At 37.7% G+C, this 72,089-nt stretch overlaps 2 protein-coding genes across 4 annotated transcripts; both read left to right on the forward strand.

Moving 5' to 3' along the window:
* Window positions 1-2,716: 2,716 nt before the first annotated feature.
* On the forward strand, window positions 2,717-35,094 carry LOC149845655 (uncharacterized). Its single transcript, XM_089997696.1, has 14 exons — window positions 2,717-3,380; window positions 4,572-4,658; window positions 5,166-5,269; window positions 5,553-5,603; window positions 7,863-8,034; window positions 8,147-8,467; window positions 10,384-10,587; window positions 10,691-11,218; window positions 11,337-11,546; window positions 11,778-11,966; window positions 32,970-33,145; window positions 33,654-33,806; window positions 34,442-34,523; window positions 34,702-35,094. The coding sequence occupies exons 1-14, from the start codon at window positions 2,859-2,861 to the stop codon at window positions 35,089-35,091; spliced, it is 3,189 nt and encodes a 1,062-aa protein (XP_089853822.1). The 5' UTR covers window positions 2,717-2,858; the 3' UTR covers window positions 35,092-35,094.
* A 208-nt stretch (window positions 35,095-35,302) lies between these two features.
* On the forward strand, window positions 35,303-49,426 carry LOC149845656 (uncharacterized). Of its 3 annotated transcripts, none has more exons than XM_089997695.1 (6): window positions 35,303-35,359; window positions 38,480-38,553; window positions 41,709-41,846; window positions 46,300-47,617; window positions 48,651-48,838; window positions 48,917-49,426. In XM_089997695.1, the coding sequence occupies exons 3-6, from the start codon at window positions 41,713-41,715 to the stop codon at window positions 49,029-49,031; spliced, it is 1,755 nt and encodes a 584-aa protein (XP_089853821.1). In that variant the 5' UTR covers window positions 35,303-35,359; window positions 38,480-38,553; window positions 41,709-41,712; the 3' UTR covers window positions 49,032-49,426. The 3 variants fall into 3 exon arrangements, 2 of the variants coding, with proteins under 2 accessions (XP_089853821.1, XP_089853820.1); XM_089997694.1 differs by lacking the exon at window positions 35,303-35,359 and adding an exon at window positions 38,196-38,209; XR_016430465.1 differs by lacking the exon at window positions 35,303-35,359 and having other exon boundaries at window positions 38,243-38,553; window positions 46,300-47,438; window positions 47,527-47,617.
* The last annotated feature ends 22,663 nt before the right edge of the window (window positions 49,427-72,089 follow it).

Consider the following 72,089-nt stretch of genomic DNA (forward strand, 5'->3'; position numbering starts at 1 on the left):
TCAGAACCGGTGAGAAACTAGAAGGAACCAGTCAAAAATAGCTCTGAACCGATCCCGAAAAGGGCCGAATCAGTCTCTGATCTGGTTCAGGCCAAATAGTGCCTGGACCCTTACTGGATCCGGGTCTGATCCAGTCAAATACTGGATCCGATTTTGACCCAGAATGAAACGGATTCAGGTCTGACTCGGAATGAAACAAATCTGAGTCTGACCCAGAATGAAACAGATCCAGGTCTGACCTAGTACTAACCTGATCCAGGTCTGACCCAGTTCTAATCAGATTCGGGTTAGATCTGGTATTAACCAGACCGGACCCATACCCAGACCCGATCCGGTTCCATCGATAAAAAAAATCAAAAGAAAAAATCAAAGGGTTTCTGTTTAAAGAAATCGGTGAAACCGAAAAAGGGGTTTCACCCTTTCGGCTTGCCGACGACCCACATCACCGGTCGGCTCACGATAGAGAAAAGGCACCAGCCCCGACGGCCTCCGACGACGTATTCACTCACCTCGCCTGACGGAAAAAGGGAAGTCAAAGAGATGTTTCGCCACCTTGGATGCCGCATGACGTCGGACGGACGATGACGGTGGTGAAGCGACCGACGAAGGCTGCCTCTTCTCGACGATGCATCCACGACATTCTGCAGACGATGACGAGAAAAAACCTCGTTGCCCGACGGCAGACGAAACAGGGAGAAGGGGGTTTCTAAAAACCCTTATGCTGCATGTCGCTGAACAGAACGCCGACGATACGACGAAAGCAACCCCCCTTTCGGTGACAGTCCGCGGCTGCCCCCGGAGACGGCTGAAGCTCCAGCAGCCCGATCACCACAGGTAAAAACCCGATTAGTTTTTTTTTTACTTTGTCGCCCCATGGCAATAGTGACGGTCTACCGGTGACACCATGTCGCCCAACGATGACCTGCTGTCAAATGCCTACAACATTGCCCTACGACGACTCCGCTCTGTCAAAAAAACACTATCGCCCCATGGCGACAGTCGCTGAAAAAACGCCATTGCTCATGCAGCGGAGGCATGGCGTGGACCCATAACCCAATGTTGGGGATCTTCCTGCAAGGCACAACAAAACAGACAGAAGGCGTACCTGAGGCGGCCATCGAGGAACCAAATGATGGCGGGTGGTTGGCGCTGGTGGCCGAAATAGGGTGAGCTTCGCTCCTCAGCCGGACTACAGCCCTCCAATGAGCGCAGGCTCCTTCGGCAGTTGGTGAGCAGGAACCCTCTTCCCTCTTTAGTCGAAAAAGCTCAGAAAATGTATATTTCCTTAACCCTTTTCTGTGATTTTTTCTCTACATTTGGGTTTCTCATTGACACCTGTTTATATAGCCTGTAGCAGGGAAAAACGGTTAGCGTAACCGTTCCCTCTCTGAATTTTCTTATGTTTATCGGAAGGGACACTATAAGGGAAAAGTTATCATATTGTGAGTGGGTAACAGCCACATGTGGCTTATCCCAACATAGGAAACACAGATATGATCAGGTTTGCAAGAATATATATAAACATGCCCTAGCCATATAACCTCTTCTAATATGTTCCAAAACAGAATTTCAAAGCATGAATTTTACAGTATATTGAGATCCTATCAAATAAAAAAGATCATAATTCATTCTATGGGCAAAACCCCCTAAAAATAAAACATGTAAACACACAATTCATATTCACACCCAAGAGTTACTAAACCAATGCATAAAAATAACCATATGCAGCATACCGTAAAGGAAAAGTACATGATCATACTTAACTTTGCCCAAACCAAAGTGATTCCACCGAGCTTCATCCTACTTAATGCTCCAAGACCATGGAAAGAGCTCCACCATTAGGGGAGAGAAGAGGACTCAAGGGGGGTGTTGGTGGTGACTTATGCTCACTGGACACCAGGTGAGGTTGGCCACTGACCCATCGTGAGGGAGAGAAGAATGAGTAAAACAAGGAGGGAAGTTGGGTATTTTTTACGTGGCCAACAAGCAAGGGTCGACTTTCGCTTAGTAAAGACCGACTCTTGAAACCCCAAAACTCGTCAGGTGGACTCCGGATGCATCTCAACTCCAATTTTGATAAAATCAAAACTATTTTTCATCAAAATTTTGATATAAATGCAATTATAAACGTCCAAATCACAAAATAGATCTTCAAAGATTTCTATATATATTCTCCTACCGAAAACTAATGATTCTACCTTTGAGTTAAATCGGATACGATCCAAATACAAAAAAGAACCAATTCAATGACGACAATATTAATAAAAGTCCAAAAAATCCAGGGTGTTACATTCACGGAGCCACTGCACCTAATGTGCACGACAAACATGATCAAGGCACTTTCATGGGAAAGCGTCACATTGGCACCTTGTTCTCATTCTGGGCGAAACAAACACTCAAAAGGTAAGGTGGGAAAAACTTTACGTTGGCAGGCTGGCCAAAATTTCCCTCCTACCTCTCTTTTTCACACGTAAACCCATTTGACAATGAAACAAACGGGCCCTCCGTTAATCCAAAGTCACGCGACTGTTTTTGGTTGCTCCTGTAGAAGAATTTCAGAGGGTTTTTGGCAAATAGCCAAAAATGGATAAGGCTGAAATGTAATTTCAAAGTAGCTGAAAACGACCCACATCGTCCATCTCGAGATGAACGGTTTGTCATGAAGCGGGTCCCATCCATAAATGAAGCCCTCTTTCCCACTCTGCGGCACGGTCCAGTCTGCTCGCAACCCAAAACAAACACCAACGGAATCCGACGAGCCCCAGAGAAGGAGGGAAAACGATCGCAAGCGGCCACTGCCTCACTTCCTTCTCCGGCCGATTATTGATCTCCTTCAGAGAGAGAGAGAGAGAGAGAGGATGCAGCAATCTGGCGGGGACGAAGAACCCGGATTCCGTCCGAGCAACAGAGTCACGGTCACCCCGGGGCTTCCTTTCAAGAGAAGCCACCGCGGAGACGACGAGGAGGAGAAGGAGATCCGATCCGATCACAGAGCTCGGACGCGCCCGCATTCCCAGCACTCCAGAGGCCGAAAAGGCGAGAAATTTGCCGGGATCCTGTGTTTCTTTCAGAGCCGGAAGCGATCCGTCGTGTTTTTTACCGTCGTCGCTGCCGTCACCGCCGTCTTTCTCCTCGCCGAGACCCTCGTCATCCAGACGGCGCTCTTCGGCCCGAGCTCGATGCTCGGCCGGTTCGGCAGCGAGGGGAATCTGATCGTCGGGGAGTCGTCCGGGCACTCGTCCTCGTCGATGCGTTTTGTCGTCGGGAAGGATCTCAAGTTCGTGCTGGAGCGGATCCAGCGGAGGTTTGCGCGGCTGCGCGAGCTCGGTTCGATGCGGAACGAGGCGAGAGTCGGCATTCGCCCGCCTCAATTGGCCATTGTGAGATATACATGTCCTTTTTTTCTTTCTTCTTTCTTTGTTTTCACGTTCGATTCGTAGAATGACGCTCTGAGATCCTTATCTTTTCGTTTCTGATTTTTGAGCTTCAATCTAAATTAAATATTTGTTCCACGAAAATGCTGGATTCTTTCTTCTGATGCTCGAAATCATCAGTATTACACGTGCGGAACCTTAAAACCTAAATTCTGGATTGATATTAGCATGACGGGTGCGTCTGTTGGACTTGGATGAAATTATCCGTTGCTTGCAGTATGTGGATCGTTGCTAGTTAGATCCAATGATGTTGCTGACACATATCACGTGAATCAGTTATCTTATAGATCGTTGAACGAATGAATCCGGGTTCCACAAGCATTCTTCGCAGTTACTTTTGTGTCTGAAGTCTTTCTTCTTGATCAATGTGTCTAGCTGCTATATTTTGATATTAAATCTGAAGTTTATAGTATAATAGTCTTTAGGAGACGGTTTCCAAGAACCACATTATTGGTATCATACTGTTTGTTGCTGGTAGTATCCATTGGAAGGTCGAAGAGGGACGGTAGGGTGCTTAAATTGAGTTCAACAATCGATCAGTACAATTTGTAATGTGTTGATTTTTACTTTTTTTTTTCCTAAAACCGAAAGATTCTTCCAATTGCATGATTAGTAAATAATTTATACCTAGCTCAATCAAATTGCGTCTCTAAGTAACCCTTATTTACTTTTTTTTTTCTTTAAAATGTTTGATTAGCAAGCTGTCGGATAAACCCCGTGGGATTAGAACCCAATACCCCTCAGTTATGATGGTGCAACCTAACCTAACCATCCAGCTCTCGCATATTACCACAGCAACCCTTGTTTACTTGCAAGAAAGACTAATGCCGAGAATGAAGTTGACTACTACTGTGACAGTTGGAATGTTTGTATCTTCATAGATAGAGAGGCTGATATATTTGACTAGCTGCCTATGATTTGATGATGTTGTATGTAGGTTGCTGCAGGATTATGTTTTTGCAGATAACATGTCAAATGGTTGCTGCCTTATGACTCCCATCTCTAAGCATATCATTCTTTGCGCATTGTTCTTAAGAAAGTTTGAATAATCTCACGTGTATTTCATGTTGTTGGGTGTTATAGTTGCATTTTTCGTTTGATTGCATGCTGATAATGGATAAGCCTTACTTCTTTCAGGTATTAGGTGGAGTGGAGGTTGACTCCTCATCTCTAAAGCTGCTAACGATAGCAAATAGCCTCAAGTTTCTTGGATATAAGCTTACGGTTAGTTGCATGGCTTCATTCTGGAGCTTGGCATCTTAATTGTTTCACTTTCTCATGGCGTTTCTGGCATATGGGTTATTGCCACTTCATTTCAGGCTCTGTTTGGGAGCCTGTGTTGGAGATGAGGTGAGAGGGGTGATGGGAGTGGAGAAGAAAATGGGTGACGAGGCTGGAATTTTCAACTACAAGTCTACATCCTTGTGAGGATGTAGTTGAAAATGGCCCATTTCCACTCCCTTTACCCTCAACACGATTATCATCTGTGAAAACAGGGTTCACAAATACCTATGATGGTGTTAATTAAACCCTCATTAAATTCCATCTTCCCTCCCATCTCCGGCTCCCAAACAGAGCCTTAGAGTCTTGATTACATTTCTTGCTAGGTATTAATTATCATATGTTAGTCCTTTATATGGGTCATGGGAATCCCCACTTTAAAATTGTCAATATTTATCATGATATTTGTTAAGGAAATAATTCCCTGATTCCCTTCTGATAATCTGATAGGTGTATGCAGTAGAAGAGGCTGAAGTGCATGAGCTTTGGGATAAAATTGGCTGCCGAGTGTCTATTTTGGATCTGGAGATTGCTGATCATTTGGATTGGTCAAAGTAGGTTTATTGCATGACATATGTATTATTTTTTAGTTTGCCTAGGGGTATTGTTTGTATACATACGAACCATATTTCTGCATTTAGCCCTCCAAATAATCTATCTGGTTACCTTTTATTTCATTAAATTGGCGATGAGGAATTTATCTGGGATTTATCAAAATTATGCTCATACTTCAATTGTTGTTACACTGATTGGCATGTCATCTCATCTGTACTGCCATTTTATGATACATGTTCTTTTCAAATACTTGATTAACTTTTACTTGATCTCATTTGACAGTTTTGATGGTGTAGTCTTGAGCTCACTTGAAGCAAGGGCTGTAGTCTCAAGGTAAGCATCTCTCGTCTATAATTCCTTCTCTTTTAATTATGGGTTTCTTTCATGATAAGGACAGATGCTTTAGTTTGTGTAGCATTTCTTCTTTAAACTGATAATGTATATAGTTGAAGATATTTAATGCATCCATTTGGGTTTACGTTTGATGCTCGAATGATCAATTATTTTCCATACAACAAAGTCACATGCTCACACTTTCTTTTTAGGTTTTCCAGGTGTCGATAATCTTGTGGATATTAAGGCACCATGCTTTCATAATCTAGCTTGCAATATGAACAGAATGCATAGTATGCTGTTTAGAATAGCATGGAAACTTATTATGGATCTAGGATCCATTGTGCTTCGTAAATCGCTTTAATAAATCTGGATCCAGGAATCTGAAATTTTGATCTTACTCTGATTTGGAACTATGGATCCAAATGAATTATTATTGATCCAACTAAATGGACATTGATCTTTACAGTTTCGTTACAAGGATCCAGATTAATATTGAAGTTCTGATGTTGAAGATCCAAATGCAATATTGTGGATCCGAACATCGCCTAAGCTATACCAATTCCCACTAAAGTGTTGTAGACCCAATATAGAAATTTTTTCATTAAAAATTCGATTTAAACTTTGAGGATCCAATCTATTTGACCAAAATCTATTATTAAATATTCAATTTAAGGTTCGCGATCCGATATCTAAGATCTGAATGGAATATCAGAGTTCTGAACAGGATATTAGGGATCCAACATTGAAGATCCAAATAGGATATCCGAGATCCAATTACGAATAAACAATTAAAACAATAAAATAACCTCGTACCAGCTTAATGACCTAAATTTCAAGTTTATTTATCTAATAAAATTCACGGGTATTACAAACCCTGTAATTGGGGATGGAAGATTTTATAAACACATGGGAGTTGTAGTCATATGAAAATCTATCCTATGTAGTGCACATTAACTTGTTTAAAAATCTTCTTCTGTCTATTTGGTCTGGCAAATAATTTCACAACATTTAACTAAACAAGTCAAGGTAAGTACAAAATCATTGCTAGAAGAAGAAATGCTTGTCATTGTTAGAGTTGTTCTTCATGTAGGGTATAACAAAGAGGTTATTTGCACAAACCATCTTCAAATGTTTTTTGACATATGACATATCTTATGATGATTCAATGTTTACACAAGTATCATTTGTAACAAATGGTAAGCAATATGTTTCATTGAAGACTCAATAATGATCTTATTGTTTTTTTCACCACTTCTGTGCTCATGTCTGTCATGGAACTTCCCACAGGGAGGGTGCATGTTTATGATAGACCTAAATGGCAAACCCTAAATAGATCACTCGTCTCCTACCTTCTAATTCCATCTAGGTTTTGTGTTCTGCTAGGCCATCCATGCTTCTCATTTGTTTTCTGTGGTCCTTCTACTCCTGTTCATATATATTCTCAATATTTTTCACATTTTCACGAAGTGAATTTATGTAATGAAGCAGTAGATATTGTGCTAGCAAGATAGACTTATAGGATTAAGGGGGGATCCAACATTGGATCTAATAGCTTTTTGCAGACTTAGTTAAAAGGAGCATCTGAAAAGGGAGAATGAAGGAGCAGAAGAGCACTGCTATCACATCAGATTTGGTGAAATGTGAAATGGTGCTATTGAGTCAAGAGACTTGTTAAGATGCATAAAGTTGACAAAGCTGATTGTGTTGCAAAGTATGTTGATTGTCATGTATTGAAAAAAAGAAAAGTGTGCAAGTTGCAACAAGAGGATATAGGTTCCTGTGACAAAACTGATTGTGTTACAAAGTATGTTGATTGTCATGTAGTGAAAAAAAAACAGTGTGCAACAAGAGGATGTAGGTTCCTGTGACATGGTAACGAGGAACATAAGTACATGCTAGTAACTCATTAGGGTGGATAATTCAAGAGTGTTTCTTTGAACGAAAAAGCTTTCTGGGAATTTACTAGAGAGCTGAGTTGAGAACAACATTTTATAAGAACTAGTGGGATCAATTCTTTATTGTTCTTCAGAAAATAGCACTTTATTTAAAGCAGGTGTATATTTCTTGTGTTCAAGGAACTTGTAATGTTTTTTAGTGCACGATGTGGCTGATGCCACGCTTAGCCAAGCCAAGTGGATGTCTACATTCTATGTTGTTAGAAAATGAAAAAGAAAGCAGAAAGGGAAGCATTTGGTTGGAGTTAATATCTTTATTAATTTCTATTGTTTGTGGCTCTGAGTTTTTTATGGTATGCAGTCTTATGCAGGAACCCTTTTCTTCCATACCAATTGTATGGATTGTTGAAGAAGATACCCTTGGAAGGCGTCTCACATTATATGAAGAGACAGGCTTGAAACGACTTCTTGTTGAGTGGGCAAATGCATTCAGTCGAGCAGATGTTATTGTGTTCCCAGATTTCCGCCTTCCAGTACCTATTTCTTCCAGATTTGCTTAATTATCAACTATGTATTTAATGGGATTCTTACCAATTTTATCTTTTTAACCACATGATTTTGATTAAGATTCTGCTTTTATTGCAGCTGTTGTACAGCAAACTTGATAATGGAAATTTTTTTGTCATTTCTGGATCTCCTGTGAATGTATTGGCTGCAGAGAAGTATCTTCAATACCACTCAAAAGACCAGATACGACTAAAAAATGGATTCCATGAAAGTGATTTGATTGTGGTTGTGATAGGAGGTTCTTTGTTCTACAATGGGTTGCCTTTGGATTATGCATTGGCTATGCATGCTATCTCACCTCTGCTGATGAAACTGGTTAAAGCAGATGACCTGAAAGGGTCATTCAAATTTATTTTCTTGTTTGGCAACTCCAGTGATGTAGCCCGTGTTGCTTTTCAGGTGAATTCTACATGATGTGTGGTCCAACAGTTGTCATGCCTGAAGATAATTTGATCTTTTTTTGCTATGTGGTCATTACTTAGATTTCTTTGAAAGCATGTACTGAGCTCTAGTTGATGCATCCCGAGAAAAGAAGAAGAAAAGAAACTGTTAAGTCCTTGATATTATGATATGCCTTAGCTTTACCATCCTTTCTGCTTAGGAGTTAAAAGAACTATGTGAATGGCTAATGGCATCAGTTTATTTTTTATATTGTGGAAAGTCGATTTCCATGGCTACACCTTTTTCAACTTCCTGACACTGCCAAAGAATCCAGGCAAAACCATGGCTCCACTTTCCATGGAGAACAAATGATTAAACTTGTGTATTCATTTCTCCATTTAAAGAAAGAAAGGGATTGGGATGATGCTGAGGAAGGGATGCAAATCGTGTAGAAAGCAAAGTCGCGGCTTCACTTTTCATGACAACAATTATACCTTATAGTTCCATTGACAGCCTTAAATATCAGCCTCTTTTTTTCAATGTCTATTTCTATTTTTTTTCAAAAACATTTACTCCAAAAGATGCAATAAGGTAAAGAAATCTAAAATGAATATCTTGAGTTAATTCTGCCATACTATCACAATAACTTTGTTGAAAAATTATTTTCCAAAAAATTCATTTTGTTTTTTATTAATTATATTTAATCCAAGATTTTCCTGAGAAAACCACTTTTTTCTTTTTATCCAGAGAATAGCACTAAAGTTGATATTATTGCAAGACTATGTTTTGTGCAGCCCAAACAAACATATCATGTTTTTTTTTTCAGAAGATTGATGGAATATGTGTTTTTCCTTGATGGATCTGACAGAAATGTGGTTGGTTGACTCAAAAATGGTGTTATTCGCATTTGCCTATTAGGCAACTGATTCAACTGCACAGAGAGATGTTAAAATGTATCTCCTAAAATCATTATTGTAAATATAAATATATATATTTATATACATAGAGATACATTTACATATAATATATTATATGTACATATCTCTCTCTATATAAATATATATATTTATATATATTTACCCGAAAGGGTATTTTTGTAATTTCCTGTTTTGCGCATATTCCTTTTGGAATATGTTGTAATTTTTCTTATTTATTTTTTGTAATTCTTTTTATCTTTTCTTTTTTATTTTTCGATTTTATTTAAAGTGCATTGGGGGTCCCCCAATAGAGTCGTTGGGGGCCCCCAACGGTCATAAATGTGACCGTTGGGGGCTCCCAACGACTCCTTTGGGAGCCCCCCCCCCCCCCCCCCCCTTTGCACCTTTTGGCACTTGTATAAATAGGGGTGTTCCCCCCTTGTATTTCTAAAGCTTGAGAGTCTCAAGCAATTGTTCTTTTTATTCAATACATGCATTATTGCATGTTTACTACTTTTACGCTTTTTGCGTATTTTGTTCAAGTGTTGTGAGAGTGTTTGTGAACACTTCTTTTATAAAGTATTCATGCTTGTATGCGTATTGTCTTTCCATAGACAATTTTACAAGAGAATCCCATGTTGTTCAGGATAGAGTCAAGGAATAAAAAAGATCCACTATCCTAACAGGAAAATTAACGGAAGAGGAAGAAGTGAGACCTTATGTCTTTTTCTTTTCTAATATGTGTAATTCAACAAAGATGTGAATCAAGGCTTTGAATTGCTTATAGCTGAGCTGTATGATCTTTAGTTAGGCAAGGTCACTCATCCTAAGGATTGTTTTTTGTGCGCACTTGCATATGTAATGCACATCCTGGAAGCTAGTGTTTATTGTACATCCTGGAAATCACTGAAAATTGTGATGTTGTTTTCATTTCTTGTAACTGACATGTTTTATTTACATTTTCTCATGATTTTCTTGTACTTATAGCACTGGGTAATGTTCTTTTTTATATTCTAGGAAATTGCTTCGCATTTGGGATTTCCTGAGGGCTATATAAGACATTATGGCATGGATGTTGATGTCAACAGTGTCCTCTTAATGTCTGATGTTGTTCTATATGGCTCATTCCAAGATGAACAAGAGTTTCCCCCATTACTGCTCCGAGCTATGACCTTCAAAATACCAATTATTGCTCCTAATTTGACTATCATAAAAGAATATGTGAGTCTAGTTTTCTTGAACCTTTTCCTCCCTTTACAGAGTATTTTGCTACAATCCTTGTGCATCATGTTATTCTTGATGTTGTTTAACCTGTGGTGTGCAGGTTGTGGATAGAGTTCATGGCTTGATTTTTCATGCTGATCATCCTGATACATTGACTAGGGCTTTCTTACTTTTGGTATCAAATGGGAATCTGTCTGAACTTTCCCATATACTTTCTTCTTCTGGAAGACAACTTGCACGAAACATGCTGGCTTCAAAGTGTATTGGTGGTTATGCAGAGTTGCTAGAAAATGTGATCCAGTTTCCGTCTGATACTTTGATGCCCAAACCCATTGTTAAGCTCTGGAAACATGCAAATAAATGGGAATGGGATGTTTTCTTTAAAGGAGTGAGGCATTCTGGTAATGAGCACTTCTCCCAAAGCCTTGTGCAGGATGTGGGTGGTATGTCCAGAACATCCAGTGTGGTTTATACACTTGAAGAAGAATGGGAAGGTCACAATCCTTTGTCAAATGCGTCAGAGACTGGATCAACCACTCTGAAATTTGATGTGCCTACCCAGCTTGATTGGTCTGACCTGGCAGAAATGAAATTTTCTGAAGAATCTGAGAGGCTTGAGATAAAGGAGGTAAGTTATTTTTTGGTATTATCAGGTCTAGCATCATTCTTTTCTTAAACCACGGTTTCCTAAGAAGCCAACTTTCTTTGAGATAGTGCTAACCTAAAGTATATTCTGCACACTGTAGCTTGAAGAGAGATCAGAGAAAGTTGTCAGCACATGGGAAGATGTGCACAACAATGTTAGAAAGGTCGAAAAGATAAGGTTTGAAATAAATGAAAGAGATGAAGGGGAGCTGGAAAGGATAGGCCAACCATTATGTATATATGAAACTTATTTGGGTCCAGGTGCCTGGAATTTTCTTCACCATGGTTCTCTGTATCGTGGCTTAAGTCTTGTAAGTTTAATTTTCTTTACAAGATTCAGTTATTTCTAGCACGTACATACAAACTTCATAATTGTGCACACTGGCTTACACAAACTCTTGCACAATATGTAATAAACATTATTAGCCAATATATGTAAGCAGTGAACTTCCATAATCTCTCTCTCTCTCTCTCGGTTTAGTTATGTCTTTTCCTTTATTATTGTACTTGTTATGTTTATGTTCATAACTTGGTAACTTCAGTCATCCAGGGCAAGGAGATTAGTATCAGATGATGTGGATGCTGTTGACCACCTTCCCTTTCTGAACAGTACCTACTACAGGGATCTTCTTTGCGAGATTGGGGGCATGTTTTCCATTGCAAACCGTGTGGACAGTGTTCACAAAATACCATGGATTGGGTTCCAGTCATGGCGTGCTAGTGGAAGAAAGGTTTTTCTACCCTCTTAGTTTTACTATATTTTCAGGTTGATAGCATGCAATATCTGTTACAGTAGAGCATCTGACATTCACTTTTTTGTTTCATGCTGGTGAAGCAATGTCTTCATGTTTCTCAGATTGATTATGCTTGTGTCCTTTATAAGTTGCTTACTTTTTGGATGTTCTCTTTTTTCTGAAGATTTTCTACATTGGTATTCCTTTAGAATTTTTGGCAATAAGATCTTGCTCCAAGAGAAGAATCATAAATATCAAAAGAAGCCCAGCTGCATCGAAAAAATTATGGTAGTCTATTCAGGCCTTGGTAAATAATAGGGAAGTCATGGAATATTTACCTCTGGATTGGACTTATTGACTAAAACCTTATTTTAATTGAGATTCAGTTCATGTGTAGCTTGCTAGTGACGGCACCTATTTGGGTAGTTAACTCATTTCATGTCTCACATTACATGTTTCGGATAATAGTCCATGTGTATAACCATGCTTGTGTGCCAGCATATGCTGCATGCTGGTACATAGACCTACTGGCTAGTTACTTAGAGTGCCTTTTTTCATGTCAGACATGACATATGTTACAAAACACTCCATGTTCAAAGCAAAAATAGTTGTACTTAGAGGCCTCCATCTCTTTCCAGTGGGAACTTTAAAAAGTTATGGCTATATTAGATACAACCTTATCAGGAATGCTGAAAAACAATATGTATTAAGGAGGTAGGCACTGTAGTACTGACTTGATGAAGGATAGCCTCCTTGCAGTCCTTGATAATGTATTTTCTCCTCTGTTCGCTGGAAGTCTCCTAATACTACATTTTTGTTTTTGTCTGATGAGAGTCCTGAAACTGCCATTCTACGTGCTTGGTTGGTAGCATGTTTACAGTGAAAACTGTCTTCAATTTATGTCTCATGCTGTCCGTCATGTTAACGAAAACCAAGTTGACTTCAATCGTGGACCTTAATGCTCAAGGTAGATTAATCATTTGCAAAGGTCTGACTTAATCACTAGGAACACTTTCCATAATTTACATTTGAAGCAGTTGCCGGTATTTCTTGTCTAAACTAAACTTCATAAACGATTTATTTTAGCTACATAGATTTTGAAGAGCTTTTAATTTTTACCATCAAACTTCTGAGTTTTTAAAGGCAAGTGACATGAAGGTGACATTTTTACTATTGTTTAACAAATATAAGGATATTTTGAGTTTGTTGTTGTCAGAATTAATGCACCGGTGTCCAGCCACTACTGAAGAGAAAGAAGATTGAGAGAGAGAGAGGGGCGACAATGAGTGGCACGATTCCCAATGTGGGATTGTGCCCTATATTCAATGATATATATAATACCAGTTGGATCGGGTATGTGTTACATCAGTCCAGACCCGATAGCATCAATCATGGTAAAGAATACAAAAGAAACATTGGGTCAAGATTCGTATAAACATATACATTCTCAATACCCTTCCTCAAGTTGTGCATGGTTTTGCACCATGGACAACTTGTTCTTCAAGAACCAAAAGCGTATACTGGTAAGGCCCTTAGTGAACAAATTTGCCACTTGATCAGCCTATGGGAACATAGGCTGGTTCAACTTCTCTATCTTTTATCTTTTGCTGAATGAAGTGTTGATCATCTCTATATGCTTTGTGCAACTGTGATGAATGGGATTGAAGGCAATCTGTATGGCACTTTGATTATCATATAAGAGAGTGGTGGGCAGAATAGATTCTCCGACCTCAGTCAAAAGATGTCTCAGCCATGTAGCCTCTACTGTAGCAGCTGCCATAGATCGATACTCAACTTCAGTACTAGATTGTGCAACTGCACGTTTCTTGCTCATCCACGCTATCAAGTTTCCATCAAGAAAGGCACAATATCCAAAAACTGACCGCCTGTCATCTGGATCTCCAACCCAATCTACATCTGTGTTTACATCTAGTCAGTGTCGCTCCCCTTTGGACTTGGATTGATGATAAACTAGACCATTTTCAAGAGTTTCTTTTAAATATCGAAGGATTCTCTTAACAACATTTATATGCTCAGTTCGTGGGTCATGCATGAATTGTGAGACTTGGTTCACTGCATACATAATGTTTGGTCTAGTGAAAGTGAGATATTGAAGCATACCCACAAGACTGCGATATTGCTCAAAGTCTTCATATGCTTCCCCATCCTGGGAACTGAGCTTATGATTTAGTACACTAAGAGGGGATAGTGGTTTGCAATCTTTCATGCCTGCCTTATTCAATAAATCCAAAGTATATTTGTGTTGGGTTAGTGAAAAAGATCCATCTCAACCCCCAAGAAATAACGCAAGACTCCCAAATCTTTTATCCTAAATTGTCAGCTCAATAGGACCTTGGTAGCTTCTATGTATTCATCAAAATTTTCAATAATAATAATATCGTCCATATATATAAGAATTAAAGGTGCATACCTAACGATCGCGAAAAATAAACAATGAATGATTGAGGTGAGATCGAATAAAACCATGTCACTGAACTTTAAGGGAAAACTATCAAACCATGAACGAGAGGCCTGCTTTAACCCATAGATAGATCTTCATAGTTTGCAAACATGTGTGTTGGGGCTATGTTCTGCATAACCAGAGGGCTGCTTCATATACACCTCTTTTTTCAGACTGCCATGCAAAAATGCATTTTTGACATTGAGCTGACTGAGAGTCCATCCATACTAAACTGACAAAGACAAAAGTAATCGAATAGTTCTCATCTTGACCACAGTGCTAAAGGTCTTGTCATAATCTTGCCCGTATTCTTGAGTGAAACCTTTTGCTACTAGCCTCACCTTGTAGCGTTCAATAGATCCATCAGGTTTATACTTTATTTTATAAACCCATTTAGACCCTACAATATTTTTTTTGATGGTCTAGGAACAATCTCCCAAGTTCCACACTCATGTAAAGCTTTCATTTCCTCATTCATGGCTTCAACCCATTTGAGTGACATAGATGCTTGTGAGAAACTGATAGGTTCATCCTGCTTTTCAATCTGGGAGATGAACAACTGTAAGTCTGTAGAGAAATTGTCATAACTGGCACATCTTTCAATAGGATGACGAATCCTCTCAGGCCTTCTGGGTGGCACATTAGTTCCCTGAGCATTGTCTTTGTTTTGCCGTCCATAGACAACCCCTTGAAACTTTGCATTATCTGAAACAACGAGCATACTAGTATCCTGTGTATTTGGCGACTCTTCCCTTTGTGAGTGTACATCTGTGTTATTTCGTCGTGCGTCATCATTTGATCAAACACCTCAGCAACGAGCCATGACTGATAACCTTCAACATCCATGTTGTGTTCTTCTACACTTCTTGAGCTATCAGTATGAGTTTCGTCAAATATAACATTCTGTGAAACTCTGATGCGACTAGTAGTGGGATCGTAGCAATGATAACCTCTGTACTGATCAGCATATTCAACAAACTTACACATACATGCCTTGTTTTGGAACTTGTCACGTTGAGAACTATCAATATGAACATAGCATATACTGCCAAACACTCGCAATTCATTATAGTCAGGGTGAACCCCAAAGAGTGTAAAATAAGGAGATTGATTCACTAGTAATTTCATCGGCAATCGATTTATGACATATACAACGGAATGAAAGACTTCCGTACACAAGCTTAAAGGAATATGGATGTCATGTAACATGCTCAATGCACTTTCTACAATGTGTCGGTGTTTTCTTTCCGTGACACCATTTTGTTGTGGTGTGTGGACAAAATATTCGACGACTTATTCCATTATCTTAGAGAAATTCAGTAAATTCCTTTGATAGATACTCTCTTCCACCGTCACATTGAAAATATTGAATTTTAAATGAGAATTGATTACAAACTAAAGCACAGAATAAACGAAAAAGCTTGAATACCTCAGATTTATGTTTCATAAAATAAATCCAAGTGTATCTGGAATAACTATCGATAAAAGTAACATAATAACGACTGCCCGATAAAAAGATTGCAGGGTAGGCCCCCAAACATCAAAATAGACAATTTTAAAATGCATAAAAGCTCTTTGATTTATTCAGTGAAATGGAAGAACATGACTCTTACATAAATGGCAACTGAAACAAAGTGAAATATTAGACTCAACACTTAAACTAGACTGTGGAACAAGTCCGCTAGACACAAGTTTCTCAATAAGTGAACAATTACAATGACCCCGACGACGATGCCAGATCTGTGGCTTATTACACTGAGACAGACTAAAACAATCTTTGAATGACACTGGTTGTGAATTCATTGAAGCATCACAAACAGAAGGAGACTCCTTAAGGACATACATATATCCCTGTCGTTCTCCTTCAATGAGCCTATTTTTCGTGAGAAGATCCTTAACACATATAGAAAAAAGAGTAAAATCGACAGAAGAATTAGTATCGTCGACAAGTTTAGAAACATAAACAATGTTTTTAACAATACTAGGAGAATGGTAAAAATCAGATAAACGTAATGAAGAATTGGGGAGTGGAAGGAAAATATTTCCAACATGAGAGATAGGATGGAGAGCACCATCTCCAGTTTTAATACTAAATTTACCATGATAAAGAATGAGTTTCGAAATCTTACCAACATCACCTGTCACATGTGCAACAGCTCCGGAGTCAATATACCAAGTTGTAATGAAATGGTGGTCTTCCACAAATGCACTTGAAACCACCACAAGAATGTCTATAGAGACACTTCAAGCAAACCCATAAAAGGGTATAAAAGGAAGAACACAACAAGAAATAAATAAATATTTATTGATAATAAAAATGCTTAAGAAGCATTCAAAAGGATACATTACAATGGAGGGGTTCACCCCTATTTATACAAGAAGGAAAGGAGGTATTGTTAGAATCTTCTCAGGAATCTGCGTTGAGAAAGAGAAAAGGAATAGAAGAAGAAAGGGGCTGCGGCTGTCACAATTTCAATCAAATGAAATCGTGACCTAAAGAGTGTTTTAATATGTTATGGGTCCGGGTCTGGTATAATATCCAGACCCGGAATGAAATAGAACAATACAAAGTTGTACATAAAAGCTATTCAGCCCTTGGTAAAAATGTCTGCAACTTGTCTTTCAGTGTTAACAAATTCAGGCTCAATCTCTTTTTCTTCAACCTTTTGTCTTATAAAATGTTGGCCGATCTCAATATGCTTAGTGTGACTGTGGTGTACTGAATTGAATAACATATTGAGAGCACTTTGATTGTCACACAACAAGGTAGACGGAGAGATCGTTTCTCCCACTTCAGTAAGTGTCTGACCCATGTGACTTCGGCAGTAGCGGCAACCATGAATCTATACTCAGCTTCAGTGTTTGATCTAGCAACAACCTTTTGTTTTCTACTACTCTAAGAGACTAAGTTTCTTTCAATAAAAACACAATATCCTGACGTAGACCTTCGCTCATCAGGATCTCCTGCCCAGTCTACATCACAATATACAATAAGTTCACACACATTCTTGCCAGACGACTGTGAAGAATATATCAACCCATCTCCAATGGTCTTTTTCAGATATCTGAGTATCCTCTTAACCGCCTCCACATGTCCAGTACGTGGTGCATGCATGAATTGAGACACTTGATTGACTGAATAAACAATATCAGGTCGAGTAAATGTGAGATACTGTAACATTCCTATTAGACTGCGGTACCTGGTGGGGTCTTCATACAGGTCTCCATCATGAGCACTTAATTTTTGGTGGAGCACACTTGGAGTGGTTAATGGTTTGCAGTCTTTTATACCTGCCTTGCTGAGAACATCTATCGTATACTTGTGCTGAGTGATAGTCAAGCCATGAGCCTGGCTATCGACTTCTACGCCAAGAAAATAGCGTAGGGCTCCAAGATCTTTCATTTTGAACCTCTGACCTAATAGATTTTTTACTTCTTTGATGTGATCTTCAGAGTTTTCTGTGATAACTATATCATCAACATAAATTAACAATAGAGTGATCACATTCTGACTTCTAAAAATGAATAATGAGTGATCCAATAGGGAGCATGAGGATCCATGTTTCTGAATCTCAAGGGAGAAGTTGTCAAACCAATAGCGAGATGCTTGTTTTAGGCTATAGATAGCTCTTTTTAGCCTGCACACATGTGTTTTACAGTTTTGCTCTTGATATCCGGGGGGTTGTTCCATATAGACTTCTTCCTTCAAATCCCCATGCAAAAATGCATTTTTTACATCAAGCTGACTCAGCTTCCATCCATGCTCAACAGCCAAGAAAAGAATAATTCGAATCGTTCCCATTCTCACCACTGAACTGAATGTCTCATCATAGTCTTGTCCTACTTCTTGAGTGAATCCTTTTGCAACCAGTATTGCCTTGTATCGTTCAATGGTTCCATCTGGTTTATACTTTATTTTGTAGACCCATTTGCATCCAACAACATTTTGTCAGGTGATCTGTGTACGATTTCCCAGGTTCCACATTAAGGCTTGCATTTCATCATTCATGGCTTCTACCCATTTAGTGGAAGTAGCTGGCTGATAGTACATGATAGGTTCATTTTCCTTATTCAGAGCAGTTAAGAAGAGCTGAAAGTCCAAAGAGAAATTGTTATAGCTGACCCACCTATCAATAGGGTGTCACATGCGATTGGATCTTCTAACTTCAAGAGTATGAGAGGAAGTAGGTGCAGCTACTGAGGTGTGATTTGAAAGATCTAGTGTTGTCGTTCTCTATCTAGCATAGCAAATGCCCTTGTATCTGCCCGGTACAGATGGTATTTCTTCTCCATCCTGTGATCCCGATGTGCCAATAGTCTCAGACATTTCTTTTTCCTGCTGCCCACAATCTGGAGGGCAGACTTCATTGGAACTAGCAAAAAGTTCTGAATTCAGCCAAGGATAATAAACTTCGGTGATGGTAGAGGACATATCCATTGTGCCAGCTTTGTGATCAAAATTGTGTTCATCAAAGATGACATTTCTTGATATTCTGATACGTCCGTTGACGGGATCGTAACACCTATATCCTTTGTAGTCGTCAGCATATCCCACAAATCTACACTTCTGAGCCTTGTCCTGAAACTTGTTTCTTAGGAACCGATCAATATGCACATAACAAACACATCCAAAAGCACACAAATCATGATAACTAGGATGAGCTCCAAAAAGACAGTAATAAGGAGACTTATTTTCTAGAACAACCATAGGCAATCTATTTATCACATGTACGGCAGAATGAAAAGCTTTTGTCCACAGATTAATGGAAAGATTACTATCATGAAGCATACTCATGGTACTTTCAACGATGTGCTTGTGTTTTCGCTCAACAATCCCATTTTGTTGAGGAGTGTGTGAGCAAGACACCCTTCTTCCTATCCCATTATTTTAAAGAAAAGAAATAAAGTCACTAGATGAGAACTCCCCACCTCCATCACATTGGAAGAATTGGATAGACTCAGAGAATTTATTTTTTACCAAGGAAAGAAAATTTTAAAACAAAAGGAAAACTTCCGACTTATTTTTTATGAAATATATCCAGGTGTATCGAGAGTAGCTATCAACAAAGATTAGGTAGTATCTGCTCCCAGATCCAGAGACAACTGGGGCCAGTCCTCATACATCAAAACATATCACCTCAAAAGGCTTTGAAACTCTCTTATTAATAGAATGGAAAGGCAATACATGACTTTTGCATAAAGAACAACTGAAACATTTCTGACTTTTCTAATCCACATTGAGACTTTCTTTTGGAATGAGATTATTAGAAACAAGTTTCTCAATAAAATGACTCCCACAATGTCCTAATCGACTATGCCATAAGGAAGGCTTATTACATTCAGAAATACTAAAAACATTTGCTGAAGAGAAGGAACACGACTCTAATGAAGGCTTCGAATCCAGATGAATAGGGCGAACAGGATGACATGGAGCTTCTTCAAAGACATACATATTGCCTCGTCTCTTTCCTTCAATGAATGTTTCCCTCGTGCGAAGGTCCTTTACCTGCACAGAGAAGGGAGTGAATTTGACTGAAGCACGATTATCATCAACAAGCTTAGAAACAGTGACAATATTTTTCTTGATATTTGGGGCATGAACTATATCAGTAAGTTCAAGAGTAGAATGTGACATGGGAATGACAGATTTTCCAACATGGGAAACAGGACGATAGGATCCATCTCCAGTGACAATGTTACTTTTGCCAAAATAAGGGATAGGTTTAGAAAGTTTACCTGCATCACCAGTCACGTGAGTTGTTGCCCCTGAGTCGACAAACCATGTGCCTTGATCATTCTGTTTTAATTTCAATTCTGACAGGGCAGATATTAACAGATCTTTAATCTTTCCATTGTCTCTAATAATAGTGGGCTTTCCTTTCTGTTCTGTCTGTGGAGTCTTTCCTTTATTTTCAGGGTTGTGCCAACAATTCGCCTTGATATGCCCCCTTTTGTTGCAGAGGAAGCAAGTGGGGATTGACCTTTGTCCCTGAGTATGAGTCAAGATATTTGGAGTGGGAAGCAATCCACGTCCTCTGTGTCCATTTCGCCCTTGTCCCCCTCGCCCTCGTCCTTGACCATAAGTCACTCCTGTGGCAAAAACTTTTTGGGAATTTGTATAAGCATGTGTTTCTTGAGAAAATCCCTTCAGAGTCATTTCATACTGAATCAATTTAGCTCGCAACTCATCAAAAGTAGGACAGACAGACATAATAGTGAAGTGACAATCATATTATAGTCGGGTCCCAATCCACTGAGAGTTGCACCATATCACTGTCACTCACGGTGCATCCTATAACTACAAGTTGGTCTGTGATAGTCTTCATCTTGTTGAGATATTCCATGATGGTCATGGAATCTTTTCTTAGTAGCTGAAATTCCCTCTTGAGAAAAACCATCCTCGCCTGTGAAACTTGTAAATATGTCTGAACCAATCTCTCCCAAAGTTGCAGGGCTGTACAATTGTCGGGGACTGCAACAAGAACCTCTTGAGACAAGGTAGAATATCCAGACCCGGAATGAAATAGAACAATACAAAGTTGTACATAAAAGCTATTCAGGTGGACTCGGGTCTGGTATGATATCCAGACCCAAAACACACTTTATCAGGTATGAGAGCTCTTCCAATAGAGTCGTTGGTGTAATGAAATATGCAGAAAAGAAATGTATGTCCTACAATGGACATTCACACATAGAAATCAAAGAACAAGTCCAAAAGAGGACATACACAAAAGCCAATAATGGCTAGAAGGCATAAAATCTTATAAATGCACTAAAGGGCTTGAAGAAGCCACTCATTACAAAGGGGGAGACCCCACTTATTTATAGGCAAGAGAGGAGTGAGGGAGAGTTAGAGAAAAGCAAGAGAGAGGGACCATTGGGAGTCCCAACAAGGAGTCGTTGGGCTCCCAACGGTCACAATTGTGACCGTTGGGGGCCCAACGACTCTTTGTTGGGGCCCCCAATGGCTGTGCATTAAATGCACAAAAGAAACAAAAAAGACAAAAAAAAAAGAAATAGGAAAAAATAGAAAAAGAAAAAGGAAAAAGGAAGAAAAGGAAAAAGTCTAAAATGCCCCTATTGGGCGAGATTACAAAACTACCCCTTATCGGGTAGTGATTGTTAAATATATATATATATATAAATATATGTATTACATATATTTTAACACCCTCCCTCAAGCTTTACGGGGATGCAACAGAAAACTTGTTGAGAAGAAACATGAAACGAGGAGCAGCAAGAGCTTTGGTGAAGAAGTCCGCCAATTGGTACTCGGATGTGACGTAAGGCAATGCTATGGTTCTTTTTAGGTATTTATCTCGAACATAGTGGCAATCCATCTCAATGTGTTTAGTACGCTCATGGAAGGTGTGGTTGCTTGCAATATAGATAGCACTCTTGTTATCGCAACACATCTTCGAAGGAATTGAGATGACGATGCCCATATCACAGAGGAGACTTCTAAGCCACACAAGCTCCATGGTTGTAGTGACCATTGCACGATATTCCGCTTCAGTTGAGGACAATGATACTTTATGCTGCTTCTTGCATCTCCAAGAAATCATAGTCACCTAAGAAAACACAAAAACCAGTGGTTGAGACTCTATCATTGGGATTTCCTCCCCAATCAGCATCTGTATAAGCAATTAAATCAAGGGATGATGAGGAGGAAAGAAAAACTCCCTTAGTTATGGTGTTTTTAATGTATCTGACAATCCTTAAGATTGCACTCATGTGCACAGTTGTAGGTGCATGTTGAAACTGATTGACGGAGTGAACTGCATGAGTTATGTCTGGCCGAGTGATGGATAAGTATGTCAAAGACCCAACGAGTTGACAGTAGGGAGTAGGATTCTCAAGAAGTGTCCCATCTTCCAGCCTTAGCTTTGCATTGATAACCTCAGGGGTTTCTGTCTTCTTATCATCCGAAATTCCAGACTTGGAACAAATGTCAGCAACAAGTTTCATCTGAGAGAGAATATACCCTCGGAGTGAATATGCAACTTCAATACCTAAAAAATATCTTAAGAAACCAAGGTCAGACATGTCAAAATTTTCTTTTAAAATTTTCTTAATATCATGGATTCCTTGCTCATCACTTCCAGTGATGATCATATCATCAACATATAGTAGTAGAATAACTACAGAGGACCCTGCACTTTTCACAAATAACGCAGTGTCAGTATAACATGAACGAAAATTTAGGCTAGTCATTACATTGCTAAATCTATCATGCCAAGCCTTTGGAGCTTGTTTTAACCCATAAAGTGCCTTTTTTAGTTTAAGAATTTTGTTTTCACCAATAGATACTCCTGGTGGAGGATCCATATAGACCTCTTCACTTAGTTCACCATTAAGAAATGCGTTCTTAACATCCAATTGATAGATAGGCCATTTTTTAACGGATGCAACCGCAATAAGAGTCCTAACACTAGTCATTCTAGCTACGGGAGCGAAGGTTTCTTCATAGTCTATTCCGTACTCTTGAGCATATCCTTTGGCTACCAACCTAGCTTTATAACGTTCTAATGACCCATCACTTTTAGTTTTAATTTTGAAGACCCATCTACATCCAATAGACTTCTTTCCCGTGGGTAATGAAGTTATTTCCCAAGTTTTAGCCTTTTCAAGGGCACTAAGTTCTAGTTTCATGGCTTCAACCCATTGAGGAATGTTTTTGGCTTCATTATAGTGTGATGGTTCATGATAAGAGTGTAATGCAATTAGGCATGCCCTATATTTAGGTGTTAGGGACTCATAGGAAACAAACCTATTAGGAGGATTGAAGATTCGGCTAGATCTCCTTAAAGAGGTTTCTTCTATGTTGGAACTTTGAGAATATTTTTCTAAAGCGCTTATGGGAGTTTCTTGACCACGCCTAGCATAGGTTTGAATTGACCTATTTTCAAAATCATTACTTCCATTTTCAACATTACTAAGAGGAGTATCCTCTAAATCATTAGGAACATCCTCTACGTGAGGAGTCACATCTTCTTGAGAAAGAAGATCAAATAAGAAAGCATATTCGCTTTCATCAATATCTTTATTTTTCTCAAAGCCGTTCTCATTTTCTAAAAAGGTAACATCTTTGGATACATATAGTTTGTTACTTTTGGGATCGAAGCACCTAAAACCTTTTTGATTTTCTTCGTATCCTAAAAACACACATTCGATAGCTTTGTGAGATAACTTATCTCTTTTATGTGTAAGGACAAAACACTTACACCCAAAAATTCTTAATCTATTAAAATCGGGTGTTCTTTCAAAAAGTTTTTCATATGGAGATATACTTTGTAGGGATGAGGATATCATTCTATTTATCAAATAAGTGGAGGTTAAGGCAGCTTCGGCCCAATAACATTTTGGAATTTCTTTGGAAATGAGAAGAGTCCTAGTGGTTTCCAAGATGTGTCTATGTTTTCTCTCGGCTAGACCGTTTTGTTGGGGAGTCCTAGGACATGACCTTTGATGACAAATTCCATTGGTTTCCAAATATTCTTGAAATTCATTTGACATATATTCTCCACCGGAATCAGATCGAAGAATGGAGATATTAGTTGAAAATTGATTTTTAACAATCATATGAAATTTTTTAAAGAAATTAAAAACTTCGGATTTTAGATTGAGAAAATAGATCCACACATATCGAGTGAAATCATCAATGAAAGTAACATAATATGAGTATCCTCTTTTTGATATGACCGGAGAAGGACCCCAAACATCCGAATGAACTAATTCAAAGGGTCTTTTGGACACAAATGTTCTCTTTGGAAAGGGGGTGAATTTTATTTTTCCAAAAATACAACTCTTGCAAACAAAATGTTTCTCATTACAAAATTTCTTTCCAAAAGGAAAGGAGTACATTTTTGAGAAGCTTGGATGTCCAAGTCTTTGATGCCAAGTTTCTATATTTTTATCTTGGACATGATTACAAAATGATTTAGTGGGAAGTTTCAAATGTTCATGTAGTAGAGATCTCCCCTCCTATGGCCTTGCCCAATCCGCTTCCCGGACTGGAGATCCTGTATAGAGCAATCCTTGGTTGAGAAGGAGATTTCACATCCATGATCACATATTTGAGAGACAGATAAAAGATTTAAATTAAGTTGAGTTACTACTCTTACATTTGGCACAAAAAAATCTTTTGAAAAGTCTAAGGTTCCAAAACTTTTAACTTGTAAAGAGGTACCATCGGCGGTGGAAACAAAAGAATTTTTGGAGTTGCTATATACATTGGATAGTCCATTTTCAATAGGGGTCATATGAAAAGATGCTCCAGAATCAAGAATCCAAGAAGGCGTACCTGGAGGAGAAGAAGAGGCAATGGCGGCTCCCGAAGTTGACGGCGATTTGAGTAGAATTTGAAGTGCTTCGGATAGTTGAGCAAGGGAAAATGACTCTTTCCCTTTTATTGGCTCCTCCTTCTTTTGTGGGATTTCTTCAATAATAGCAACTTTACCTTTTGGAGGTTCATTTATCTTTGGACAATTAGGTCTTATATGACCCGGTTCTTGACAATGATGGCAAATGGCTTTCCTATAATTGCCATTATAGTTATTTTGCCTCCCAAAGTGTGGAGGCTTATATGCTTTCATATGATTGCCGGGTTTAGACACGACAAGAACTTCATCTCCTCCTTTAATCATGCCAAGACACGTTTATTCTTGGCATATTTCGTCTATGGCATCTTCCAATGGAAGCGGTTTTGATCTATGAAGAAGGGAGGACCTAACTTGTTCATATTCGGGCCTAAGCCCATGTAAAAATTGGAAAAAGTGTTCTTTCTCCATTTGTTCTCTTCTCATTTCCACATCTTCGCTTGATACCCATTTGGGTTCAAGAAGGGATAGCTCATCCCATAAAGGTCCAAGAGTGCTATAGTAATCTCTTACACTCATTTCACCTTGCTTAATGACACGGATTTTTTCTTGGATAAAAAATTGACGAGCAAGGTCTTTTTGGTTATACATACCTTTCATAAAGAACCATGCTTCATTTGCTAGACGGAATTTAGCAATGTTGGCGCAAATCTTTAGCTCCACGTTGTTCATGAACCATGCAAGAATTTTTGCATGCTTACTTTCTCAATCTTCTACCTTGGATTGGTGATCTTCAATAGCCTTCATGCGAGCATTTCCTTCTAGAGCTTTTTCTTGATCACCATCAATTTTTGTAAGTTGAAGTTGAGGTTCCCTAATGGTGCCCATAACATATTCTCAAAGCTTTTTACCTTTGAGGTTGTTCTCCATGGGGGCGGCCCACATCATGTAGTTAGTACCAATAAGCTTGAAGGAGAGATCAATCTTTTGTTCTCCTTCCATTATATAATCAAGAATGGAGGACAAACAAAGAGAGAGATAAAACAAGACAACTAGCTATATGAATCAAGAGCACAACCAAGGCTCTGATACCATGTAATGAAATATGCGAAAAAGAAATGTATGTCCTACAATGGACATTCACACATAGAAATCAAAGAACAAGTCCAAAAGAGGACATACACAAAAGCCAATAATGGCTAGAAAGCATAAAATCTTATAAATGCACTAAAGGGCTTGAAGAAGCCACTCATTACAAAGGGGGAGACCCCACTTATTTATAGGCAAGAGAGGAGTGAGGGAGAGTTAGAGAAAAGCAAGAGAGAGGGACTATTGAGAGTCCCAACAAGGAGTCGTTGGGCTCCCAACGGTCACAATTGTGACCGTTGGGGGCCCAACGACTCTTTGTTGGGGCCCCCAATGGCTGTGCATTAAATGCACAAAAGAAACAAAAAAGACAAAAAAAAAAGAAATAGGAAAAAATAGAAAAAGAAAAAGGAAAAAGGAAGAAAAGGAAAAAGTCTAAAATACCCCTATTGGGCGAGATTACAAAACTACCCCTTATCGGGTAGTGACTGTTATATATATATATATATATAAATATGTATTACATATATTTTAACAGTTGGACCTAGTCCAACGACTAGGACTTTAGTCAAGATCTAAATAGATCTTGACTACGTAGTTCAAATTGAACTACAAAATAAAAGAAAAAGAATAAAAAGGAAAAAGAAAAGTAAAAAAAATATATTATATAATTATTTTATTATTATACATATATATATATATATAAAATATTACATGTTTACATTTTAACACGTCTCCTGCTCAATTTGTTTGAAGCTCAACTCTGAAAGAGCAGAAATCAGAAGATTCTTTACATTCTCTTTTTCATTACCTTTAGAGTCGTCTCCTGCTTGTCCTCTAGTAGAAGACCCATCACCATTAAATTTGCCTTTGTTTTGCTGATTATGCCAACAATTTGCTTTAATGTGCTCCCTTTTATTACACTGAAAACATATTGGGCATGAAAAGTAATCCATGACCTCCTTGATTGCCTCTTCTCTGTCCACGTCCTCGACCTGACATCATTCCTATGACAAGAACCTCATGATTGCTGGAATTTAGAGCCATATCCTCACCTCTAATGGTGACTTCATACTGCAATAGTTTCGCACACAGATCTTCAAAACTGGGCAATAAAGAAAGACATAGAAGAGAGGTGACCAGCATCTGATAGTCATATCCAAAACCATTCAGTGCCTGTTGAACTTTTTCTTTGACAGGAATTACATAACCCACCATGGCTAGTTGATCTGTGATACTCTTGACTTTGTTCATGTATTCTGTAACTAATAAATTCTTTTTCTTTAAGAGCTAAAATTCTCTCTTTAAATGCAGAATCCTAGCCTCTGAAATCTGTGAATAAGTCTGCGCCAATATATGTCATAACTCCCTAGCCGAACATTCATCTGGAATGGCCACTAATACCTCTTGAGAGAGAGAGTAGAGGTAATGTAGGCCACCACCTGATCTTTTATTCTCCTTGTTACAAACTCTAGATTACAAACCAATCTGTTGGAAACCTCCCCTTTATCATTTCGCTCTTCTTTTTGGACAAACTCTGGTGGTGCATGAATCGTTCCATCAAGGTGTCCAGAGAGATCCAAACTTCAAATAAAAGGAAAAATTTGCCTCTTCCAGGTCAAGTAATTTGAGGAGTTCAATTTCTCAGATATGAGTTGACCAAGAAAACTGGACGAAAGTGAAGGGAAATCCATGAGGAAAGATAAACAAGAGTTGACGAAAGGAAAATAATCCAAGGGAACACTCTGTTCAGCAGTTTAATGACCTAACAATACAAATTTGCCTTTTTTTTAGTGCGGATAGTCTTGCTGCAGTCAATCAGAAACAATCAGCAGCGCTCCCTTGTGTTCTTGAGAAACATAACAGGACGACAATCTGAAATTTTGTTGGGTCAACACCCTGATTTGAGTTTTAGAAGTAACAGACGTGAAAGTAAGAAAGGAAATTTCACGTTGGGATGATTGGTTAGATCAGATCTGATCAAATCAACTTAGAAGTTTTTTTTCTTTTTTTTTTGTTTTGGAATCTTATTCAGATCTGATTCAACGATATAGACAAAAGAAGGAACAATTAATGGAAGTGATTTGTTCAGATCTGATTTGGAACGATCATATCTGAGTTGAGAACAAAAGAATAATCAGGATTTAGAAGAATGTAAATCTGATCTGATACGATCAAATTCGATTTGACGGTGCGGAAAGAGAAAAGTCGATTTGACGTAACCAGATCTAATTTGATCTGGCTTGGAACGATAAAATCTGATCTGGAATGATCAAATCCGACGTTAGAGAAGGAAATAACAATCGAGATTTAAAAGAAGCAAATCTGATCAGATTTGATTTGGCACGGCTGAAAGAAAATGAAAATCGGTCTGACGTGACCAGATTTGATTTTAAGAAAGTAAGAGATTTTAAGAAAAGAGGGAAGATACTAAACAATTTTAAGAAAAGAAAAATTTGACTCAATACGATCAAATCGATTTTCAGAAAAGAAAGAGGATGAAATCTGATTTAGAATCGAAGGAAGAAAGAAGAGGAACCTTGTAAGGCCCATGCTTTTTTTTAAAAAAAATCTGGACCAGGGACGAATCCAGATCCAAACCCGGTAAGACCCCCCTGTGCCTATTTAAAGCACATAGAGGGGTAGGGTTTATCATTCGAGAAACCCTCCCCCTCCCGTTGCCTTCTCTCTCCTCGCTCGCCCTCCTCCTCCGTGCCGCTTCCTCTCTCCCATTTCGTTTTTTGGCCACCCGCTGCCTTCCCCCGCATCGCCCCCTCTCTCCCTCGTCCTCTTCTGATCGCCAGAGCCCACACTGGCGACCCCCTCTCAGGTAAGACCCCCCCACTCTCTCTTATTCTTTCTTTTTTCGGTTGACAGGCAAGGGCTACGCCCCCTGCCTGTCTCTCTTCTTTTGGCTGACAGGTAGCGGCAGCGCCCCTCTGCCCCTACTTGTCTCCATTTTTTCGGCGGACAAGCAGGGGATATGCCCCTCCCTGTTTCTTTTTCTGGCCGACAGGTAGGGCGATGCCCCTGCTTGTCTCCATTTTTTCGGTCGGCAGACAAGGGTGATGCCCCTGCCTGTTTCTTTTTCTGACTAGCAGGTAGGGGCGATGCCTCTGCCTGTCTCCATGTTTTTGGTCGGCAGACAGGGGCGATACTTTTGCCTGTTTCTTTTTTCGGCCAACAGGCAGGGCCGGCGCCCCTGCCCGTCCCTCTGGGGTAGCACCTGCAGGAGGGAGCCGACCCTCCTGCCTCACCCCTTGCCTCCACTCCCTTATTTTGTCAGGCCCCTGCCGCTTTGTTTTTCAGCATGCAAGGGCAAAGCCCCTGCCTCCTCCTAGTTTCAATAGGTAGGGGCTTTGCCCCTGCCTCCTGACTTTTCGACAACCCAGCCTCCTTTCTATTTTTTTTGGCAAGGGAGGGGACACCGCCCCTCCCTTTTTTCTCTTTTATCAGTTGCCTCCTCCCCTTTTGTGTTAGGTCGATGGGCAGGGGCCACGCCCTTGCCCCCTGCCCCTTCTTTCCTTTCTGCAGGCCGGCGGGCAGGGGCATACCCCTACCCCTGTCTCCTTTCGGACCGGATTGCGAGCGCCCCTGCCCCTTTCCTCTCTATTGATCGGTGGGTTGGGGCTGCGCCCCTGCCCCTTCCTCTCTTCCGCTATTGATCGGCGGGCAAGGATGCAACCCTGCCCTATTTGGGGTCTCAACCCCCTTCTTTTTAAGTTTTAAGCATATGTGTATGATTCTCAACTTTTATTCTTTTGCAGCTGGCGCAACGGATCCCACTCACGCCATGAGGCCCGAGTCCTTCGTCACTTACACTCGAAGGCCTTCGCAACCCTGAGACTCCCCAAGGTAGGGAAAAGTTACGCAAAAAGGACAATGGGCGAACTAAAATTAAAAACTAAAACTAAAATGAAAAAAGGACACACACACACGCTTTTAACTCAAAGATGCGGTTTCGCGATCCTTGTCTTTTTCCTTTCTGTCATTTATTGCTCTCTGTCTTTACTTTGCTGCCGCATTTTAGTGCACAAGTTTTTGTTTTCGCATTTACTGCTTGTATTTACTTTGCCACAACGCTTTAGTGCACAAACTTTTGTTTTCGCATTTATTGTTCCTGTCTTTACTTTGCCACCGCGCTTTAGTGCACAAACTTTTGTTTTTCGCATTTATTGTTCCTGTCTTTACTTTGCCACCATGCTTTAGTGCATAGGCTTTTGCTTTCACATTTACTGTTTCTGTATTTATTTTGCCGCCGCGCTTTAGTGCACAAGCTTGCATTTTGATACATGTGATTACATAAATGTAACCTCGTAGAGCGCATAAGGGCGTATACCATTTTCGCTCTTTTTGGAAAAGACGCAAATTTGCGTATGGACGCTATAGCCTCGAGAAGAGGATTCCTTGCACGGATTCTGACTTCTCGAGTATGCAGTCTTGCAAAGCAAAGTTTGAAAGTATTGTGAATTGCGAAATGTGCAACTAGATTTCTCCAATTCGATGCATTTGGGAGAAGTGTTTCAGATCCATGGCGATCTTATATCATGCATGTTATATTTCTGTTTCAAAAGACTAAACATGTCAAAATGAGTTATTTACATCATGTTTTTGTGAAACTTTGTGTTGGGTATTCTTTTGAGAAACCCATACCCCTCTCATCGTAATCATACTTTTAGACATGTACGGTTTGTTTGTACTACGATGAGTAGGATGAGAGGTCTTAGGTAACCTCGAAATGTGTGATGGGCACTTTGTTGGAATCACATAAATGGTGATGATCGCCTTCACATGCAAGATGTTTGAGTGAGTCTGAAAGACCAGAGCATGTAGAACGGGTCGTCAGTTAAATAACCCCTGACATGTCCATTCGTCTCTTGTTTTCATCAAGGGAGATGCTTGATTGATACAAAAACTCTTATGGATAGGTTATTAACAACCACCCCTCGGGCAAATGACTTGGTGACCCAGTCATCGGCGTTAGGGGATGAGACTACCAAAAATTATCCTAGGTGGTAGATCTCATGGACTTTTATAAAGGTAGGATGCATTCGTTGCCATGAATGCCTTTGGAGAATCCTCTCTTGGTCACCGACTGTCTCCTTAGGAGTGAACTCAGCTAACTATCCGGGGTATCGAAAATAATGCTATAATAAACCTCCGGATCAGTCTCAGTTGTTTTTACGTTTTGTGTCTGTGCATACATACATGCCAGTTAATATCGAAACAAAGTTATCTTATTCACAATAGTTGTTGATTGAGCCTCTGGTGTTAATTAACTGCTTATCTTGTGTTAATTAATTGCTTATATCTTGTGTTAATGAACTGCTTATCTTGTATTAGTTAACTGCTTATTTGCTTGCGTAATCAATTGTTCATGCTAGAGATAGTTTATTTGCTTGTGTAATCAATTGCTCATGCTAGAAATACCTTATTGCTAGTGTAAATCAAATGCTCTTGCTAGTTATAACTTATTACTTGTTAAAATTGCTTATCATGTTAGAATGGCATGCATTGCTTAATTCTGTTTCATATTGTCTTACTTATGCACCTATCAATTTTTCGTGAAACAAACCCATTTTATGGGCGCAACTAACGATTTGGTTTAGCAGATGACTGATGGCGCGATGTGAGATGGCTCGAGATCTCACTCTTTCTGTTTGCGTCCTAGTTACCTGTTTTGGTTTTGGGTTTTTGTTTAAGGGAAAACCTTAATTTTGTACAAACTAAAAGTTTATCTTTAATACATATGGTTCACTAATTGTCTTGCTAAATTGCTTTTGCTGATGATGATTTTTTGTGCTAACATGCCCAAAGTTAACTTTTCTGATTCTTTAAAATAAAAACTCTAAAAAATGAAAAGTTTTCTAGTATTTTTGAAGGTTTATAAGTTTGAAATTTTGGGGCGTTACAAACCTGACCTAATGATTACGCCTCGACCTGCTCTGAAACTATGTAATAATTCATGCACCGGTGTCCAGCCACTGCAGAAAAGAAAGAAGATTGAGAGAGAGAGGGGCGGCAATGAGTGGCATGATTCCTAGTATGGGATCGTGCCATATATATATATATATATATATATAATACAAGTTGGATCGGGGCTGTGTTACATCAGTCCAAACCCGATAGCATCAATCATGGTAAATAATACAAAAGAAACATTGGATCCAGATCCAGACTCGTATAAACATATACATTCTCAATAGTTGTCCCTTGATCTTCCTCCCTTAACCTTGCTGTTCTGACCTTCCATGGAGAAGCCTCGCTCTTGTGATATGTTTGTGCATGCCAAGGAATATTGATCTTGTGCAGGAAATAAATTCCTTCCAGATTATTGCAAACAGTGGAAGACTTTCCTCCTTAAACAATCTTGACATATGGAAAAACATTCTGCATTACATGTGACTTTGCATGGAATCATTTTGCTTACAAGGGAAAACAAAGAACAAAATCAAGAACCATCGTGTTCGATCTTTAGGTTTGACAAGCAAGCTAGAAAGTGGGTTCTTTTGATTCTTCAGTAATTACACAACACATGCATGAACCATGTCTTCTTTTTCTGCTAGCTCATTTTCAGTATATTTAAGGCACAACCATCAGTATCAGTATTGGGATAATATTGACAAAGTAATTTCTCTAAGAAATTAAATAAGTTGTTTTTTAATTCCTTGAGAGAAGCTCAGCAATGTTTTTGAAAAGGGAAAATAATAAAGTTATGAGAAAACTGAAATTTCTTTCAAAAACGACTTTCTTGTTTCTGAGGAAAATATCACAATAATTCAATTATGATGAGTTTATATATATATATATATATATATATATATATATATAGTCTTTTAGACCATCAGTGACATTGTGTATATATGAGAAATTCAAAAATTTGCAATGGTTGGTGGCTATGGTGCGTAGTGATCAACAATTTTAGTCTTTAATGCCACACGTTAATTCTATCTTCTTTCTACTATTTGGTGATTTTTATTCCTCAAGTATGCATTTGTATTCTCCATTTATTTGTTGGAATCCAACATGCTGAATCTGCATCATGACTTTTCTGTAAGTTGGACATGTTTTTACTTTATGAGAAAAGTTTGCAAACTAATATGACTACTTTGTTTTTCCTTTTCTGAGAAACAGGTATCTTTGTCAGCTGAAGCTGAAAAGGTGCTTGAAAATTGTATACATACTGAATCTAAAGGGGACGTAATATACTTCTGGGCACGAACTGAGATAGACAATGGAGTTTATGATGGACGAGAAAAGAATCTTGACTTCTGGTCTCTGTGTGATATCTTAAACAGTGGACAATGCAGGTTTGTTTGCCTTGAAGTTTGTTGATGCAGCTCTTTTTCCTTTTTAATCAATAGTGCTTATTTATAAAAGCTTGGGGTTGGAACGTGTCTCAATGCACACAGTTCAGCATTTTTCTTTTTTGTAGTCTGTGGACTTGTGCGTTAGGTTGAAAATAATTAAATAGGAATAGTGCATCAAGTTTTCAAAAGGCAGTCATGTTTCTTTATGATTTTGTCTGATTTCACTATATTCTGTCAACAAATTTCATATGAAAACAATTCTCCATCATATTTTTGTATGGGTCATTATGTTGCTGCTTAATTTAATTATTGAGAACATATATTCTAAGAATGATGCTTCTTCTAGCATTGCTCTCTCTCTCTCTCTCACACACACACACACACATACAATATTTTCTTTTCTAAATTTGGATTTCTTGGGTTTGACTAATCTAGAGAAGATATTCCATGTACAATGTTTCTAGATGAGAAAGAATTATCTGGTTTTTATGTTTCTAAATGATTGCAGAGATTTATTTGAGAACACATTCCGACACATGTATGGTTCACCATTCAACGTGACTGCACTACCGCCTATGCCTCATGATGGTGGTTACTGGTCTACCCTACACAGCTGGTCCATGCCAACCCCTTCTTTTTTGGAGTTTGTGATGTTCTCAAGGTATGCTTAATATTGACTGCTGATGATGCATCTCACTGGTAAATTGACTTCTCACTGATTTTGGAGTCACCGACTTCGAGATAACAAAAAAAGGGGAAAAAGAGAAAACTCTAGGCCACCAATGGGGTTGAGCAACAAGCTGGTAAATGAGCTAAGCTACTTGCAAGCAACTCAAGCTTGGCTCTCTACAAATATTTGAACTGTGAACTATAATCATAGGCTGATGTCAAGCCTACAGATCAAGCTCAGACTCCTCTCTCGCCATTTGCGGAACCAATATATGTTTTTATCATCATAGTATTGGTAAGAACCTTTTGTTACTGCACAATAGGGCGTTCAGATGCATCTCCCTCTTGTATCTGTTGACTATTATTTCATGAGCTGAGTTCAAGCCTGTACTAGGGTGTAATCTCAGCTTGGCTGGATATCAGATACCCCTACATACCAAGGACAGGCTGAAACCATTTTGTTGGTTAGACTCCACACGGTGCTACCTGGAGCATTGACCTTCACGTCAATGCTCCAAACTCTGTTCTGTACAAGTGCACCTGTGCCTGAAAATGACTGGCACCAGTTCACATGGAACACTGGATCATAGCTTGAATGCTTAAAATGATAGCTGTACTTATTGACAGGATGTTTGTTAGCTCATTGGATATTCAAAATCGCGAGCCAGGAGGAAATTGGACATGCTTACTGGGATCCTCAAAAATGGAGGTATAGTGTGCAGGCTCTGTTCACATTGACATTGAGTGTAGCTTAGGAGAAAATATTTTCCCCCAAGATGATGTTTTCTTGCAGAAAAAGCACTTTTATTGCCCTTGTTTTGGTGCATCTATTGGGTGTAGATTAGGAGAATTCAGTACTTTTTTTTCACCAAGATGTCTTCTTGCAGAAGAAGCACTGTTATTGCCGTGTCTTGGAGCTTCTGGTTAATGTATGGGCTTACCACAGTGCGAGAAAGATGATTTACATCAATCCCATCTCTGGCTTACTTGAAGAGCAGCATCCCCTTGAAGAGCGCAAGGGCTTGATGTGGGTTAAATACTTCAATTTCACACTACTCAAGAGTATGGATGAGGATTTGGCAGAGGAAGCAGATGATGGCGACCATCCAAACGAGCGATGGTTGTGGCCTTTAACAGGGGAGGTGCATTGGGAGGGCATTTACGAGAGGGAGAGGGAGGAAAGATATAGGCAGAAGATGGAGAAGAAGATGAAGATGAAGGAAAAGTTATTGGAGAGGCACAAATATGGTTATAAACAAAAGTCATTAGGGGGATAGAAACATTATTTCTTGTTAAGACTGACACCAACTCATACTGCTATGATAACAGAGTAAGGACTCCATGAATTTGATACTTCTAAGAAGGTTAACCAGAAAACCTGTTCATGTTTTCTTATTCATCTCAGCCAAGACTTAAAAGGTATTGGGGATGCTGGAGTCTGGAACATTTCAAGTGATAAAAACCTAACATTGAGCCCTTTAGACGGTGGAACGACAGACAGAAAAGCATCAGCATTGGTCAGGTTGGACCTAGCATTCTGTTCAGGTTCCTTTTTTTTTCCTGCTGAAGCGCAAGCTGAAATTCTTTTTTTCTTTTTTCTCTGTAAGGATCATGATCTGATCAAATGGCCGTGTACATATCTGTATCATTTTTCTGATGGTGTGTATTCATTCTTTCAAAAATATGGGAAGCATCTTCCCTGCTGAGTAATAGCTATTTTACTTTCTTCTAGACTTTTTATACTATGATTCTGATGGAAGCTGCTGGGATATTCATTTATGTTTCAATCACTTTAAATCTGCTGTGGGAAATGTATTGTTCAGGGTTCGTGTACGTTAAGTGGGATATAAAGTGTTCTTAAGCTAATAGGCATCTATCAACGTGAATTTCCTTGTCATTACTCCATTGTCAAGCACCCTCTTCCAGGGCTTTTTCTGTTCTTCAGGTGAAACTTAGAGGTTTCAGGCACTACCAATGATGAAAGGTGTTGTGGATGCAGTGATAGCAGGACCAAGTTGATTGTGGATACTACCATATCTGTTTTTGTCAAGCATCGAAAAACAGAAGCAATCCCAGAATCCTAACTTCCGCAAAATGTAGTGGTTGTGACATGTATCAGGCATTTATCATGTCTGTGGCAAATTTCTTCTGGGAATTGGGACCCTAAGAACATTTAATGAGATTGATGTCGTATTTAGTTTAGAAAGAATTCAAGTTTTCCATTTACGTTAACCATCTTTGAGCGCTTTTCCAGTTTAGACTCAGAGAAAAGGTTAGTTTGATGCTTGAAATAAAAGGTACGATGAAAATGACATTTTAAGTTCTCTGAGATGATGGTTGGGTACTTCGATCAGAATTCTGCAGTAAAGGTTGTTTAGAAGAAAGGTGTTGAGGAGAATTTTGTGGTGTTTTTTTTTTTCGTATTTGCAACAAAAAACCACCTATAGGGGTAGCATTTAGCAATTTCAGAAAAACGAGGGCGTTCACTGCAACAAATTGGAAAGATTTCTGTACGAAATGCCAAAATTAAATTCTTGCCATGCTGTTCCAAGTGAGATAAAATTTGAGATGAAAAAGTCCGCAACTTCTTTTCTAGCCATATATATGAAAAAATTGTCCATCTAAAGAGGTGGACATATATTTATACGAGATATTGTTGCACCTCCTTTTTTACAGTTGTTGGGTCTTTTGTGAACCAACGGCTGTAATGGCACATTATATATATATATATATATATATATATATATATATATATATATATATATATATATATATATATATATATATATATATATATATATATATATATATATATATATATATATATATATATATATATATAGAGAGAGAGAGAGAGAGAGAGAGAGAGAGAGAGAGAGAGAGAGAGAGTGAGAGAGAGAGAGAGAGAGAGAGAGAGAGAGAGAGAGAGAGAGAGCAGACTATCATCCCAACTTCTCAACCCCTCTGAATTAGGGACGGGGCCGGCCTAACTTAGGGCTCATTTGGGCTTGACATGCCTGACCTAGACGCAGGTCTGTTCAATGCCTGAAACAATTCTCAATGGGTTTGGACCGGGTCTGGCCTTATTAGGCTCACTCCAAGTTGGGTTGGAGCAACGGGCCAGGATGGGACCCATTACGATGTCATTTTTAAGACCAATTACTAGTGGGGCTGAGCCAGGTCGACACTTATTGGGCTTTGGGTTGCACAACGAAAACCCAACTCTTTTTGGGTCAGGTAAATTTCTGCCCATACCATCTTAATTAGAGCTGATAAACGAGCTGAACAAAGGGTGTCCAAGCTTGGTTCATTTCTTCTCCCTAGCCAAGCCACGCTTGAGCTCACAAAGAGCCCGAGCTAAATGCGTCAAGCACGAGCTAGCTCATTTACACAAACCTTATTTTTTCAGAGTTGAAAATAATAGAATTTGGACCCTAAACCTATTGAGCAGAACTCAAATTGGCTTATTTACAAAATAAATATTTATTTCAAACTTTTTTTTTTTTGATAAGCAAGCTGGGGTTAGGCAGACCCCTACCAGAACAACAGCCGCCAATGTGGCAGAGAGATTCGATCATGGGCCTTCAGCTTAACACGGGACCCTGCTTACCACATGGGATGCCACCTCGTTGGTAATTATTGCAAACTTGTGAGCAATAGAATTTGAACTCTGAACTTCTTTTTGTACACCAAGGAACCCTCACAGAGAACTGAGTTACTTAATGGGGTAAAAATCGGAGTTGAGGATACAACCATCTAGCCTTAAGTGCCCCAATGGTGTTAAAAGCAACGGCAACCCCAATGCAAGCCTAACACTTCAACACTCTATGACAAAATATTTCTAAAATATATTTATTATTAATAAGCCTATACGAGCCAAAGCGAGCTAAACATTAGTTATTCGTGTTCACTTTGCTGAGCTTATTTCACGAGTTCGAATGAGTTCTTGATCAGCGGAGCCACGAGAGGCTCATCTTGTTTCCCAGCCCCGACTCTCTCTGATTGTCCGTATGGTTTTCTTTTTTGCGTGTTTGAATAATGGGAAAATCATTGGAATGTTGGAAAATGAGGAACGGGACAAGACTGCTCCCATTCGAAGTAGCCAAACAAGGCTACCCCAAAAATCATCCGAGACCCATCATCCGCGAGCAACATCCTTTTACCATTCGTGCGCGGTAAATACGTGAACATTCCTCAATAAGATAGCCTCTCTTTGGGCTATCGAGGTGAAAATGATGCATGTAGCGACAAAAGGATGAAAGAAAGAATCAAACTCTCTCACCCCCACAGTCACCAATCACCACACTGCAAACGTTAAGCAATTCCAGAGAATTACATCTTAAAAAAGCACTTGGTAACTCTGCGATTCCACTTATTATCCTCTCTCTCTTAGTGGTATAGTGGATGCTTGTTGGTTCTCCTGTTCTTGACCTTGCATTCATCTATTCACTGGCACCATGTTTCTCTCTTTGCTTTCTTAATGAGAATATTTCGTCTTATGCGTTTTCCTTGGTTTATTATTGTTAGCAATATGTTACTTGTTGGGTGTTGTCCAATCTGAACGCTTGCGTTTGTAGCCTTGCTTCTCCCTCTTTCCTCTTTTCTGCTAAATCGTTGTTCGTTTTTTTTATTGGTTTCTGACAGTGAGTTTATTTCTCGCTGTAGTGGCACTTTAGTGTTGAAGGGATGGGCTTTACACGAGAACTGGTGTAACATTATGCTTACGGTGGCGGTGTAAGGTGAGACCCTTTTCTTTCTATTGCCCTCATAAAAAGAGTAGTGGGGAGGCGATAATCATTATGCAATATGTAGGGAACATGGAGTTTTTTTTGTGTTTTTCAGATAACAAATGGAGCTATTTGTTCTTCGAAAGTAAAAAATGGAGCTATTTGGTTTCTTTCTTGCTGTCTCTTTTTCTTTTTTTGGGCTTCTATATGCATGAGATATATTAACAGGGACTATGAACCGCTGGGTGATACTGAATGACGAGCGCAGTTGAATATGTTGGTATCTGGGTGACTGTGATGGCTTCAATGGTTTGCCTTATACACACGCACACGCATAAAAAAAAACTTTCTTTTTTCCTCTGAAGGGGTTTGCTTTAATTCACGGACTTTATAGGTGGGATAAAGTGGGTTTCTGTATTCTGGACCACAATGTTTATTTCAGCTGTTACATTTCTTCTGGATAGATGGGTTTGCATGAATTTTATGAAAAATGAGTTGCAGTTTAGTCACATATATGGATATTGTTGTACCAAGAAAGCTCATGTACATTTTAGGGTTTATGCATCTGCATCAATCAACTGTAGCTGCTCAATTGGGTTTGATATATTTATTGCTGGACTGATAGGACGAACTATTGCAAGGTAGATTAGTTAATTAGTTTGACTAGAACCTACTCTTGATTTTGTTATCAGATTAAAAAGTCGTGAAACTCATATGGATATCCTGCACTTAAAAGGTACAAATGCGTATTATCCTAGTAATGGGTCCATGCTAAATGAAATATGCTAAATGAGTTTTTCGGGTTTTTTTGTTTTATTTTTAAATTCTGACTGTACAGATGTGATCTATGTACTTGATTTTATAGGGATCAGCTCTTGAAATGTTTGATTCCGACACATGGGTGGGTTTTTATAACGTTCGAAAAATCAACAGTCCAAAATCTTTGTAAATTTTTTAGGCTCCAAATATCATTTTTTCATCGAAAACACATGATCCAGGTGTGGATTCCTCGTAAATTGACCATGCCAACACACTTATGGGGTTAGAACTGTGAAAAAAACACCGAAAGAGCAGAAAAAACCATTTAGCATATTTCATTTAGCACAGACCCATTTCTCTTATCCTCCTTAATGACAAATTGTAATTCTTCTTCAAAGAACAGTGGAAAAACAAGCTTTTGTTTCTTTTAGAAGAAAAGGAAATCTACCCAAGAAGGTGCTGTTACAAACTTGTAAGATATCTGTGCAAGAAGACAATGCACAGCTTCCTGTAATAACAAAGCAACACATGAATGGAGGCAAGAGCAGTGAAGCTTGCTTTTTCACTTGGGTCGTTTTCACCTTGAACAATGTTATATTGAAGATTGTAAAAGTTGACAAAGTTTCATATAGATTACTAGTTGAACCTGAGTTTTTTTTTCTTTTTTAATATTTTTTTCCAAACCTGCTTCCAACTTTGGAGATGTGAGCTAATATGTTAATATGGTTTCTCTAAGTTTATTGGTTCATGTTGCACAGTCCTAGTTAACTGGTAGCCTTCCAGTCAGAAGGCAGTCCAAAAAAAGACCGTCATTATGCAAATGGTGGTGCCTCCTGTATCATGAGAACAGATGAGGGGAAATTCTATTGAAGGAGAAATATCAAGTAAAAATGGCGGCCATGGGAGTAAAAACCAGAGTTACAAGAAGCTTCTTAGGTAGGTGGGAAGTACAAATTCCTAGAAACTCGCTTCGGAAGCACGATACTCCTCGCTTCCGAAACTTCATGGGAATCTCGATTCCCCCAAGCTTCTTTTATGCTTCCCACATGCATGGTCTATGCTTCCTATTTGCTTTTCTCATGTTTTTTTCATGTATTTTTTCTCACGCTTCCACTCATTTCCCTTGTACTTTCTCTACATTGGTAACCATCATTGTGGGAAGCATAGGTTGTTAACAAAAAATTAGCTCTTTTACTAAAAAATCATAAAATATAAGAATAATCAATTTTATTTTAGTTTTTATTTGCTTCTTGTTTGATTCCTATTCAGTTACCATATTGCTTCATTTTTTATTTATATTTCGCTTTCAATTGATATTTTGCTTCCCGCTTCCTATAAATTTTAAAATGCCCTGCTTTTCGCTTCCGCTTCCCATATCGTTTTCCGCTTTCGCTTCCTAGTATGACAACCTTGGTAAAAACTGAAGCATAGGTTGTTTAGGGTATCTAGAATGTGGAAAGATTGGCTATTGTAAAGATAGTTCAAGCGAAACTAGGGAAAGGAGTTCCTGAAGATTTTTGCAATGATCACTTGTCTGGGCCGTCCATATTCAATCTGGTTAAGTTTAGATTTTGTAAAGTTATGATGGTTGGGTGAGGAATCCTGGAATGTCATCCTTTGAAGAATCCTTTGGAATCTTAACTAGGTGAACGGTTTAGATTGATCCCACTTTTCTTCAACTGGAAGCCCAGTCATTTGAATGGAATGACTCTTGCAATGGACTGTTTCTCATAAAAGTTCCTTTTTTTATGGAATCATGTTATTATGCAAATTGGAACCTAAGGATGCCTTCCTTGGAAATAAAATTTCATAGTAAAACTCTTTTCATGTGCTACTTAGATCAGGTGGAAAAGAAAAACCAAACTTGAAAAGAACAGAAAAAAAAAGCTCATGCTTTATCTAAAGTATTGTATCCTATCTAAATTCACCTGCTGCAACATTTCAGGAATGATATGATCAATTGATGCCGAATCATGCTTATCTTTTATAGATAGTTGCCTGTTGAAGAGGTTCGGTCTTCTTATTGTTAATTTTTGTTAGTTTAACTATGTTTAGATCATATGGCTTCAGTTTTAAAGATGTAAAAGCTCCTTTTCATTATTAAAGTTAGACAAATGAGGAATCTTAACCAAATGATGTCAGTTGCAACAAAGTAATTGTGTTCTGACACAGGTTCAAGTATGCTAGTTGGTTGTTTAATGAATTCCTGTGTATGTTTAGGTAGAAAGCATTGTAGTATTGATTTTCCTATTTTTCCATATGGCAGCTTGCAAAACTACGAAAAGCTCATGCCATGATTTGTAGCGAGAAATCATGATCTATGATCTGCAGTGCTATTGTTGGTTAGAAGTTTATACATCAGTTGTTAATACCTAATGATGCTTACATCTGTGGTGATCTTTGTTCAGCAACATGCAGGCAGTAAAGGTTGGTTGGGCGTGGAAAACTTTTGCTTTGGCTTCATCAAATGAATCTTTCAGAAAGAGGCCTCGCAGCCGGAAAACTAGAGAGGAGAGGAGGGCTATGGTGGAGTCCTTTATAACAAAGTAATTCTTCTTCCAATAATAGATATAGATCCCATATGGTTTTGAATCAAGATCTGTATGTTCACACAAATGTTATCACTATCTCTCTATTTGTATTGTAAGACAAGTGTTGCTTTATGAAACAATCTTTGTTGAAAACATCTATATCATCTACTAGAGGATCTCTGCATTCATGTTCAAAAGTCACAACTTTTGATTTTCTTAATCATGTTTTCTCATATCTTCCATTAAGCATCAATTTTGGGAAGATTTGTTAAAATATGTGTATTATCGACATTTGTAATGTCGTATATATTTATATTCACATATATATAGATATATATAGATATATACATATATATATATGTATATATATATCTATATATATATATATGAATATAAATATATATACTTTATTTCACCCAAAAGGGTATTTCTGTAAATTCCTGTTTTACGCATATTCCATTTTGGAATAATGATTGTAATTTTTATTTTTATTTTTATTTTTCTTCTTTATTTTTCTTCTCTTTCCCTTTTTTATTTTTTGGCTTTTGCGCCACATAGGGAGGCTCCCCAAAGAGTCGTTGGGGAGCCTCCAACGGTCACATATGTGACCGTTGGAGGCTCCCAACGACTCTCTTGGGAGCCCCCTTTGTGGCTCCTTCTTATGCTTATAAATAGGGGCTCTCCCCTTTGTATTTTGGTATTCTTGAGGGAGATTATGCTCCATTGTAATGGGGTTTTTACCCCTTCTCCATTATTCTTCAATGATATGCAACTTATGACTTTATGTCATATTTTTCCCTTTTTATGGGTTTTATGTGTTAGCACATTATGTGCTTATGTTGTTTCCCTTTAATGGGTATATTTGCACTCCACGTGCATAAGTATGGGTTCATTATTGAACCCAATGTATTCCAAGTCACTTCCTAACAAGATTTAGATGGAGTAGTACAAGGGATATCTTATGGTGAAAAGCTTTTCATCGGCGGTGACCTTAATGGACATGTAGGCACTAGTAGGGATGAATTTGAGAGTATCCATGGAGGCTATGATATAGGAGAAAGAAACGAAAGTGGAGAAAGGATTTTAGATTTTGGTTTGTCTTATGATATGATCTTAGCAAACACTTGGTTTAGGAAGAGGGAGTCCCACCTAGTAACATTTAAAAGTGGGGTTAATACGAGTCAGATAGATTTTTTCCTACTTAGAAAGAGAGATAGGGGTTGTTGCATCGATTGTAAGGTTATACCGGGAGAAAGTGTAGCTACACAACATAGAGTCTTAATTTTAGACCTTAGAATTAAACAATGCCGCAAAAGTGATAGACATAGTATAGATCCTAGAATTAAGTGGTGGGCACTGAAAGAAGCTAAACAAAGAATGTTTGTAGAGCAGGTAGTTAAGGAAGCTGATTGGTGTCTCGAGGAGGATTCAGACTCAATGTTGAATAAGATAGCGGGTGGCATGAGAAAGGTGGCTAATGAGGTATTGGGTGAGTCTAAAGGCGGTGCACCGCTAGGTAAGGATACATCATGATGGAACGAAAATGTCAAATTAGCTATTAAGGTTAAAAGAGAGTGTTATAGAAATCTAAGTAAGAGTCGTGATAATGAGAATTTGGAGAAGTATATGATAGCAAAGAAAAAAAGTAGTTCGAAACGCGAGGGATAAGGTATATAAGGAGGTTTATGACAAGTTGGATACCAAAGAGGGCAAGAATGATATTTATAGGCTTGCAAAGATGAGAGATAGAAAATCAAGGGATCTGGGTATGATTAGATGAACAAAGATGAAACATAAAGGGTTTTAGTCAAAGATGAGGAGATTAAGGAGAGATGAAAAGATTATTTTGATAAGCTATTTAATGGAAGTCATGCTCAAGATCTTGGAGACTTGTCCATTCCTTTTCATGAGATGAATCGTGACTTCATGCGGAAGATTCAAAAGAAAGAAATTGCAGAGGCTTTGAAGAAAATGAAATCAAGCAGGGCAGTTGGCCCAGATGGTATACTTATCGAGGCTTGTAAATGCTTGGGAGAGAAAGGTTTAGAATGGTTGACAAATATTTTTAACAAGATTTGGCGGACAAATAAGATGCCTAATGAGTGGAGGAAGAGTACTTTGGTGCCTCTATATAAGAATAAGGGTGATATACAAGATTGCACAAACTATCGTGGTATAAAACTCATGAGTCATACTATGAAACTTTGAGAGATGGTGATTGAGTCTAGGTTGAGGAAGGTTGTCATGATATTGGATAATCAATTTGGTTTTATGCCTGAATGATCAACTATGGAAGCTATACATCTTCTTAGACAACTTATTGAGAGAAATAGAGAGAGAAACAAAGATGTGGATATGGTTTTTATTGATTTGGAGAAGGCATACGATAGAGTACCTAGGGACGTTCTCTGGTGGACAATGATGAAGAAATGTGTTTCTCTCAAGTACATTAGTATAATTAAGGATATATATGAAGGAGTAGTAACCAATGTCCGCACTTGTGGAGGGGTGACAACCAATTTTCCTATAACGGTTGGGTTACATCAATGATCTGCTTTAAGCCCTTTCCTATTTGCTATAATGATGGATGAGCTTACGAGATCAATTCAAGAAAATGTGCCGTGATGTATGTTGTTTGCTGATGATATTGTTTTGATTGATGAGTCCAGAGCTGGGGTTAATGCTAAGTTAGAATTATGGAGACAGACATTGGAAGCAAGAGGTTTTAAGTTGAGTAAGAGTAAGACAAAATATATGGAATGTCGGTTTAGTAAGCAACAAAGTAGTGATGGGAGTGTAGTGAAGCTTGGTGAGCAAGAATTACCGGTGGATGATTGTTTCAAATATTTGGGATCTATTATTCAAAAGTACGGAGAAATTGATGGAGATGTAAATCATAGGATAAAGGTTGGATGGATGAAATGGAAAAGTGCAACTGGAGTGTTGTGTGATCGTAGAATGTCATTGCGGTTGAAGGGAAAGTTTTATAGGACGACTATTAGGCCCGCTTTACTATATAGTACGGAATGTTGGGCTGCCAAGAGACATCATATTCAAAAAATGAGTGTAGCTGAGATGCGTATGCTTAGATGGATGTGTGGAAATACAATAAAAGATAAGATTCAGAACGAGGAGATACATAAGAAGGTAGGTGTTGCACCCATTGAAAATAAGATGAGAGAGAATCGTTTACGGTGGTTTGGACATATTCGGCGAAGGCCTAATGATGCTCCAGTTTGAAGGATGGAGAAATGGGAAAATATATTAGTTAAAAGAGGTCGGGGTAGGCCTAGGAAGACATGGATGAAGGTGATAGGAAAGGATATGAATGCTTTGAACCTCACCGAGGACATGGCATTGGATAGAAATGATTGGAGGAGAAGGATTCATGTGGAAGACCGAGAATGATTTTCTTTGTTGGTTCATATCGCCGACCCCAATTGTTTTGGGACGAAGGCATAGTTGTTGTTGTTGTTTGTTGTATGTTTTCTCATATCTCATAAATTGTATGAAGCATTGGTTCATTTGTATCAACAACTTCAACATGTCCCATGCGAGTTCTATAAAATCAAGGAAATGGGCTCAGGACATCACTTCTCAAGCTTGTGAACCTCTGGCTGCCAAGTAAAAGCCCATGTGAGTGCTAGCATAAGGATGCACTTTGTTCTACTACCTTGAACTTGTTGACCTCATAGTGACAAGCACAACCACATTGGACTGCCCATAGAACAAACTGTAAAATATGTCATCGAAGGTGACACCTGTCAGATCCATATGCTTGAGTCTTGACCAACCAAGGATTTTGACAGATGGAGACAAGCTAGCCTCTGCTTTCGAGTTTAGAATCCTTACTAATTTTCACGGTCCCTACCAATAATTATATGCTATATGTGTGCATTTGTATGTTATGAAGGAAACCCATGAACTAAATAATAAATATATGAATAGAGAGAATTAATGATTGGTTTTGAATAATACATGTACATTCAACTTAGAAAAGTTAAATAACTTATTTTTTGCATGGCGGTTACGAAGTAACATACTTCTACAAACAAGTGTGAATCTAAGAGTAGTTCAAATGTGCACTAAATAGGATTTCAGCATCACAAAAATAAAAGAGAGCTATTATTTTGATCATTTTGTTCATTGCGAAAAAATGCATGAGGCCAACAAAGTCCAACTGTCATGTTTTCATGGGTCTTTTTCAACATTTCACCTCATTTCTTCAACGAATATTGATTGCATTTTTTTCATAGACACCTCATGATTTTCTAATACATCATCTTCTTATGTAGGGCCTGCTTTATTATTTTTGTTGGCCTTCCATTGTACTCCGAAGGCTGCTATCCCTTGTTACCATTGATAATTGTGATTCGTCTCACTGCTCTTGCATAGTTTTAGAATTTCTACTTTGTCCAGCATCGACTTTTTCTATTGTGAGCTGATGGTTATGCTGCATGTGTGCCAGGTTTAGAAACTCAAATAATGGAAATTTCCCCTCTCTTAATCTTACACAAAAGGAAGTTGGAGGATCGTTTTACACTGTACGGGAAATCACAAGGGAAATAATGCAAGAAAATGAAAGTTCCAGCACTTCTATTTTACCTTTAGAGGATCATGCACTTGATAAAGGTCCCTTCCAAACAGAAGAGTTGTTGAACCTTGCCAGTCTGTCATCTACTGATATTCATGGAATAGGACAGGTGGAGGGATCTTTTGTCCAGAATAGTGATTATCAAAGCTTTATGAAGAGTCCTGAATCACTTACAAGCAGAGAATCTCAGGAAGAAAACATTGAACTGGAGAAATCTTTTTCCCATGATATATCTTCATCTCATCCTGAAAGTCAAACCTCAGTAGAGCACATGCATGAGTCTGATCATAAATGGGAACATAATTTATGGAGTGGAGAACTTGTTGAAAATCTGATTAATAAATCCAACAAAGTTATCACTACTATTGAACCATCAGAGCAGGAACAATTCAAAGTAAAAGATACTGAATCATTTTCTCCTTTAGTTGATGATTGTGAAGAGGAGTATGTAGAATTATCAAGCCCTACTGACAATCGTGATCCCTTCTATAGCCTTGACAACATTTGCAGTTTCAAAGTGGATGAAAATGCTAATGAAGATGAAGCACTTGTGAATGGTCAAATTGTGAACCAGCTAGTTGGCGAACTGCCCAAGAAAACAAATGTGACTGGTGAGAGCACTTTCATTCTTGACCAATTGGAAGGATCATGCTTGGGTGATTTGAAGGCTGCAAATTCAATGATAGAAAAGGAAAGCAGGGATCACATTGATGACCACAACAAGAATGTTATTCTGGAGCATGATGCGGCTTCCAATTCAAGAATGGGATACAACAAATCTGAAGCTGGGGTCTTGGATAATGCATTGGTAGGGAACAGCTCAGTCAAGCCATCCAACCGAGTGATTCCAGTACATTTCTCATCAACATCAGCTACATTACCAGCTGGCTTTCAGGATGGGGCCTTTGTAGAAATGAAAGAGACAATAATACAAAATGGAGCATCTGCACCAGTCGGCGTATCAACTGATGCCAAAACCCATTCTACAGCAAGCATTTCCTTATCTTCCAATTGTAAGAAAGAGCACACATTCCTTGAAAGTCTAAATTCTACTCTTTCTCGAACTTCAGAAAATGACTCATTGGCTTCCAAATTAAACAGTCTACAAGAGGATGGAGATTTTCAAGTTGTTACTTCTCACAGTGATGAGTCATCGTCTCAGAATTTGGATGATCTTGTTCCAGCGCTTGAGGTCAGTGATACTATCCCACCAAAGCTATTTATCAAATTTTGAGAGGCATATTTAACTTTCTCTACAAAGGCTATTTTCATTCTAACCTTTTGTTAACTGTAATCATTTCTGAGATTACATGGTAGTGCTTGTGCTTTGTCTTTGTCTTGAATAATATTGGAGTGTATATTGTAAAAGAATGTAACTAAATTGATTGAAGCATTGCTTTCCCGAGACTAGGAAAAATTTTCAAGAACAAATTTGTTATCAAATACTGCCTGTGATGACATTCAAGATAAGGCACCACCATGGATTTTTTTTCTTTTTCTTATTTTGGTGGGGTTGGGTGGTGGTGGTGGGTGGGGGGGGGGGGGGGGGGTTGTCAAGGAAATCTTCTTTTAACTTGTTAATAAGCCTTCTGTGATGATAACACCAACATTTATATGTTGGACCAAGGCCATGCTTATGAAAGAATATTTTGGATAGTTTCAGGCTGCTCACTGTTGCTTCCAAAGGGCCTGCACCATCAACATTGCTGCTATGCCCTTCTCATTTTCTACTAGCAATTATGTAATTCAGTAGAATTTTGATTCACAGTTACCTAGGTATCTTGGGCTGTCACTGTGTTGGATACAAGGTCAAGTGCCTGAGTGACCTGAATACAGTTAAGAAGGGTTTGGGCGTGTACTGGAGTTTTGAACTGTATTTTGTTTTGGTGTCTAATCCAAACAAACTGAGCATTAAATATGTGCCTTTTTTAGTAAAACACATACTCCAAAATAGCATCTAAATCACACCAATCAGGTTTAGGCTCTCATATGCTCAGCATGACATGCCCTGAAGCCGGCTATACGTGGTCAGGTTGGATTCCGATATATCCAGATGTGGTCAGGCATCAACACTGATAAAAATAATTAGACCAGTTGGTGATATCTTTCAAGGCCTGTTTGATGCTAACTTCCTGTTTTACTACATTCATTTGGGTTTATGGTTCTTTCCCCATCCTAGTTGCTATTTCCTAGTATATTGCCGAGTGATGTTGGTGTTGTTGCAGTTGGAAGTTGGAGGCAATCGCAACAGCTTAAAGATAGTAGACGCCATTAGTGAGATAGATGCTAGCAATAAAGAATTGTTTAAACATGCCATACGACCAGGTGCTGAGGGATTTGATGCTGAAGCAAGTGCCATGTCTAGCAGCAGCTCTAACAACATGAGCAGCAATAATCTAATGCCAGGAACTATGTATGAATTTCATGATACCCTATTGTCTTCTTTCTGATCGTTAAATTTTTAGATTCTTACATTTTCTTTCCATGCCAGTGTATCATCGCCTTCTGAAAGGGAGTTCAATACAATAACAAAGCCAGAGACCAACCCATTGTGGGCAGTGATGAAGGCCTTCCTGAATGCCTTTATAAAGTTTTGGACAGAGTGATGCTGATGTCCAATGTTGGCTCTGAACAAGAACATGAATCCAGGTGTTTCCCTTTATTTTTTCCTTTTAAAACCATAGCAAATGAATGGGTTTTTTTTTTTTCCTGATTCTTCCAAAGCAACCATTATGGCTTGTATCTTCCATGTAGTTGTTCCTCATGAGCTCTTCTTTAGAGGCAATACTGGTAGTATGGTTTGGCAACTGCTTTAAGTGCGCCTGCTATTAAGTTGTATTTTGCTACATTAGTTGGTTAAACTGCTTAATAGGATTTCCCACATTCATTACGCTTTTCGAGGATAAAATTTTCAGATGGAGTGCATGCATTGACAAGTATTTTACCCTATAAAGCATCTGCTATCGTACGGTACAATCTTGATCATATAATTATCATTGTCTCTCTTTGGATGGTTTTCAACATTAGAGATATTTAGCTGACCAGCTTTGAACTCTACAGCTCACTTCTGTTGTTGATCAGTGTAATTCTTTCAAAATCTACTTTATATCTCCATGAAATCTTCACAAGTAGATTTCAAAAGAATTAGACTGATTGACAATAGAAGATAAAGTGAGCTGTAGAATACTAGAATTCAAAGGTGGTCAGCTATATATATATATATATATATATATATATATATATATATATATATATATATATATATATATATATATATATATATATATAGAGAGAGAGAGAGAGAGAGAGAGAGAGAGAGAGAGAGAGAGAGAGAGAGAGAGAGAGAGAGAGAGCATTTTAATAAGGTTGATATTCCATTTGAGTCTTTTAGTGCTTGAAACACCTATCCTTGAAAGAGATTTACAACTCATCCAAGATATACAGCTTCCTGTACACATGTTTTTGCATCGTCCATGCTGGATATCTCATTTTACAGCTCCTGCTGAAGGCATAACTCGGTTGGTCGACTACCCTTGTCTTAACTCTCTGCTTGCCACCAGCCGTTTCTCCTGCCGTAATACCTATCTCATCTTATGTACGTTGTTTGATTGTAATATTTTGTCAGGTGAAAATTTGTCATGGATGCACAGTCCTGCATGATGGTCTGTCTCTAACGAGTTTATTCTCTTCAATATTAAGGAGGGGGCCTAATCCCCCAGCTTTGTTATAAAAAAAAGTTGATATTAAGGAATTAGAAATGCTTGAGATAAAAGAGATGTATTTGACTACAAAACGAAAGGATTGGTAAGGTCGTTGCACTTTCTTTCATATATTAAGATACTTGAAACAGAAGAAAAATCCGTTAGGGGCATTAAGATTAGATAAATGAATTAGGCAAACTGCCATGTTGGTCAGAAAGTGCCAACTTACCTGCAAGATTCTGGTGTATGACCTCGTTGTACAGGCTACTCAATCCCTCCCTTGAAAGCCATACTGAATCTTTTGTTCAAAATAAAAGAGAATGTATATATTCTGTCGAGGAAAATGCATGGTGAAGCAGAAGAGAAAAACTAGGGAAGGAAAGTATGGACATTGAAGACATAGTGAAGAGGCACTGAAATACTAAAACCATGGGTCGCAAATAGCTCGGCATTGGTTGGGGCCTTCGTTCTTAATCTGACATCTTATTCTTGGATATGTATCTTAAAATAAAACCCGAAAGCATATTTGGATTAGACTCAAACTTATTTTATCTGAGACTCCAGATCCGATTTGTATTCAGATTAATATTTCCTATTGTGTCCGACTTCATTTCCAAATCAAAATCGATAAATTTATATATTTTATTCTTCCTAAAAAAAAGATGAATTTATATATTTTACAAGTAAAACCCTTGCTTCCAACCTTTGTTAAGTACACCCGGCAAACCATATAAAATCCAAATTTCGACTCAACTTAGGAATGTCAACGGGATGTAAACCCTACATCCGACCCAAATCCAGATCTGATTAGAAATCGGATTCAGGTTCAGTATTGAGTTCTTCATTGAAACCTGACTGGAATCAGATTAAAATCCAAATCCGGTTAAGTGTAAATATCGGCTAAGTTGGATCCGGATTCAGTTTTAACTTTTTTCATCCAACTCCGAATCTGATTAGGTAGGATCTGATTTTTTTATATTTACATGAAGAAACCGCCTCGATGATCAGAGACCAAGCCACGCTGGGTCTGCCTGATGTACTTACTTTGCCCCCAAGCAGTCACCACGCTTCGGCCTGCACAAGGGATGACACCTAGGGGTGTCAATGGGTCGGGTTTGGTTCAGACCCAGGTGGAACCAGACTTGAACCTGATTTTTGGGTATGGTATCGGGTCTGGATCTGGGTTCAATCAGATTTACTATAAGAAAAATCATACCTGGACCCAATAAGAACTACATGAACCAGACTCGGACCATGCCTGGTAAAACCATGTTATTTTTATTATTTTTACATTGAAAATTTATGGGTCTTAATCGGAACTCTCCGCGTTGGGCCTGGGTCTGGTATAAAATTTCACAAACTATACCCCGGTACATGTATTAATCGGACCTTCGGGTCCGGACCCAGGTCTCAATCTGGTTTTATTATTTATCACCACACCCGAACCCTATAGGTTTTGGTTCGGGTCGAGTCCCGGTAAACTCGACCCGTTGACACCTAATGACACCATGGGATTTGAACCTAGGCTGCTTCCTTAGCGGCCTAGGCCAACCCCTTTCGGGGTGGTTGGATATGATTCAATTTTATCTTTTTTCCATCCGAATCCAACCTGAATCTGACCCGATGGCATCCTTAATTCTACTCAACTCTAATTATGCGGTTTTAGTTGGGATCCAAACATTGATTGCACTTAGTCTTTAAGATTCGGATCAGCCTATACCAAATCCAATGATCAATTTCATCTCAACTCGGGAATTTAAAAAACTTGAGTCATATTGGAGTGGAGGGAAGACATCAATGTCATCCAAGAGCAAAATCAAGATACAAATATTATTTGCAATCTCATGTATGCTATGAATGAAACTAGATCAAACATAGCTTTCAACATAAGTAAGTTACCGATATACTAGTAATGTAGGACAAGAACATTGGGATGCAGTATATCGAGTCCTGAAGTACTTAAGAGAAACTCTAGAATATAAAATATTATATTAAATAGAACTCGTACTTGAAGGATACAATGATGCAAACTGAAATTATGATTCAATTGAGTCATTATTCACAAGTGGTTGAATATTTACTCTTGGATCTGGAGCAATTGCTTAGAGATCCAAGAAGGAAACTATGATAACTCATTCTACAATGAAAGCAAAGTTGATAGAACTAGTCTCAGCTAGTATGAAAACTGAGTGACTAAAGAATCTCTTAATAGAGATACCATTAGGAGACAAACTAGTTAGGAGGGTCGACCAAGCATCTTGTTCTCTCCCTTCTCTCCCTTTCTTCAAGTCCAGCAGCCTCCTTCCTTGAAGCCCAAGGTGAGCTCCTTCTTCTTTCTAATTTTAATTAATTTTTTTAGTTTTTCCATTGCAAACACCATTGCCGCCCCCATTTATGCATGTTTTTCTTTCTTTTTTATTCAAGAAATCAAACTAACTACAACCTAACTTATATAATATCTGTACTAACTAATGCAGGGACAAAACATGGAATGAAAAAAAAGTAAACGTGAATGCTAAGTTGAATACTAAAATAATATAATGCATATGTTAATGTAACTAATATTGACTTAATAAAATTTCTAAGACCTACTTACACTAAATCCAACATTAAGAAATTTCCTAAACCTAAATAGACTTTCTAAAAAAACATTTAAGACCTTGCTGGACCAACAATGGCTGCCATTTTCTTGGAGAAGATGTCAGCCCTATGAAATTCGATTTTACACAAAACACAAAGAAAATGATTTTTAACTAAAGAAATTGCATCAATTCAAAAACTAATTTTTATTTACACTAAACCACTAATTAGACTCGATCTTAAAAGAGAAAAACATGATTTTCAGATACTTTGAGCTATTGTAAAAATCATACTTGAAAACTTTGTAAAACACCAAAAAACTGCTAGACTATGTCTAGCTGATTTTCACAACTAGCTAAAAAAAAGGAAAATAAAGAAATCGACACATGAAAATAATACTAGACTTGATCTTAGGACATGGAAAATTTAAATTCAACACTTTGCTAGAATGAAAAAGCTTTTTGGAAGATAAAAAACAGCTAGACATAATCTAGTTGATTTTTGCAAAATATCAAAAAAGAAAATGAAAAGAAAGAGACGCGGATCTTACCAGATGATCTGCGTTTGGTCCGAGATTTGAGCCCTCCCACGGTTTCTTCTAAGCCTCTGCTGATGTCTGCAACTTCCAGCAGCTTAATGATAGAACGGTGGTTGGTGGTTTGAAGGACGGTAGATGGAAAAGAAGCGCTAGCCCAAAAAACTCCTCGGCTCGAGTGAGAGCCCAAAAATCTCCTTGGTCGAATAGCACACGGAAAACTCCTCGGTGAGAAGATCAAACTCCTTCAATGGTTGCCATGATGCTGCACACAAAAATCAGAATATTAGATGAAACTTGACACAAAAATTAAAAACAACACAAAGACATGAGAAGGAAGAAGACGGAAGACGCCCGAAAAGCTCCTCGGTCGGAAAACACCTAGAAATCTCCTCGGTGTGACTAAACGGTGGTGGTGGTTAGAGAAGATGGAGGTGGCTGGGCTGTGATGGAGAGCTCTCAAAGTATGAACAAATTCTCAAATGAGAGGGGTGTCCCCTTTTGTTTCTTTCATTTCTCAAATTTTTTAAAAAAACTCTTATAAAAAAATATTTTTGCAAACACTCAGAATTTCTCAAAAATAGTTGGGCGCACCTTTTGAAAAATGTGAATGGGTCTATGGATTGGTTCAATGTGATCCAATTCTGATCCCAAATCTAAAAATTCATTATTCCTATTGGGTCTGGATTTGGATCCCGATTGGATTCACTCCATTTCACAAAAATGCTCATAACTTCACCAATTTAACTCAGAATTGGACAAAATAAGAAACGTAGCTTTCTAAGACTTGAATAAACATAAACATGAGTTTTAACTCTAAAAATATGGATAATGACATGCATACTATGTTTATTTTATAATGCATTTCATGCATTATCACCCATTACCCTCAAACTTAGAAAAAAATGAAAAATAAAAGAAATACATATTGATAGTTTTGATCCAAATTTCAACAATCCTCCACGTGAATCAAAACTATAGAAGATGACTCAAGAGGTTGTTCACGAGGATTCAGTGCATAAGTAAAAATACATTTTTGAGTTTGAACTCTCACGTTAGTGTTACTTAGTCTTAGTCAGTCTGAGACCTCAATAGCTTTAGCTTTGAATTGAGAATACTAATTAACTTTTCAAATACCATAACACACACTTTCATTTTAGGTGATCATAATGTGTTTATCAATATATAGAAGCCGCACATTAAGGGTCTTGTGTTACATCTCAATTTCATGAGTACTCTAGAAACAAAGTCTAAGTCCCATCAAAAGTGATCCTTACCTTCAACTCATATAGGTAAGTTCATCACGGGTGTAAATATGTTTGAAACACCCCAGTCATAAGGCCTATAGATCTTATTACGAGTTCAATTCAAACTCAACCTCCTTACACATCAGGAATGAGAAAAATATTAAGTGCTTAGTCCAATCACTTAGAGACTTGTTCTTCCCATTGAACCACTCGACATGGTTTGATCTTTATCATGTAGTTGAGTTTTCATCAATAATAATTGCTTTTATAGACTTTAACCCCATTTTCCTTGATGTCTTAAATATAGAAAAGTTAGATTGAATATTTTCAATGCTGCCATGGGTCCAACTGGAGATGAGGCGTGCTTCCAGATTGACATTGTACATGAGATAGTGGAGGCACAACCTGAGTTGTACATGACATGTGATCCATTAGAGTTGTATTGTACAATAAAAGATAGTCAGGATAACAATATAATGGATGTGTCTTTAGTGGTGTCAGGTACCCGTCCTTGGCAAGAGTATGATGAACCTCTCCCACCACTTGCTGAGACCCCAACCTGATCTTTCATTGAGTCTCCTCCAGCGCTTGAGTTGAAGCCCTTTCCGAACTCACTCAAGTATGAATATTTGAGAGACAGAGACACCGTCTGTGATTATCTCTTCATAACTCACTGAGGAGCAAGAGATTAGATTGATTAAGATATTGAGAGAGCATAAAACAACGATCGACTGGGCCATAGCGGATCTTAGAGGGATAGATCATTTCTTTTGCATGCACCAAATTCATTGTAATGAGAGTTCTAAGCCGATGCGAGATATGCAGAGAAGGGTAAATCCTAACATGAAAGAAGTGGTGAAAAAGGAGGTGGTCAAGTGGTTAGATGCCAGGATAATCTACCCTATTTTAGATAGGTAGTGGGTCAGTCCAGTTCAGGTGGTTCTCAAGAAGTCTAGACTCACTGTTGTACAAAATAAAAAAAGGGAGAGTATTCCGATGAGGACCACTACAGGGTGGTGAGTGTGTATACACTATAGGAAGTTGAACGCTGCAATACAGAATGATCACTTCTCATTGTCATTCATTGATCAGATTCTGAAAAGACTCACCGGACAGAGCTAATACTATTTCTTAAACAGATATTATAGATATAATCAGGCAGCTATCCATCCTGACAATCAGAAAAAGACAATATTTACTTGTCTGTATGGCACATTTGCATTCAGACGTATGCCATTTGGGCTATGTAATACTCCGACAACATTTCAGCGGTGTATGATGGCTATTTTCTTTGATATGGTGGATGACGGCTCTTCATTCGAAGATTGTCTCCATAAATTGACAAGAGTGCTTAAGAGATGTATGGAGACCAATCCTGTGTTTAGTTGGGAAAATAGTCATTTCATGATCTAGGAGGGGATAGTTCTCGAACATATAGTTTCCAAGAGAGGGATTAAAGTGGATAGAGCGAAGGTAGAGTCAATTTCATGATTGACTCTGCCTACTACTGTGAGGCAGGTGCGTTCATTTTTGGGTCACACGGGGTTTCATTGGCGGTTCATTAAAGATTTCAGTAAAATCTCTCGACCGCTATGTATATTATTAGCTAAGGATCAACACTTTGATTTCGATGCAGATTGTAAGAAAGCATTTGAGTTACTCAAGGATGCCTTGACAACGACACCTATTTTGAGATCTTTGGATTATACGTTACCATTTGAGATCATGTGTGATGTCTCCGACTATGCCATGGGAGTTATATTAGGACAGAGGATTGATAGGAAGCCCTATGTCATATACTGCACAAGCAGAACTCTGTCAGATGCTCAGATGAATTACACTACGACAAAAAAGGAATTGCTTGCGGTAGTATTTGCATTGGACAAGTTTAGGTCCTATTTGCTTGGCTTCAAGGTGGTTGTCTATTCTGATCATGCTGCATTGAAGTATCTTCTTGGCAAGAAAGACACCAAACCTAGACGCATTCAGTGGGTTTTGCTACTACAGAAGTTTGATCTCAAGATTCAAAACAAGAAGAGTAGTGAGAATATAGTAGCAGACCATTTATCTAGACTGGTCATGGATTCTCCTGAGGATCAGAGATCGATCAATGATTCTTTCTTGGATAAGCAAATCATGGCAGTAGGAGCATCACAGTCACCATGGTTTGCTGATATTGTGAATTATCTGGTGACCAGACAGGTTCCTGCGCATTGGACTAGGAATGAGAGAGACAAATTTTTCATGTAGGTGAGACACTATTACTGGGATGAACCAACATTGTTCAAGTATTGTATGAACCAGATTATTAGGAGGTGCGTCCCAGAGGAGGAGTATGAGTCCATCCTTCAGTTTTGTCATTCTCTATCTTGTGGAGGTCATTTTTGTAGTAGGAAGACTACCACCAAGGTTTTGCAGTCTGAATTTTATTGACCGACACTCCATAAAGATGTGCATGAGTTTTGTAGGAAATGTCTTTGATGTCATCAGTTAGGGAACATGTCCAAGAGGGACATGATGCCCATGCCTCTGATCTTAGTAGTTGAGATATTTGATGTTTGGGGCATAGATTTCATGGGTCCATTTCTGCCTTCATTTAGCAATGTTTATATCTTAGTGGTGGTAGATTATGTTTCCAAATGGGTCGAGGCTGTAGCCACCAAGACCAACAATCATAGATTGATGCTTAAGTTTATTAAGCATAATATTTTTAGTCAATTTGGTGTGCCGCGAGCGATGATTAGCGATGTTGGAAAGCATTTTAGGAATGTATAGGTTGCTTCTCTTTTGAAAAAATAATCTATACATCATAGATTCACCACTCCTTATCATCCTCAGATCAGTGGATAGGTTGAGGTTTCAAATAGGAAAATCAAAAGAATTTTAGAGAAGACAGTCGGCCCAGACCGCAAGGATTGGTCTCAACGCTTGGATGATGCATTATGGGTGTATAGAACTGCGTTCAAAATCCCTATTGGCATATCACTGTATTGATTAGTCTTTGTAAAAGCATGCCACCTCTCTATAGAATTGAAACATAGGGCTTACTGGGCAACTAAAAAGTTCAATTTCGATATGGCTGAGGCTGACAAAGAGCGTCGATTATAACTCAATGAGCTAGAAGAACTTATGAATGAAGCTTATGAGAGTTCACGCATTTATAAGGCTCACACAAAAGCATTTCATGATAAACTCATAAATCGAAAGGTGTTTGAGCCCGGACAACAAGTATGGTTGTTTAACTCTTAGCTTCAATTATTTTCTGGCAAGTTGAAAAGTAGATGGGATGGACCATATATAGTGAAAACTGTATTTCCTTCTAGAGCAGTGGAGATTAGAGATCTTGGCAACCACAAAGTTTTCAAAGTGAATAGGCAAAGACTAAAGCCCTACTTTTCTGGAGAGGCACAGGCGGAAGAGTGTGAGGAAATTATGGTTATTGAGAGTGTTGATTGAGCCAGCTGATTGTTTGTATCATAGTAGAGATAGATTAGTTATAGGATGAGTGCTTTTATTTCTTTTTTATTATTTTGGTTATTTGTTAATTGTTATTTCATTAATCTTTTGATCTAATCTATGGTGCTAGAATGGTGATTATTTTTACAGGACATGAGGATGAAGTAATAATTAAGATGTCAACTTTATGTCAAGTTCATAGAAAATCGTGCATCTAAGTGTACACGATGGTGGTGCAATGGAGTATTCATATGAGCTTCAACATATAGTCAGGGTGTATCTATCATTGTCTCAATTTATATTTGTTCTTGTGGTACATGCATGCATGCATGCATATAGTTTCATCTAAGCATGGGAGAGTGTTGATGATGACAACATCATTCAAGCATAGGAGAGGGATTATAAATTTTTTTTGTTGTTTAGAAAATCAATTTTCAGTTTTTCATGGAATGTCTTTTGTAAGATTTGACATATGTTTAGAATTTTAAATACCATGTGCAATTTTTTTAAAAAAATTGATCTAAAAAGAGTGATTGTTTGCATAGATTTTTGACAAAATGAGAACATGTGATTGTTGGAGTCCTAATAGAATTACTTGTATGATAATGCATAGTATAATTCAAATAAGAAAACTTTATGATTAAGGAGCAAATATAGTTGTTCTAAGTTGTCACATGAGTAGTAGAGACAGACACTAGTTGACATGTTTCATTTCTACGAAAGTGGGCAACCTGGGAGGTCAAACACTTTGCTTAGACATCGTCAGTGAGGCCAGTTGGGTTTGAGTAAGTAAGTCTGAGGGGTGTTTTACACCTGATGCCCTAAAGCCATTTGGCTTGGGAGCCATCGACCTAAAGCTTTCTATATGGACCCAATAGAAAGCCTAATCGGCGATGACATTGCACACATCAAAGGCTACATATACTATAAAAGTCTAGGACCTAGTAACTCGAGTTATTAAGGTCAAGAAATCTTTGTATTTGATACCTTAAGGTCGTCTGGCCTGGGAGATATCGCCCCAATGCTCGTTACAAGGGTTACAAAGTCTAGTGATGGATATAGAGCTCAATTGAAAAAAAAGAGCTTGAAAGAAAAATTCACTGCATATTATAAAAAATGAGAAATAATTAAACTATGCAGAAATCATACAAGGCGAGAAAGATGACAACATGAAGATGTTTAAATTTCTGAAAAAGGAATGTAGATGATCGCGAATTTGAGAAAAATATTTGTATTGTGGGGATGTGGTTTCTTTGCATATGTCATCTCTTACATTTACATAAAATGAAAGCTAGAATTGATTAGTAGTTAGTTAGTTTTATTGTGTTTTTAGTTTTGGTGTTGCTCGAGGACTAGCAACATTCAAGCATTAGAGAATATGATAATGCATGAAATGAATTATAAAATAAACATAATATGTTGATTTTAGACCCAATAATCCATATTTTAGAGTTAAAACTCATGTTTATGTTGATTCAAGTCTTACAAAGCTACATTTTAAATTTTGTCCAATTTTGAGTTAAATTGGTGAAGTTATGAGCATTTTCGTGAAATGGAGTGAATCCAGTTGAGATCTAGACCCAATAAAAATAACAAATTTTTGGATTTTGGATTAGAATTGGATCACATTGACCCGATCAGAATTGGATTTTTGGATTTTCGGGCGTCTTCCGTCTTCTTCCTTCTCATATCTTTGTGTTGTTTTTAGTTTTTGTGTCAAGTTTCATCTAATATTCTCATTTTTGTGTGCAACATCATGACAACCATTGAAGGAGTTTGATCTTCGAACCAAGGAGTTTTCCATGTGTTATTCGGCCGAGGAGATTTTTAGGCTCTCACGCGAGTCGAGGAGTTTTTTGGGCTAGCACTTCTTTTCCATCTACCATCCTTTGAACCACCAACCACCGTTCCATCATTGAGCTACTGGAAGTTGTAGACATCAACAGAGGCTTAGAAGAAACCGTGGGAGGCCTCAAATCTCGGACCAAATGCAGATCGTTCGGTAAGATCCGCGTCTCTTTCTTTTCGTTTTCTTTTTTGATATTTTGCAAAAATCAGCTAGATTATGTCTAGCTGTTTTTTATCTTCCAATAACTTTTTCATTTTGATTTTTTACAGCAGTAGCAAAGTGTTGAATTTAATTTTCCATGTCCTAAGATCGAGTCTAGTATTATTTTCATGTGTCAATTTCTTTATTTTCCTTTTTTTTAGCTACTTGTGAAAATCGGCTAGACATAGTCTAGCCGTTTTTTGGTGTTTTACAAAGTTTTCAAGTATGATTTTTACAACAGCTCAAAGTATCTGAAAATCATGTTTTTTCTTTGTGTCTTGTGTAAAATTGAGTTTCATAGGGCTGACATCTTCTCCAAGAAGATGGCAGCCATTGTTGGTCCAGCAAGGTCTTAAATGTTTTTTTTAGAAAGTCTATTTAGGTTTAGGAAATTTCTTAATGATGGATTTAGTGTAAGTAGGTCTTAGAAATTTTATTAAGTCAATATTAGTTACATTAACATATGCATTATATTCTTTTAGTATTCAACTTAGCATTCACGTTTACTTTTTTTTCATTCCATGTTTTGACCCTGCATTAGTTAGTTTAGATATTATATAAGTTATGTTGTAGTTAGTTTAGGTCATGATAATTTTAAGTGTTTGAATTTTATAAAGGGCATTCTTGGAATTTCAATTCATAGGCGATTTTGGTATTTAAGTGGGATTCCAAATTTCGTGAGGTCTCATTCTTGGAAAGTCTGGGTCTTCCATGAGAACCCAGCCTAAAGAGGATTTCCTTCTCTGCATATTAGGAAAGTGTATTTAATTTTCAAATCTCTTACCTCAAATTTCAAAATTTATTTGATTTAAGGAAATGATCTCCTCTTAATTAGAGGATTCTTAAGCAAAAATGTGTGGGGCCACTTGGGGCTGGTGTTTTTTACTTTGAACAATCAATTCCCCTCTAAGGCAAGAGTTACATGGGTCCCACCTAAATCTCCTTCAGCCTATATATATATATATATATTTATTTATTTTTATTTATTTCCCTTCTCTTAATTAGGTTAGTTCTTAAGCATAGACGTTTCATACTTCATTTATGTAGGTAAGTCTTAATTAGATTTTTTTTATGTATGTCCATCAGTAACTAACTTTGCATAGTAGGTAAGATATGCATTCTTTAATGGTTAGTTGCCTCCTTTTCTTTTAATTTTTTTGTTAAGAGGTCCCATATAGGGGGCGGTTCATAATAGAGGGCAATTCATTCTAGTGTGTTCTTTAGGTTAGTCTTTTATATGCCAATGTTTTATAGTTCATACCTTTTAATTTTCATTAATGCTAAGTAGGATTCATATTGATTAACATTGATATTAGTTTAGGTTCGTTCATTTAATCTAATTGAGTGTTTACTTGCGTGTTAAAGTTAAGTTAATTCCTTCAAGATAACTTAGGTTTTATTTTTAGGTTTAATTCTTTTTAGCTTAATTAATTGTTGTTTACTGTATTTTAGCAGAGTATTAGTACTAATATGTTTGTTATTGAGGTTGCATAGGTGCATGAATTACATTGCCTTTGATTAAAGTTGAATTGAACTTTAGAACCAAATTTTACAATCGGTTGCACTTGTCATTTCATATATATTTTTTTAGAGTTTTAATGTGAAACCGATTCTATTCTCTTCATCTGCATGTCCTTTGTGTGCAAACCAAAAATCAACTCATTCACAATTGATTTGGTTAGGTTTTTAAGCATTTTGCAAAAACTGGTTTGACAAGAATTTAAATTTTGGGACAAATAAATTTCTGGATTTTAAGCATTTTTTTAAACGCTTATATCCAGAGATTTTGGGCGAATTTTTAGATTCTGTAAAAAGGGTCTGGTTTCTGCATGTGTCAAAAATCCATCAAAATAAATTTTATAATTTTTTATTCCATTTGGCCCTTCAAATCATCTATTTTCGAAAGTTTGTTAGAAAATCAATTATGCACTATAGCGAGGGCAAAATAGATATTTCAGTAGTTAATTAATTTTTTATAGTTTTCTGCAGATTATATAGTTTGATTTTATGATTTAGTATAATTAACAGTAGAATAAATTAGTTGCCTTATTTAGAATTTACATCTTACCGTAGTTTAATTTAAATTATGAATTAGTTGTAGTAATTATTTTTGGAATTAATTTTAGTTCTATTTTTGAATTAATTATAGTAATCTCAATTACTAACTTATGATTTTTGTCTTTATAGGTTGACTAGCATACTGCAGGTCAAAAGATGATTTTACGCCAATGATTTGGTTGTAATACTTGTGAAAGAACAAAAATACTCCTTTGAACTTGAAGGAGTGCTTGAGCAACGTAGTTTAGAGTTTTATATATTTTTTAGTTAATTTTTAGTGTTTGAATTAACTTTTACATTTCACTGTAGACTTGTTAAAATATTAATAAAGTGAAGTAATAAGATTTGATATTGAATATTATCTTGTTCCCTGTGGATTCGACTTGTACTCACCATGATTGTGGAAGTTCGGTTTTTATATATTTGGTTGTTGATCATGCATTTATTTTAACATTTTATTATATTAATTCATGCATGATCCGATGAATAATTGCATTAAATTCTCACATTTATCGTTAGTTTCAAGAAAAAAATCAGAAAATGCATAAATTGTGATTTGATTTGGCGATTTAGGTCGTTTAGAAATTAGTTAGACGTATTTTTCTTTAGGATTTAGATTTTAAGTAAGTTTAGATTCGAGAAAAAAAAATAAACTGGCGAAATAGTTTTTAGGAAGTTTTAGTAGTTAGTGTAGATTTTCAAAAGTTTTTTTTTATTAGAAAACATTTCTTTTGAAAACCTCTTTTTGGAATTTTTGTAGAATAGTAGGAGTAAGTTTTAAAAGTAGCAAAAACTCCTTCTCTCTTTAAAAACCCTACGTATGTGATTGAGAGAGGGGTCTTCCCTTTTTTTTGCCAGAACCTTTTCTTCTAACCCTTCCTATGCATCTCTTCTTACCGCTTCTCCTCCTTCTCCCTCTTTCTCTCATCTAATCTTTTCGGTGAAGATCTTCAATCCAGCCCGACGATGGCATAAAGGTGGAAGTCCAACTTCTCTTCCCAACCCAATCTGAACGGTAAGTTCCATTCATCTTCATCTTCTCTTCCTTTCTTCTTCCTTCTTCCCTTCTCTAATCCCCTTCTTTTTCCCCTTCATTCTTTCTTTTCCTTTCTGCTTTTCTTTGATTTAGTTTGAGTTATGTATTTTTTTCTAATTCAGCATCATCTAGACCTTTTATGTTTTGTGCATCAACATCTCACGCATGTTTATTTCTGTTTAGATCTGTATCTTTTATTTTCATTGCATACTCTGTTGCATTTGATCCACATCAACATCTCTATTTACATAGCATCTGCATCATTGTGCTGGATTGCTCTCACCCACCATGAATCTGCATTGTTCAAATTTTCTCAAGTTCACACACCCCCTGCCGTGAAAATTGGATCCAATCCACCATGAGATTCAGAAATCCTCAGATCTGCCAGTGGATTAACTCTGATTGCCGAATTCACCTTCAGCCACCGAAATCTCTTGTGATCCACTAGTAGATCTATTAACATAGCTTCAGTTGGCTGGAATCTCTTTCAAATCTTTGGCCAGAACTCCTTTGTATCTGCCGAAAGCTCATTGTGAACACTCTCCTGGCTGGATTTTCACCTCTAAAAATCCATCATTCACGGCACATGAGCTTCATCAAATGGCAGACTTGTTTCTAAACGTCTTCACGGCTGAGCACCTGATCATCATTCACTGCAAATGAAACCCTCTGCCAGCCGAAATCTGCAATCAAAGCCACCTGCCAGAATCCCCTTGTAGCTGTCAAAGTTCCCCTTGCATATGCTGTGAAATCCGGCCCATCTTCACACCCATTCATTTTCATGGCTGAGCATTTTCTCTGCTGAAACCCATTTCACAAGCTATTGGTTTTTAAAACAAATTTTCACAGGCCTGTGTTATTTCTAAAACTGAATTTCACAGCAAGTGCTTGTTTTTAAAATTGAGTTTCACGGTGTGCTTTTTAAAAGTGATTTTCATGGGTGTGTTGACTTTTAAAACTGAATTTCACTGATAATGTTAGCTGTTAGTTAGGCAATTAGTTAGTTGTTATTTAATTGAAATAATTAGCATTGACTTAGTGAGTTGTAAATAGTTAGCATAAGTTTACTTAGGTGTTTAGTATTAGATCTTTACATTAGTGTTTAGCATTTAGTTTAGTAGCATTTGATTCATATGCCCAGCCAGCGATGGTCACCTCCCCCAGTGACGTCCCTTCGACAACAACTTCAGCACCGGTAGATCCAGATGGCGATGGTAGTTGATGCTTTGAGGAGCCCTAAAGCCCCGGCAACACCCCAACAGTGCTGGCAAAGCTGTCGACGATCGACGACCGCCCCTCCCGGCATATCGCCCCACGACGATCAACCCATTTCCCCAACGATGGCTGACAGATTCGGCGATTGAAGAAAGTGCAGGGAAGGGTTTCGCCGCACGTCGTCGGTAATCCCTTTCCCTTTGACGATGATCCATGGCGACCTCGATACAGGCATTTTCCCTTGCAGCCCTACGGCCACAGGTAAAACCCTCGATCCTTTGCATTTTTTTTATAGAGTGTCACCTGAGCCAACAGTTGTCCCGAATGGCTGTCGCCCCACGGCGACAGTTGTCTTCGTCCGACAACCAACATCCCCCACGGCGAAGGGTGGTCACCGACTAGAGTGGTTGTGTCGTCAGTGAAGGCTATCTCCCCACGACGACAACCTGCTGAAAATGTTGTCGCCTTTCGGTGACAGTCTGCCAAGAATAACAGTAGCCTCACGTTGACTATCGTTGTCAACCTGTCACTTACGTTGCCCCATAGTGACAGTTGTAGCAAAAACGTCGGAAGGCCCTACACGCACCTGTGCGCAGCGGAAGAGTGGTGGGCCTATAACCCAATGTTGGCATTTTCTGTAAGATCAAACACAAACACAGAAAGCATACTTATAGTCGTCATAGAATGTGCGTGCACAATATCTGGCATTCTCTTCAGCCAGTCGATGCCCACGATGAGCCCAGGCCTTAGGTCATTTTGCAATTAGACTACTTAATTGATTTGAAATAATTCACATTTAATATAGTTTTACTTGTCATTTAGAGTTCTTTCATAATTTTTAGCATTTAGTTTGTATATTTTGTTTAGTATAGTGTCTACTTCTCTCTCTTGTACTTCTCGTGTTCTTTTGATTTGTGCAGGATTGCATAGGAGTGGAGCGAAAGTGATCGAGTTACACGAAAGCACAAGAATAGAAGATTTTTGCTTTTATTTTAGAATTTAATTCTGAGTTTGTAATAAAATCTTTTTATGCCCTCTGTGTAGGGTATTCATTCACTGCAATAGCCAAGTAGTTTACTTTTCTTCATACTTTTTCCATTTCGACAATAAAAAATAGTTTAGTTGTTTGTTTGAATATGAAATATTCCTGTTCCCTGAGTTTGACCCAGTCTCAACCACTAGTGAGAACCAATTTTTATTATTTGATGTCTGATTTTCACATGCTTTTCACTTAAAAAATCTTTTCAAAACTACAACAGATTTCAAAAAGACACCAGTTGCCGATTTTTCAAAATATTTATTGAAAATATCTTTTTAAAATCATCATTACAAAAAGAACAACCAATGGGTTTTCTATAAAAGTTTAGTCCCACATTGAAGGTTTTTGGAAAAACTCTTGTCCTTATATAGAGTGGTGATCCCTTAAAGGGCCAGACCCTTAAGGGCATTAGATCTTGGGCTTGTGCATCACTTTATTTTTGGACCTTGACTTTGATCTTTATCTTGATCTTAACTCTTGACTCTTGACTTTTGACACTTGATCTTTGGACTTAGATTTGGATCTTGAACCTTGGGCTTTGGATTTGAATTTGAATTTGAATTTGGATTTGGGTTCTCTTTTTAGTACTTGGGATGAATTTAATCTCCAAGTCTAAAATCGACCTTTGCCAAGCCTTGAAACTGTCATTGACTTTGCATTGATTTTTCTTCGGATCTTCTAGATCATATTCAGATCTATTTGAAGCTTGCCCAATAGCTTTGCGTGGGGCATTAAAGGTTCAAAATGGTTCAATAGTTGCCCTTATCCTTGACTGGTTTGACTTTTGACTGTTGACCCATTGTTGGTCGAACTTGACCCTTTTAGGGTCATTTTGGACCCCGTTTTGGCGCCCCTCTATTCCCAACAGATTGGTCCTTTGTGGTTGACTGTTTTGGCCAGCCATGACCCATTAAACTAACCATTTTGGGCTTCTTAAAGGCCTTTTATGGCCTTTATGGTTGGCCTTGGGCTGGAGCTGATATAAGCCCTAGCCCTCTCCCATTTCTCTCATCCCTCACCACTCGCCTCTCCTCTCCTCTCTCTCTCATGAGTTTTGCTCTCTCTCCTAGTGAGGTCATTTGCTCTCTTTCTCTCTTGGGTTGAACCTAGATCCAGACAACTTAGATCCTAGTAGAGAGATTCAGTTAACCTGGATCCAATTAGCTCAAATTATTTGGTTTTGATTTGGTCAGCCCAGATCCAGTTACAGTTCATATCCCAATCCAGTTATTATTCAGATCTAGATTAAGTTACTATTCAAATCTAGATCATATTCAAATCTAGTTTCTATTTGGATCTAGATCTAGTATTATTGGGATCTATATCCAGTTACTATTTAGATTCAGATCCATTTATAATTTAGATCTTGATCCAGTTGCTATTCAAATCCAGATCCAGTTACTATTCAAATCCAAATTTATTACAGTTCATATTCTGATTCAATTGCTATTTGGATCTAGATCCAGTTATAGTTTGAATCTAGATCCAATTATTGTTCGGATCCTAATCTAGTTGCTATTTGAATTCAGATCCAGCTACCGTTCTGATTCATATCTATTTTTATTCATAATCCATACTCATACCTAAGATCCATACCCAAATCGATCATGGTCTTCAATCTAATCTCTTTCATACATACTTTGGCCAATACTTCATGAGACGGTAGAGGTTCATATTTCTCAGTGATAGTAACCTTCACATATTCAAATTCTGTCTAAGGCTTTGCATATATTAAATAAATTGTTCTTCTTGATTTTGCATAATTGCATTGTTTAATTTCAAGCCAATGTTATTTAATGATGTTCAATTCCCAATTATTACCCTTGATACCCTTTTGAGTTGTGCACATTTTAGTGTTGTTGACCTTATTCAGATTAAAGGTTTCATGCGGTAAGGAAAAACTGTGGATACCATCCCATCCTAGTGAATAGAATATCTATAAATAATAAATTGTTGCTAATTTTCAAGTAGATTTGACCCCAACCAACAATGAAATCTCCCAAACAAAGCGAAACGTGCATTAAGAATTTCAACCAAAAGCTGACTCATGGAGAAATCCACAACCATTGGGAATATTCTGTAGTTTTATTTTAAAAAGATCACCCCATGAATTAAATTGAGGTAACCTTGAACATCCCAATCTACCTTGTATAGACCACCATCATGCAGAATTATGGGGATTACAATTCAAAGATCCTATGTACTCAACTAAGACATGGTATATGCAAGTTTCTTTTGAGCAGTGCCTGTGTCAGATTAGACCATATGTTGCTAATGAAACGGTAATAATGGATATAAGCTACCTTTTGATGTTAAGTACTACATATGATGTTGGTGGTGACATATAAATCAGAAATAACTAATTGGTCAATAAGAACTTGGATGCTCGAATGCAGAATTACAACGGAGGTGAAGAACACGTTGTTACGCTCAAAATCGCCAGGGAGGTCCACACTCTCAACTCTTTCATAGTTTGAATGCCTTTTTGTAATTGTAACTGTTACTTTTTTTGTGTATGTCTTTGTATGTGTATCATACTCTTTCACTGCATTTATAGTTGTGTAAATAGTTCAAGTTTGGGATATATCCCTAGGAGAAATCTCTTCATCCCCCAAGAGACGTCTTTCTTTGTATTTGAGCATTGTGACTCTTTGAATAGCCTTCAACAGTCACCTTATGGCCATATGGCCTTATATCTCCCACTTGGCTATAAGGGATTTTCTGTGTTTATATGCTTGTTCTCAATCGGAACCTTGCATACACACTTTCTGAGTGATCTTTACACACTCACTACTTAGACATATCTGAGTCTTATCTGACTCACATATCTAGTGAAAACATTCTCAGTGACTACCTTGGTTAGCGGATCTACTACCATGTCACTTGAAGGTATATAGTCCACTGCTATTTCATTTTTTATAAGCATATCATGAATATATTGATATTTAACTTCAATATGCTTACTTTTAGAGCTATCAACTCCTGTTTGTATTAGCCTTATAGCTTTGTTGTCACAATAAAGTTGAATTGGATCCTTTGAAATATCCAATTTCATCTCACTTAGAAAATGATTTATCCACACACCAAATGTGACTGCCATGTTACATGCAATATACTTATCTTCTTGGGTATATTGTGTCACACAACCTTGTTTCTTGCATGATCATGTAATTGCCCCACCTTCTAACATAAATACATAACCAGAGGTGGATTTGTATCATCTCTATCACTAGCAAAGTCAACATCTGAGTAGCCTACAAGCTTTAAACTATTTAACTGATAGCATAGCTTGAGTTCCTTAGTTCTCTTTAGATATCGAAAAAAATTTCTTCATTGCTTTTTGGTGTAAGTTTTTGTGAAATGATTTTTGAAAAGATTTTTAAATGAAACAACGTGAAAGCCAGACACCAAAAATATAAATCGGCTCGCACGAGTGGTGGAGTCTGAGTCGATCTCAGGGAACGGAGGATACTTCGTATTCAAACACACAACTAATCTAAGCTTTATTGCCAAAAACAAAATGCAAAAAAGAAATAATTAACTAATTACATCAGTCTGGCCCTACGCAGAGGGCTTAAATAAATATTAAAATGGTTTTATTACAAACCCCAAAATTAAATAGAAATTAAATCTCCTAATCTAAAAGAAAAACAAATGTCTTTCGTGCTCGCGTCCTTGTGTCGCGTATCAAAGGCATGCTACTAAGTCTTGCTTGCTTGCTCACCTCCACGCTTTCCTGCAAAATACAAACACACAACAACACAAGATGACTAACGCTACACTATGAGAATGAAAATGCAAAAATGAAATGAGTGCTAAAGCAGGATAAAACTAAACAAAGTAAAATATGCTAAATGAGAATGAACATTAAATTGTGAAATTAAAATTGCTATGAAATGAATGCGAAAATGTCAAAACAAAATGCAGAATGAAATGCGATATGCAAATTCAGGAAATAAAAAGAAAACCCAAAACTAGAATGCAAGATGTGCGAAAAGGGAAAATTAGGAACATGTAAAATATGCGAAGTGTAAATATGCAAGTGAGAAACAGTGAAACACAGATAAAAATTAGCAACGACAGGAAATAAAAGAGGAAAATGAAAATCAAAACAGTGAAACGCAAATGAAAATCAACAGAGAAAAATCAAACTTCACCCAGATGCAAAAATAAAAAACACAGCAGATGCATATGAACAAAATGATGCGGATGATGAAATCGAAACACAATGCAGATGATGAAACAGAGAAATGCAAAAGAACACAATGCAATAAAATGCAACATGATGCAGGTAAAAAGATGAAATAGAGAAAAAACAAATGATGTTGTACAGGAATTTCATGGATGAACAAGATGTGATGCATGAATGACACTGTGATGCATATGCAGAAAGGGGAAATATAATGAATGTTGAATGCAAAATCTGAGGTATGGATGATGTGATGAATGAGTTTGATGCAGATGATGGAATGCGATGTGATGCAGAAAATGATGCACAAAATGAAAGAACAAATAACAATGTGAACAAAATACAAAAAATGCAACTGATATAATGAAATGCACTACATACAGAGATGCAGATGCAGGATGAACACGATGCTCAAACAATGAAGTGCGATGAAGCTAAACAGAATGATGCACATGTGATGGAAATATACAGAAAGTAAAATGTGAGATGCGATAGTGAGCAGGACGTGAAATCAACATTGTGAATTAAACGAAAACAAATTGCTGAAACAAAATGAAATAGAAATCGCAGAAATGAGAAGGGAGGAGAGGAGAAGAGAAGAGAAGATGAGCAAGAAGACTTACCACGTGAACCAGATTGGGTTGGGAAGAGAATGGCCTCTCCCTTGCGTCGCCACTTTCATTGAGAGGAGCCACCAGTGAAGGAGAGGTTGAGAGAGAGAGAGGAGGGGGAAAGAAGGGGCAAGAAGAACCAGTGGAGAGGGACTGGGAAGAAGAGGAAAGAAGGCGTGGCAATGGAGGATCCCTCTTTCAATCCCATAGGTGAGATATTTAAAGAGAAGGGGTTTTGTTCTAACTCCTATTAATTTTTACCATTTCCAAAAAGGAGCTTAAAACAAAACTTTTTCCTAAAAACTTCAAAATCTATACTATTTGCCTAAACTACTAAACTTCCTAAAAACTATTGCACCAATTTATTTTTTTTCAAACCTAATTAGATTAAAAATCTAAATCCTAAATAAAATATGAAAAACTAATTTCCAAACAACACTACGTAAAATTAACTTGCAATTTATGATTTTTCCAAATTTTATCTTTTTCATGCGTTTTCTCGAAACTAATGATAAACATGGGATTTTAATGTGATTCTTTATTGGATCATGCATGAATTAATATGAATTAAATTGTAAAATAAATGCTTGATCAAATACCCCTATGCTTATCATTTGCTAGTCCTCGAGCAAACTGAAGCAAAATGCAAGAATCAAAACTACTCAAACTAACTCACTTTCGTAGGAATCACGGTTGCATTTAGCAGATGCAACAAGCCCTTTCAACCCTTGGGTTACCCTAGTGGACGAGTGAGGTCTCGTGAGGGTTTGCAGTGATACTACCCACAAACATCCCTGTCATGTATGCATAAGTGTACTCATCTTCACAAGTTGTAGGTAGTTAAAGACTTTATTTTCACAAATATTTCTTGTTATTCCATAATCAAAACATAATTAGTCTTTTATATACCACCACAGAATAAAAAAAGTTCTTTTACTTTTCTAAATATCATAATTATTTATGTTTTATTCTTGGAAAATCAAATAAATACAAGTTATTATTTACTTATCCTCACTCATATATTTTCTACACAGATTTTCTAAATCATACTTCTAAGCAGTGAACTTTTTATTTTTAAGCTCTTTTCTTTTTCTTTAATTTTCAACTTTTAACACTTTTTCTTTTTGCCTTTTATGCATTATTTTTATTTTTATGGCTTGCATATGGTATGCTTTTATGCCCTATGCAATGCCAATATCTTGAAGCTTTCTATAAGATTCGTGTAACGAGTTTTTTTGCTCAAACAATATAGGCTAAAGATATTGACTAGGACACAAAAGTGACTTCCTTCATTTACCTTTTCGACATGAGACTCAAACACTTCATCTTGTGTCTGCTCTCAGCTACTAGGGATTACAAAGACTTCCACTCTTCTTTTCAAAATGAGACTCAAATGCTTCAACTTGCGTCTGAGTCTAACTACTAAGGATTGTGAAATATATCCAAACAACCTAACACATGCTCTTTTTCACTTTTGAGCTCATTTTTGTGCTTTTGTTCATTTGCTTAGTTTTTTAAAAATAACACTGTGCATATTCATATTTGTGATTCAAAATAAACTCTAACATGCATCTATCATCATTTCTTTGAAATCCACATAAACAATCACAATTTCTAAATCCATGTCCGATTTTTTTTTATGGGGATTAAAAATCCTTTAAAACATTAAATTTTGAATAACATTCATATAAGTTCAAACTCTTTCTTTAAAAACCTACTTTTTGTGACTGATCTGTAAAAATGTGCAGGTACGTAGACAAAAATATCAGGGTGTGCAAACTACACCCTCCCCCAAGCTTGAATGACATTGTCCCAATGGCACTCCCCCATGCTTATATGAAACTAAGTGAATGCACATGTGATGCAGAAAATGAGGGAAAAGAGTAGAAACAACCTGATATGAAAGATGAATGCACATCCTATGACTGCACTGAATGTAATGCACAT

This window comes from Nuphar pumila, chromosome 2 (genome assembly GCF_984573655.1).
Source record: "Nuphar pumila chromosome 2, dmNupPumi1.hap1.1, whole genome shotgun sequence".
Lineage (NCBI taxonomy): Eukaryota > Viridiplantae > Streptophyta > Magnoliopsida > Nymphaeales > Nymphaeaceae > Nuphar > Nuphar pumila.

Excerpts from the sequence above, each read along its gene's own strand:
- LOC149845655 (XM_089997696.1), top strand. The coding sequence starts at position 2,859 with ATGCAGCAATCTGGCGGGGACGAAGAACCCGGATTCCGTCCGAGCAAC. Across the intron at positions 4,659-5,165 it reads TTCTTGGATATAAGCTTACG|GTGTATGCAGTAGAAGAGGC; the intron begins GTTAGTTGCATG and ends ATAATCTGATAG. Across the intron at positions 11,967-32,969 it reads GGCGTGCTAGTGGAAGAAAG|GTATCTTTGTCAGCTGAAGC; the intron begins GTTTTTCTACCC and ends TCTGAGAAACAG.
- LOC149845656 (XM_089997695.1), top strand. The coding sequence starts at position 41,713 with ATGCAGGCAGTAAAGGTTGGTTGGGCGTGGAAAACTTTTGCTTTGGCT. Across the intron at positions 41,847-46,299 it reads GTGGAGTCCTTTATAACAAA|GTTTAGAAACTCAAATAATG; the intron begins GTAATTCTTCTT and ends CATGTGTGCCAG. Across the intron at positions 47,618-48,650 it reads ATCTTGTTCCAGCGCTTGAG|TTGGAAGTTGGAGGCAATCG; the intron begins GTCAGTGATACT and ends GTGTTGTTGCAG.